The sequence below is a fragment of the Tachysurus fulvidraco genome, chromosome 10 (genome assembly GCF_022655615.1).
Source record: "Tachysurus fulvidraco isolate hzauxx_2018 chromosome 10, HZAU_PFXX_2.0, whole genome shotgun sequence".
In the NCBI taxonomy this organism is placed as follows: domain Eukaryota; kingdom Metazoa; phylum Chordata; class Actinopteri; order Siluriformes; family Bagridae; genus Tachysurus; species Tachysurus fulvidraco.
In genome coordinates this window covers 24,514,058-24,574,638 of record NC_062527.1, presented here as the reverse complement: position 1 = coordinate 24,574,638, position 60,581 = coordinate 24,514,058, and the positions used below count along the sequence as shown (strand labels likewise).

The window sequence follows — 60,581 nt, the reverse complement described above, 5'->3', positions numbered from 1 at the left end:
TCAATCTCTCACAGAACAACCTCCAAGATCCCAACAGTCTGGCTTTAAAGCAGCTCACTCTACAAAGAAAGCCCTTTTGGATGTCTCTGAGAAGCTACATACTGCTAGATCAGCCAAACTGTCATCCGTCCTTATCCTCCTTGACCTTTCAGCAGCGTTTGATACGGTCAACCACAAGACTCTCTTATCCACCCTCAAGAGTCTTGGGATTTGCGAATCAGATTGGGAATGGTTTGCTTCCTACCTGGAAGGACGCTCATATCAGGTAACATGGAGGGAGTGACATCTGCTCCACGCAGACTCTCCACTGGTGTCCCACAGGGTCAGTACTTGGTCTTCTTCTTTTCTCCCTGTATACTCACTCTCCTGGTGAAGTTATTTCATCACATGGGTTCTCTTACCACTGCTATGCTGATGATACACAACTTATCTTCTCTTTCCCACCCTCAGATACCACAGCTTCTGACTGGATCTCAGCATGTCTGGCAGAAATCATCATGGATGACTGCTCATCAGTTAAAGCTCAATCCTAGCAAAACTGAACTGCTGTTCATCTCAGGTGATTCATCAGATGATCTTGCTATATCCTTGCACAACGATCGGATCTCCCCTTCAGCCACAGCTCACAACCTTGGGGTAACCATGGACAATCAACTGTCCTTTTCCTCTCATGTTGCTAATGTGACTCGCTCATGTCGGTTTCTTCTCTACAACATTAGAAGGATTCGGCCATTTTTGTCCACAAAGGCTGCTCAGGTACTTGTTCAGTCTCTTGTCATTTCTAGACTGGATTACTGCAACACACTGCTGGCAGGTCTACATATGAATGCAACCGTCCTCTGCAAATGACCCAAAATGCAGCTGCCTGGCTTGTTTTCATTCAACCTGCCAAAGTTCTCGCATACCACCACACTGCTGCGATCCCTCCTCTGGCTTCCGGTAGCTGCACACATCAGATACAAAACACTGATGCTGGCCTACAAAGCCAAAAATGGACCAGCTCCCTCTTACCTCAAAGCCCTCATCACTCCTCACACTGCACCCCGCAACCTCCAATCTACCAGCACTGCTCGACTGGTTCCACCATCTCTTAGGGTAAGAGGTAAGTATAATACAAGACTCTTCTCTGTTCTGGCACCAAGGTGGTGGAATGAACTTCCCCTAGAGGTCCGGACAGCTGAGTCACTGGCTATTTTCAAGCGGCGGTTGAAGACCTACTTATTCAGGAAACACATCAACTAACACTTCTTTCCATATCTTTTGCTAAAAATAAAAAATAAAATAAATAAATAAATAAATAGATTCAACCTTTGACACTTTTTCATTGTATCTTTGAACAAATGTTTTAAACCTCATGGTATCTTGAGTATGTAACCTATTGAGCCAGAATTAATGTATTCAGTGTTAGAGATTTAAGCACTTATCTACGTCGCTCTGGATAAGGGGTCTGTCACATGCTGTAAATGTAAATATGAAGGTTTTCAGCCCCACAGGCTCTTCATGCCATTCTTTTTTTTTAGGTTTTTGGTTCTTTAATTATGTGCAAATCAAACAAATAAACTAAAAGAATTATTTTACTCTGTGATTCAGATTTAACTCTTTGATTCAGGTGTGAAAGCTTTATAAGGAATCAGACAGGAAGTTCAGCACGAGTCTGAAATGTTTTATTGGACGTTAGGTGGTGTTGATGAAGGAGGTTGATCAGGCACTGTGTGGCATGCTTTGGTTACTCCAGCATAGGAAGAAAAGTGCATTAGTTTAACTCTCTCTCTCACACACACACACACACACACACACACACACACAAACACACACACACACACAAACACACACACACACAAACACACACACACACACACACTCTCTTCATAAGTGCATGGAGAGTCTGAGCCCTTTCTTTCACACACATGTAACAAATAAATTGACCATATCACAAAAGGATTGAGCTCAGCGTGTGTTCGTTTGGTCTTGTCTGAGCAGAGGCCCCTGGCAGCCTGCAGTCTTTACACTGTCTACATCACATTCCTCAGAGGGCGGGGCCTGTGTCTGGGCAGGGTCTGACAGGTTATTGGCATATCTGTGATGCTGTAGCATACTGAGGCACTGGGCGAGGCAGTTCAACGTGGCGGCTGACGTAGCCTTCAGCAGCAACAAGTCCTGATCCAGACAGGACACACCCCCTTGCTGTGGGAGGAGCTCAATGGAGTGAACAAGGGTTTTCTGCTGACACTCTGCCTGACTGATCACCTAAAGAGAGAGAAAGAGTTTTTTTTTATTTTACTTTTTACAATACTTTATTTGTACAAGTCACATAAAAATCAGAATGACTCCGTAAATAAGTAAATAACTAGATAAATAAACAAATATAAAAATATTTCAATAAATTGGGGTAGAGATAGCAATAATACTTATTTTAGCTCTGGTGCAAAGATGAGTTCCCTCTCAGTAACAGAGCACAGAACATTGTTAAAACACCACACTGATTCAAATGTGCAAATCATTCATGCTTTTAAAAAGACCTTAAAATGCTCCATAAAAACACAGAGACTGACTGTAACCTGGAGCATTGAATAAAAGCATGTAAAACAGTTTGTCTCTGTGAACAGAAAGGACAGTCGTGTGTTTGTCTCTGTGAACAGAAAGGACAGTCGTGTGTAACATCAGGGTTTAATATGGAGATAAAAGAGTTCACAGAGAGAATACAGTGTAAAATCCTCCACTGGAGCTCGGCAGCTTTTTGGTTAACGCTGGTTTGTACAGTGTCTCAACTCTGGTTTAATATCAGCATTAAAACCCAGTACATTTCTCCATGGGGTGTCAACCCTCACACTCATGTTATTCTCATTTAAAACCTTAACACAGGCTCTGTAGAGCAGCTTCCCCAACACTGTCCCAAAGTCCATCTCCCCCTCAACCCGACACTCCAGGAGGGGACCTTCTCACCAGTCAAGGCCAGGAGCGATGTTCAGCTGGGGAAAGGGTCCATCTTCTACAGGACCAGTCTCTGTATACTGATAGTCCATAAGCTGAACATGCTCATCAGATGTTAGGGAGTACCTCCAGCGATGTAAGAGTTGATTGACAACATGCAGGGACCACAATCCCAGTCGCGCTGCCAGGTCCTCTGCCATTGACATGTCTGCTCCCATGATGTTCACAAGCTCCCAGAGTATCACAAGGCCTGCCGAGATGAGAGTCCTGGACAGTGCAGAGACAGCCATACTAGAGATGTCCATGCGCACGCCATACACCAGAGGCTCCGAACGGAAGGCAGAATGCTGCTGTTCTGCTGGCTAGCTGGACCAGCCCCTGCCCTCCTTCCTCCTTGGGCAAATGGAGAACGCTCTGAGGAATCCGGTGTACAGTAGACCATTGCAGTAAAAATCGACAAGCAGGGTCTGGATGCTTGCTAGCAGGTTTGGCAGCAGATCCACACATGCTAGCTTGTGCCAGAGGGACAACACAGCAAGGTTGTTGATGCCCAGCCATCGCCCCCTATAGGACATCCTTGGGACCAGCAGCTTCCACCTGCTCAGTCTGCCCTTCACATGCTCTACAGTGCCATCATTCCCCAGGTAGACACCCAAGTACTTAAAACGCTTTTCCATACTAAACCACACAGAATTGTAGGTTGCCCACCACCAGACTTATTAAAATACCAGTTAAAACATTCACATCTTTCTGCGATTCAATCATAACTACCAGGTCATCTGCATATGCTGAAATGGGGGCACGGTAGCTTAGTGGTTAGCACATTTGCCTCAGACCTCCAGGGTTGGGGGTTCGATTCCCGCCTCCGCCTTGTCTGTGTGGAGTTTGCATGTTCTCCCCGTGCCTCGGGGGTTTCCTTCGGGGACTCCGGTTTCCTCCCCCAGTACAAAGACATACAAAGACATAATAATAATAATAATAATAATAATAATAATAATAATAATAATAATAATAATAATAATAGCGTTTTATTTCATGTCGCCTTTCAGAACACCCAAGGTCACCTTACAAGCAATATACAGGTCACTGCATAAAACAAAACACATAAACAAACAGCATACACATATAAAGTGCATTTAAGTCTCAATAAAACATGTTATAAAAAAGCCTGTATAAAAAGATAAGTCTTAAGACACGTTTTAAAAGTCAACAAGCTCTCGCTATTGCGAACATCGAGGGGAAGAGAATTCCATAGGTGGGGGGCAACATAACTAAAAGATCTGGCACCCATAGTAGTGAGTTTAATCCGAGGTACCACAAGAGAATTTGAAAATGAAGATCTGAGTGCACGTGGAGGAGTGTAAACCTGGAGAAGTTGAGTAAGGTATTGTGGTGCAAGGTTATGAAGTGCCTTATAAGTGAGTAGCAGGATTTTAAACTGAACTCTATATTTTACTGGAAGCCAATGCAATTGCTGGAGAACCGGAGAAATGTGATCAGTATAAGGTGTTCTAGAGAGAACACGAGCTGCAGAATTCTGAACCAATTGAAGCTTATGCAGCAATTTGGAGGGAATACCTGTAAGAAGAGCATTGTAGTAGTCTATGCGTGAAGTGACTAGTGCGTGAATGAGAACTGCAGTATTATTATTAGAAAGAAAGGGACGAAGACGATTAATGTTGCGCAAATGGAAGTATGCAATCCATGTGACATTATTAATTTGAGCTTTAAAAGATAGTGTGCTATCCAAGATGACACCCAAACTTTTAACCTGAGAGGAAGGACAGATTGCAGTATTGTCGATATGTAAAGAGAAACAGTTAGATTTGGACACAACAGATCTAGTGCCAACAAGCATAGCCTCAGTTACCTTCAAAAGGTTCGCCAAGAGCCAGTCTTTAATTTCAGCTAAACAACTTGACAAAGACGGCAGAGGAAAAGTACCAGTGGGTTTGGCAGACAGGTAGAGTTGGGTGTCTTCCACACAGCAGTGAAAATTAGTACCATATTTCCTTAAGATATCACCAAGAGGAAGCATATATATAAAATGAAAAGAAGTGGGCCCAAGACAGAACTCTGGGGAACACCAGTGGTGACTGTAGATGTTCTTGAACTAAAATCTTTTAATTGAATACGCTGACTGCGCCCAGATAGATATGACCTAAACCAAGACAGAAGAGTGCCAGTAATACCAATGGAAACTAATCTGTCAAGTAGTATGTTATGTGAGATAGTATCAAAGGCAGCGCTCAAGTCTAGAAGGACAAGTATAGTTAAAAGCCCAGAGTCAGCTGCCAACAGTAGATCATTGGTTATTCTGACAAGATCATTCTCAGTGCTGTGGTGGGGATGAAAACCGGATTGGAATGTTTCATACAGGTTATTATTGTACAGATGTTCATGAATTTGAGTTGCAATACACTTTTCAACTACCTTAGAGATAAATGGTAAATTTAAAATAGGACAAAAATTTTCAAAATTGAATGCATCACCACCTGGTTTCTTCAGTATGGGTGTGATAATAGCAGATTTAAGAGATGGAGGTACAAAACCAGAACCAAGTGAAGCATGAGCAATTTTGCTAATCAACGGAAAAAGGGCTGGTAAACAAGCTTTTACTAAAGGAGTTGGTAGGGGATCTAACTGACAGGTCGAAGATTTAGATTTACCTATCAGACCTACTATCTCTGAGATAGTTGGTAGTGTAAAATTAGAGAAAACAGAGTGGGGAGGTGTGTGAGTGATAGACTGACAAGAATAATTGTGAAAGGTACCAGTAGGTAATTGCCGATGTACATTCTCAACCTTAGATATAAAAAAAAGTCAAAAAGCGATCACATAGGTCAGTAGAATACATATTGGATGGCAAAGAATCAGGTGGTTTCAGAATATTGTTTACCACCAAGAAAAGAGACCTAGAGTTCCCATAGCTAACTCCAATTATGTTGGAGTAATAATCGGATTTAGCTTTAGTCAGTGCATTTTATAATTTTAAATATGTTCAGCATACATTTCTTTATGAACAGTAAGGCCAGACCTGACGTACAGCCACTCTAACCTACGGCCTTTAGTTTCAAGTTCACGCAGTTCAGGTGTAAACCAATGAGCTGAATGTATAAATGAAACAGTTCAAGTTTTCACAGGTGTGAATTCATCTAAAATCATGCTCAGTCCATCATCGTAATATTTTACCAGTTCATCAACAGTAGAGAAATCAGATTTACTGGAGAAAATGGAAAGTTCATCAGCAAAAGTAGGCAAATCAATGTTCTTAATATTCTGAAATGTAATCGGGCGACACAGGTTTACCTTAAAAATAGCTAGTTTGGCATAAAATGACACCAGAAAGTGATCTGACATGGATAGATCAGAGACATTACAATTAAAAGGTGTTATACCAGAGCAGCAAACGAGATCAAGAGTATGCCCCTTAGTATGAGTGGGCAGTGTATTAAAGTGTTATATACCAAAGCTATCCAAACATGATAAAAATTTGCTTGTAGATGCATTACTGGCATTTACTGACATCGCATTTACTGACATGAATGTTAAAATCACCCAGAAGGATAACATTTGAGGATATGGAACATAGATAAGTCAAGAGTTCAGATAGTTCAGTTAAAAAGGCATTATTGTTCTTGGGAGGGCGGTAGATAGATATGAGGATGGTAGGAATCGCACCATTGATTTTTATGGCAATTGACTCAAAAGAAGAAAATGTAGACAAAGTTAAATGGGATACTTTCAATTTCTTTTTATAAAGTATTGCTAGCCCACCTCGTTTGCCGTTAGCCGAATGACGTTTTCCATCTAAACCAGTCTGTTCCCCCAGGACATAGCGGAACAGACTGGTTTAGATGGAAAACGTCATTCGGTTTCTGCAAAGTCTCAGTTAGACAGAAAAAGTCAAACTCACGGTCAGACAGTAGATCGTACACCAGCGGTCCTTTAGTGGAAAGCGATCGTATATTAAGTAATCCAAAGGAAAAATTGTTTTTACCAGAATCGTTACCAACCGATCTGGCCGGATTAATTAATACACTGTGATTGACAGTCCGTGTAAGCCTCCTAGGTGGGCGTGGTTTAGATGACCAAAAGGACCGTATTTGACCTGAGCCATCGATGTTATAACCCCGCCGAGACCCGCGATGTATATATTTCCGACGTGGTATGTACACAATATCCAGGGAAAGATGTGGAGCTGACAGAAGATTAAAAGAACGCAAACGGAGCTGAATAAGTTCCGCCGCCGAATACTGAAGCGCCGTCCATGCTACCGAGTGGTATACTACAGAAAGGACAACCCAGATGTAGTTCACCCGCACCAGTAGCTCAATGATCTTCATAGTTGAACCCTGTGCCAGAAGTACTGCAAAGAACAGTCAATAACTGTCAATAGCAGTCAAATCGGCAATCGCAGAGAGCATCAACAGTCACAGGTACGCAGGTAGATCAACCAGCGTACAAACCCGCCGAATCAGCGTGGATACCGAAATCAGACTCCTTAAATCAATTTAAAAAAGTTCATAGATATATCCATGCATTCATAAGTGCAGGACGATTATGAATCACTATAGGTTTTTTAAAATTTCTTCCCAGAGCAGCGGCAGCTAACAGCGCCAGTGTTCACCCGGAAGCAAAACACAGTTTATCAAGGGTTTTAAAATATAGACCTATCAGGCACACAGTACGTTTGGTCCTGGTAAATGAGCTGCTATATTACCTTAGTTAGTCTCGAGGCTAATGCTTTTGAGAGCAGCTTGCAGTCAGTCCACAGTAGTGACACCAGGCGCCAGTTCTACAGGTCCATCAGGTCTCCCTTTATTGGCAGTAGGGTCTGGATGGCCTTCCTGCAGCTCAAAGAGAGTCTACCTCTCCTCACACTGTCCCTTAAGACGTCCAGCACGTCCTGCCCTATAACCGCCCAGAAAGTCTTGTGAAACTCAACATGGAGACCATCTATACCTGGCACCCGTCCGTTCTCCATGCCCTGGAGAGCCTCGTAAAGCTCCTCCAGCATCAGCTCTTTGTACATCTCCCTGACTGCTTGCTCAGAGAGCTTTGGCAGGTTAGGAGGAAGTTCTCCTCCACCATCTGTGCCCCTGACCAGTCACTGCTGTACAGATTCGAGTAGAAGCTTACTGTCTGCTTGCGAATTTCAGTGGGCTCCAATGACAGATCCCCAGATTCTGTTCGCACAGTATGTATGCATCTTTTCTGTCCATACTTTTGCTCTAAACTGAAATAAGAACTTTGAAGGAGCATCCATCTCAGTTGCGTTTTTAATACGTGAGCGGACCAGCGCCCCCTATGCTGTAAGGTCTAACAGGTCATTCATTTTGGATTTTTTACTTCTGAGGGCTTCAATATGCCCTCGATCTCCTGTGGCCTACAAACGCTGGAGTTCCATTATTCCTATCTCCAGAGCTTTCAGAGATCTAACAATGTCTATTATGATGTTGAGCGTGTACTGTTCACAAAAATCTTTGATTTGTGTTTTATTCACATCCCACCACTGCTGTAATGAGCTAAACGCTGCTTTGTCATATTTAAAACACTTCCATAAATAAGTAAAAGACTTAAACTTTACATTCTCTTTACTTATAGTACACTGTACCATACTGTGATCAGAGATGCCAACTGGAACAATAAAACATTTTGTTACAAATGCCAGCTGAGGCTTAAAACCATAAAAACGATCTAATCTGACCAGGGAGAGCGTGTTGTCTATGGCGTGGGAAAATATGTACTGTCTCTTTGTCTTATTAAAAGTTCTCCATATATCCCTTAACTCTTAGGCCTCCATCATCTCCCACAGACACTGCATGGTTCCGGTCTAAAATATCTAAAATTGAAATCTCCACCTAAAATGAAAATATCAGGGGGTTTCTTACTGGGGGAGACACTCGCCCGTACAGAGAAAGCTCTGTCAGGAATAAAAGGAGGGACATTAGACAGCAGAACCTTTTTAATTATAGAAATGAGGGGAGAAACTAATTTAAGTTCGTTATTCACTACGATGCCTTTCTGACTCAGTTTGCACACTTTTTAAACATCACACTGTTCATACGGGAAGCAGAGACAATGTTCTCGTGTCGCACCACGTTACCAACCACTAGAACACACTCCTCTACACTCGCTTTCACACAGTTCTGTGCTCGGAGCCACTATGCTTCTCCACCACGCTGCTCACACACACACACACTCACGCGCCTACACTCACACACACGAAGACACAGTGACTTGCTCTCTCTCACACACACACACACACACACGCCTACACTCACACACACAAAGACACAGTGAATTGCTCACACACACACACACACACACACACACACACACACACACACACACACACAACAAAATTAATTAATCTCAGATGTTTAACAGAATAAATTGCATTAAATGCCAAAATTGGCAAGATGCCAACCGCTCTCATGTTCAACACACCACCCTCACATGCATGTGTAGAGAGAGAGAGAGAGAGAGAGAGAGAGAGAGAGAGAGAGAAAGAGACAGAGAGAGAAAGAGAGAGAGAGAGAGAAAGTTAGCTAGCTAATGTTGAATATGAACAAAGTAGCTAACTTTCAGGACCGTTTAACAAGCCAACATTAGGGAAACGCTCAAAGAACTGTCTGCTAAAGAAACTGTGAAACAGAAGATAGCGTGTGTGTGTGTGTGTGTGTGTGTGTGTGTGTGTAACTGACCTCTCTGACCTCCAGCAGTGTGTCAGGCTGAACATGTGTGTGTTTGGCATGGCGTGGAGTTACAGGAGATCTGTTAGGATGAGGAAGATGAGGAAAGTGAGGGAGATGCCTCTGCAGCCTTGGAGAGGAAGAGGTCGAGGAAGAGGCAGAGGGGAGGAGAGAGAAACTCCGACGTGATGAACCCTGAGAGAGACGGACAACTGTGTAAGACAGACAGACAGACTGTGTGTGTCTGTGTGTGTGTGTGTGTGTGTGTGTGTGTGTTATGTGCCAAGGGAAGTATTTTGCAGGTGTGTTTTATTGCTTGTGTTACAGCGGATTGGCTGGGTGAGCGCAATGCGGTTTACCGAATACCGGTCGGTGCAGGTGTTACGCCTTTATGTTTTGAATTTTGCTTATTATTTTTGTGACTGTCACTGCATTTAATGCAATTTATTCTGTTAAACATCTGAGATTAATTAATTTTGTTGTGTGTGTGTGTGTGTGTGTGTGTGTGTGTGAGCAATTCACTGTGTCTTTGTGTGTGTGAGTGTAGGCGTGTGTGTGTGTGTGTGTGTGTGAGAGAGAGCAAGTCACTGTGTCTTCGTGTGTGTGAGTGTAGGCGCGTGAGTGTGTGTGAGCAGCGTGGTGGAGAAGCATAGTGCTTCCGAGCACAGAACTGTGTGAAAGCGAGTGTAGAGGAGTGTGTTCTAGTGGTTGGTAACGTGGTGCGACACGAGAACATTGTCTCTGCTTCCTGTATGAACAGTGTGATGTTTAAAAAGTGTGCAAACTGAGTCAGATAGGCATCGTAGTGAATAACGAACTTAAATTAGTTTCTCCTCTCATTTCTATAATTAAAAAGGTTCTGCTGTCTAATGTCCCTCCTTTTATTCCTGACAGAGCTTTCTCTGTACGGGCGAGTGTCTCCCCCAGTAAGAAACCCCCTGATATTTTCATTTTAGGTGGAGATTTCAATTTTAGATATTTTAGACCGGAACCATGCAGTGTCTGTGGGAGATGATGGAGGCCTAAGAGTTAAGGGATATATGGAGAACTTTTAATAAGACAAAGAGACAGTACATATTTGCCCACGCCATAGACAACACGCTCTCCCTGGTCAGATTAGATCGTTTTTATGGTTTTAAGCCTCAGCTGGCATTTGTAACAAAATGTTTTATTGTTCCAGTTGGCATCTCTGATCACAGTATGGTATAGTGTACTATAAGTAAAGAGAATGTAAAGTTTAAGTCTTTTACTTATTTATGGAAGTGTTTTAAATATGACAAAGCAGCTTTTAGCTCATTACAGCAGTGGTGGGATGTGAATAAAACACAAATCAAAGATTTTTGTGAACAGTACACGCTCAACATCATAATAGACATTGTTAGATCTCTGAAAGCTCTGGAGATAGGAATAATGGAACTCCAGCGTTTGTAGGCCACAGGAGATCGAGGGCATATTGAAGCCCTCAGAAGTAAAAAATCCAAAATGAATGACCTGTTAGACCTTACAGCATAGGGGGCGCTGGTCCGCTCACGTATTAAAAACGCAACTGAGATGGATGCTCCTTCAAAGTTCTTATTTCAGTTTAGAGCAAAAGTATGGACAGAAAAGATGCATACATACTGTGCGAACAGAATCCGGGGATCTGTCATTGGAGCCCACTGAAATTCGCAAGCAGACAGTAAGCTTCTACTCGAATCTGTACAGCAGTGACTGGTCAGGGGCACAGATGGTGGAGGAGAACTTCCTCCTAACCTGCCAAAGCTCTCTGAGCAAGCAGTCAGGGAGATGTACAAAGAGCTGATGCTGGAGGAGCTTTACGAGGCTCTCCAGGGCATGGAGAACGGACGGGTGCCAGGTATAGATGGTCTCCATGTTGAGTTTCACAAGACTTTCTGGGCGGTTATAGGGCAGGACGTGCTGGACGTCTTAAGGGACAGTGTGAGGAGAGGTAGACTCTCTTTGAGCTGCAGGAAGGCCATCCAGACCCTACTGCCAATAAAGGGAGACCTGATGGACCTGTAGAACTGGCGCCTGGTGTCACTACTGTGGACTGACTGCAAGCTGCTCTCAAAAGCATTAGCCTCGAGACTAACTAAGGTAATATAGCAGCTCATTTACCAGGACCAAACGTACTGTGTGCCTGATAGGTCTATATTTTAAAACCCTTGATAAACTGTGTTTTGCTTCCGGGTGAACACTGGCGCTGTTAGCTGCCGCTCCTCTGGGAAGAAATTTTAAAAAACCTATAGTGATTCATAATCATCCTGCACTTATGAATGCATGGATATATCTATGAACATTTTTTAAATTGATTTAAGGAGTCTGATTTCGGTATCCACGCTGATTCGGCGGGTTTGTACGCTGGTTGATCTACCTGCGTACCTGTGACTGTTGATGCTCTCTGCGATTGCCGATTTGACTGCTATTGACAGTTATTGACTGTTCTTTGCAGTACTTCTGGCACAGGGTTCAACTATGAAGATCATTGAGCTACTGGTCCGGGTGAACTACATCTGGGTTGTCCTTTCTGTAGTATACCACTCGGTAGCATGGACGGCGCTTCAGTATTCGGCGGCGGAACTTATTCAGCTCCGTTTGCGTTCTTTTAATCTTCTGTCAGCTCCACATCTTTCCCTGGATATTGTGTACATACCAACGTCGGAAATATATACATCGCGGGTCTCGGCGGGGTTATAACATCGATGGCTCAGGTCAAATACGGTCCTTTTGGTCATCTAAACCACGCCCACCTAGGAGGCTTACACGGACTGTCAATCACAGTGTATTAATTAATCCGGCCAGATCGGTTGGTAACGATTCTGGTAAAAACAATTTTTCCTTTGGATTACTTAATATACGATCGCTTTCCACTAAAGGACCCCTGGTGTACGATCTACTGTCTGACCGTGAGTTTGACTTTTTCTGTCTAACTGAGACTTTGCAGAAACCGAATGACGTTTTCCATCTAAACCAGTCTGTTCCGCTATGTCCTGGGGGAACAGACTGGTTTAGATGGAAAACGTCATTCGGCTAACGGCAAACGAGGTGGGCTAGCATACTTTATAAAAAGAAATTGAAAGTATCCCATTTAACTTTGTCTACATTTTCTTCTTTTGAGTCAATTGCCATAAAAATCAATGGTGCGATTCCTACCATCCTCATATCTATCTACCGCCCTCCCAAGAACAATAATGCCTTTTTAACTGAACTATCTGAACTCTTGACTTATCTATGTTCCATATCCTCAAATGTTATCCTTCTGGGTGATTTTAACATTCATGTCAGTAAATGCGATGTCAGTAAATGCCAGTAATGCATCTACAAGCAAATTTTTATCATGTTTGGATAGCTTTGGTATATAACACTTTAATACACTGCCCACTCATACTAAGGGGCATACTCTTGATCTCGTTTGCTGCTCTGGTATAACACCTTTTAATTGTAATGTCTCTGATCTATCCATGTCAGATCACTTTCTGGTGTCATTTTATGCCAAACTAGCTATTTTTAAGGTAAACCTGTGTCGCCCGATTACATTTCAGAATATTAAGAACATTGATTTGCCTACTTTTGCTGATGAACTTTCCATTTTCTCCAGTAAATCTGATTTCTCTACTGTTGATGAACTGGTAAAATATTACGATGATGGACTGAGCATGATTTTAGATGAATTCACACCTGTGAAAACTTGAACTGTTTCATTTATACATTCAGCTCCTTGGTTTACACCTGAACTGCGTGAACTTGAAACTAAAGGCCGTAGGTTAGAGCGGCTGTACGTCAGGTCTGGCCTTACTGTTCATAAAGAAATGTATGCTGAACATATTTAAAATTATAAAATGCACTGACTAAAGCTAAATCCGATTATTACTCCAACATAATTGGAGTTAGCTATGGGAACTCTAGGTCTCTTTTCTTGGTGGTAAACAATATTCTGAAATCACCTGATTCTTTGCCATCCAATATGTATTCTACTGACCTATGTGATCGCTTTTTGACTTTTTTTTATATCTAAGGTTGAGAATGTACATCGGCAATTACCTACTGGTACCTTTCACAATGATTCTTGTCAGTCTATCACTCACACACCTCCCCACTCTGTTTTCTCTAATTTTACACTACCAACTATCTCAGAGATAGTAGGTCTGATAGGTAAATCTAAATCTTCAACTTGTCAGTTAGATCCCCTACCAACTCCTTTAGTAAAAGCTTGTTTACCAGCCCTTTTTCCGTTGATTAGCAAAATTGTTCATGCTTCACTTGGTTCTGGTTTTGTACCTCCATCTCTTAAATCTGCTATTATCACACCCATACTGAAGAAACCAGGGGGTGATACATTCAATTTTGAAAATTTTTGTCCTATTTTAAATTTACCATTTATCTCTAAGGTAGTTGAAAAGTGTATTGCAACTCAAATTCATGAACATCTGTACAATAATAACCTGTATGAAACATTCCAATCCGGTTTTCGTCCCCACCACAGCACTGAGAATGATCTTGTCAGAATAACCAATGATCTACTGTTGGCAGCTGACTCTGGGCTTTTAACTATACTTGTCCTTCTAGACTTGAGCGCTGCCTTTGATACTATCTCACATAACATACTACTTGACAGATTAGTTTCCATTGGTATTACTGGCACTCTTCTGTCTTGGTTTAGGTCATATCTATCTGGGCGCAGTCAGCGTATTCAATTAAAAGATTTTAGTTCAAGAACATCTACAGTCACCACTGGTGTTCCCCAGAGTTCTGTCTTGGGCCCACTTCTTTTCATTTATATATATGCTTCCTCTTGGTGATATCTTAAGGAAATATGGTACTAATTTTCACTGCTGTGTGGAAGACACCCAACTCTACCTGTCTGCCAAACCCACTGGTACTTTTCCTCTGCCGTCTTTGTCAAGTTGTTTAGCTGAAATTAAAGACTGGCTCTTGGCGAACCTTTTGAAGGTAACTGAGGCTATGCTTGTTGGCACTAGATCTGTTGTGTCCAAATCTAACTGTTTCTCTTTACATATCGACAATACTGCAATCTGTCCTTCCTCTCAGGTTAAAAGTTTGGGTGTCATCTTGGATAGCACACTATCTTTTAAAGCTCAAATTAATAATGTCAATGGATTGCATACTTCCATTTGCGCAACATTAATCGTCTTCGTCCCTTTCTTTCTAATAATAATACTGCAGTTCTCATTCACGCACTAGTCACTTAACGCATAGACTACTACAATGCTCTTCTTACAGGTATTCCCTCCAAATTGCTGCATAAGCTTCAATTTGTTCAGAATTCTGCAGCTTGTGTTATCTCTAGAACACCTTATACTGATCACATTTCTCCGGTTCTCCAGCAATTGCATTGGCTTCCAGTAAAATATAGAGTTCAGTTTAAAATCCTGCTACTCACTTATAAGGCACTTCATAACCTTGCACCACAATACCTTACTCAACTTCTCCAGGTTTACACTCCTCCACGTGCACTCAGATCTTCATTTTCAAATTCTCTTGTGGTACCTCGGATTAAACTCACTACTATGGGTGCCAGATCTTTTAGTTATGTTGCCCCCCACCTATGGAATTCTCTTCCCCTCGATGTTCGCAATAGCGAGAGCTTGTTGACTTTTAAAACGTGTCTTAAGACTTATCTTTTTATACAGGCTTTTTTATAACATGTTTTATTGAGACTTAAATGCACTTTATATGTGTATGCTGTTTGTTTATGTGTTTTGTTTTATGCAGTGACCTGTATATTGCTTGTAAGGTGACCTTGGGTGTTCTGAAAGGCGACATGAAATAAAACGCTATTATTATTATTATTATTATTATTATTATTATTATTATTATTATTATTATTATTATAATGTCTTTGTATGTCTTTGTACCGGGGGAGGAAACCGGAGTCCCCGAAGGAAACCCCCGAGGCACGGGGAGAACATGCAAACTCCACACAGACAAGGCGGAGGCGGGAATCGAACCCCCAACCCTGGAGGTCTGAGGCAAATGTGCTAACCATGCTACCGTGCCCCCATTTCAGCATATGCAGATGACCTGGTAGTTATGATTGAATCGCAGAAAGATGTGAATGTTTTAACTGGTATTTTAATAAGTCTGGTGGTGGGCAACCTACAATTCTGTGTGGTTTAGTGTGGAAAAGAGTTTTAAGTACTTGGGTGTCTACCTGGGGAATGATGGCACTGTAGAGCATGTGAAGGGCAGACTGAGCAGGTGGAAGCTGCTGGTCCCAAGGATGTCCTATAGGGGGCGATGGCTGGGCATCAACAACCTTGCTGTGTTGTCCCTCTGGCACAAGCTAGCATGTGTGGATCTGCTGCCAAACCTGCTAGCAAGCATCCAGACCCTGCTTGTCGATTTCTACTGCAATGGTCTACTGTACACCGGATTCCTCAGAGCGTTCTCCATTTGCCCAAGGAGGAAGGAGGGCAGGGGCTGGTCCAGCTAGCCAGCAGAACAGCAGCATTCTGCCTTCCATTCGGAGCCTCTGGTGTATGGCGTGCGCATGTACATCTCTAGTATGGCTGTCTCTGCACTGTCCAGGACTCTCATCTCGGCAGGCCTTGTGATACTCTGGGAGCTTGTGAACATCATGGGAGCAGACATGTCAATGGCAGAGGACCTGGCAGCGCGACTGGGATTGTGGTCCCTGCATGTTGTCAATCAACTCTTACATCACTGGAGGTACTCCCTAACATCTGATGAGCATGTTCAGCTTATGGACTATCAGTATACAGAGACTGGTCCTGTAGAAGATGGACCCTTTCCCCAGCTGAACATCGCTCCTGGCCTTGACTGGCGAGATGGTCCCCTCCTGGAGTGTCGGGTTGAGGGGGAGATGGACTTTGGGACAGTGTTGGGGAAGCTGCTCTACAGAGCCTGTGTTAAGGTTTTAAACGAGAATAACCTGAGTGTGAGGGTTGACACCCCATGGAGAAATGTACTGGGTTTTAATGCTGATATTAAACCAGAGTTGAGACACTGTACAAACCAGCATTAACCAAAAAGCTGCCGAGCTCCAGTGGAGGATTTTACACTGTATTCTCTCTGTGAACTCTTTTATCTCCATATTAAACCCTGATGTTACACACGACTGTCCTTTCTGTTCACAGAGACAAACTGTTTTACATGCTTTTATTCAATGCTCCAGGTTACAGTCAGTCTCTGTGTTTTTATGGAGCATTTTAAGGTCTTTTTAAAAGCATGAATGATTTGCACATTTGAATCAGTGTGGTGTTTTAACAATGTTCTGTGCTCTGTTACTGAGAGGGAACTCATCTTTGCACCAGAGCTAAAATAAGTATTATTGCTATCTCTACCCCAATTTATTGAAATATTTTTATATTTGTTTATTTATCTAGTTATTTACTTATTTACGGAGTCATTCTGATTTTTATGTGACTTGTACAAATAAAGTATTGTAAAAAGTAAAAAAAAAAAAACTCTTTCTCTCTCTTTAGGTGATCAGTCAGGCAGAGTGTCAGCAGAAATCCCTTGTTCACTCCATTGAGCTCCTCCCACAGCAAGGGGGGGTGTCCTGTCTGGATCAGGACTTGTTGCTGCTGAAGGCTACGTCAGCCGCCACATTGAACTGCCTCGCCCAGTGCCTCAGTATGCTACAGCATCACAGATATGCCAATAACCTGTCAGACCCTGCCCAGACACAGGCCCCGCCCTCTGAGGAATGTGATGTAGACAGTGTAAAGACTGCAGGCTGCCAGGGGCCTCTGCTCAGAAAAGACCAAACGAACACACGCTGAGCTCAATCCTTTTGTGATATGGTCAATTTATTTGTTACATGTGTGTGAAAGAAAGGGCTCAGACTCTCCATGCACTTATGAAGAGTGTGTTTGTGTGTTTGTGTGTTTGCGTGTTTGTGTGTTTGTGTGTTTGTGTGTGTGTGTGTGTGTGTGTGTGTGTGAGAGAGAGAGAGAGTTAAACTAATGCACTTTTCTTCCTATGCTGGAGTAACCAAAGCATGCCACACAGTGCCTGATCAACCTCCTTCATCAACACCACCTAACGTCCAATAAAACATTTCAGACTCGTGCTGAACTTCCTGTCTGATTCCTTATAAAGCTTTCACACCTGAATCAAAGAGTTAAATCTGAATCACAGAGTAAAATAATTCTTTTAGTTTATTTGTTTGATTTGCACATAATTAAAGAACCAAAAACCTAAAAAAAAGAATGGCATGAAGAGCCTGTGGGGCTGAAAACCTTCATATTTACATTTACAGCATGTGACAGACCCCTTATCCAGAGCGACGTAGATAAGTGCTTAAATCTCTAACACTGAATACATTAATTCTGGCTCAATAGGTTACATACTCAAGATACCATGAGGTTTAAAACATTTGTTCAAAGATACAATGAAAAAGTGTCAAAGGTTGAATCTATTTATTTATTTATTTATTTATTTTATTTTTTATTTTTAGCAAAAGATATGGAAAGAAGTGTTAGTTGATGTGTTTCCTGAATAAGTAGGTCTTCAACCGCCGCTTGAAAATAGCCAGTGACTCAGCTGTCCGGACCTCTAGGGGAAGTTCATTCCACCACCTTGGTGCCAGAACAGAGAAGAGTCTTGTATTATACTTACCTCTTACCCTAAGAGATGGTGGAACCAGTCGAGCAGTGCTGGTAGATCGGAGGTTGCGGGGTGCAGTGTGAGGAGTGATGAGGGCTTTGAGGTAAGAGGGAGCTGGTCCATTTTTGGCTTTGTAGGCCAGCATCAGTGTTTTGTATCTGATGTGTGCAGCTACCGGAAGCCAGAGGAGGGATCGCAGCAGTGTGGTGGTATGCGAGAACTTTGGCAGGTTGAAAACAAGCCAGGCAGCTGCATTTTGGGTCATTTGCAGAGGACGGTTGCATTCATATGTAGACCTGCCAGCAGTGTGTTGCAGTAATCCAGTCTAGAAATGACAAGAGACTGAACAAGTACCTGAGCAGCCTTTGTGGACAAAAATGGCCGAATCCTTCTAATGTTGTAGAGAAGAAACCGACATGAGCGAGTCACATTAGCAACATGAGAGGAAAAGGACAGTTGATTGTCCATGGTTACCCCAAGGTTGTGAGCTGTGGCTGAAGGGGAGATCCGATCGTTGTGCAAGGATATAGCAAGATCATCTGATGAATCACCTGAGATGAACAGCAGTTCAGTTTTGCTAGGATTGAGCTTTAACTGATGAGCAGTCATCCATGATGATTTCTGCCAGACATGCTGAGATCCAGTCAGAAGCTGTGGTATCTGAGGGTGGGAAAGAGAAGATAAGTTGTGTATCATCAGCATAGCAGTGGTAAGAGAACCCATGTGAGGAAATAACTTCACCAGGAGAGTGAGTATACAGGGAGAAAAGAAGAAGACCAAGTACTGAGCCCTGTGGGACGCCAGTGGAGAGTCTGCGTGGAGCAGATGTCACTCCCTCCATGTTACCTGATATGAGCGTCCTTCCAGGTAGGAAGCGAACCATTCCCAATCTGATTCGCAAATCCCAAGACTCTTGAGGGTGGATAAGAGAGTCTTGTGGTTGACCGTATCAAACACTGCTGAAAGGTCAAGGAGGATAAGGACGGATGATAGTTTGGCTGATCTAGCAGTATGTAGCTTCTCAGAGACATCCAAAAGGGCTTTCTTTGTAGAGTGAGCTGCTTTAAAGCCAGACTGTTGGGATCTTGGAGGTTGTTCTGTGAGAGATTGACAGACAGTTGATTATAGACAATGTGTTCAAGAATTTTTGAAAGAAATGAGAGAAGTGATACCGGTCTGTAGTTACTGATGTCTGATGGATCCAGAGCAGGTTTCTTTAGGATGGGAATAACCCTTGCTCTCTTGAAAGTAGTTGGTACCTGACCAGATGCTATGCTATATTCTTTCACGATTCAGAAACATGGTGACGGAAATTATTTACACCTTAACCAAGTGTGTAGAAATCAGGAGAGACCTCAAGTTACTGACATGACGACGACTGACCAGGAGAGTGGGTGGCATTTTGTCCATATGAGACCTGTTGTTATCTGCTTTGGCAAAAATACTGGTTCAGTTTGATTAACACAGAGAGTTTAAGTACAAAATATTTTGTTTCTTCCTGTTTGTCTCGTGTCCTTGTTGATGACTGAACGTCTTCCTCGTGTCTCACTCCACAGTGGTGTTAATATGAAGCTCATATAAAAGTAGACACTCAGGACGTTAAGAATCTGTAGAGTTTCATCACTATTTTTCTCTACAATACTAGAGGTGATTATATTCATAGAAACGATAAATAAATGGTTATTTTTTCACACAAATGTTTGTATCTTCAGACTAAACAGTGATCTCAGAACCATCAAAACCATTTCTGCTCTCTGAGATGTTCCTAGTGCTTGTTCATAATCAGTTAAAGTTCTTCCCACAGAGGGACAAACACATGTCTCACACTGAAACAGAGACTTATTTTAGATCAGACTCACAGACACGACATCACCGGTTTGTTTCTTCTGATTAAAAACGTCCCAGAAGTCGATTTCCTTCCAGCAGCAGAATGAAACTCCAGTGTAGTGTTAAAAACAGTTAAGGAGGGTTAAATATGAGCTCTATTTATTTACCCTACAGTTCCTCACATTCACATCATGAACTTTTACACATTTACAGTGATATAACCTGGAAATGAAGTGAACTGAACTGAGATCTATTTAATTTACACTATATTGTATGTAGATATTTTTATTGTGACACAAAGATTAAAAAATGTTATTACATGAAGAGAAAATTTATTGTCTATTACAAATACACAAACTTTTTAAAATGATTTTAATTGATGCCCATGAAACAGATCCAGGTTACAGTTCTTTTTTTCCCAATATAATGAAACAGAAAACAGTCACTGGTTCATCATGAGACCGATTTCAAACTTTATCGATTTGTATAAAACACATCAACCTCATCCGAATACAATCAAGTGAATTAAGATGAATTAATTATAAGCAAATATTAACATGTTGTGAGTAAAATATTTATTTGAGGATATATGTAATAAATTTAGTAAATAAAACTGTTGAATTAGTCAAATTGATGATGATCTGCCATTTCTGACTACATCTGATTATCTGATCATAATTTAATCCCACAGTGGTAAAGCCATGGCCACATAGAGCTTTGCTGTTAGATCCTTAAGATCTCCCTCTTTTACTGGGAAGCTCTTCAGTGCTTCAACTTTCTCTTCTTTCTCCTTAATGAAGGTGAGGAGATTACTGAAGGCCTTGATGAACACTTCAGTAACTTCCATAAATTTTTTCATGTCGTATGCTGTTGGACATTTAAACTGAATTTTCCCATCAACAGTTTCTTGAAGGGACTTAGCGATGGTTTCGGCATCTTCAGTGGCCTGAAAAAGCACAAAAATCACAACATAACAGCAGGACAACAATATCGACGTATCTACACAGAATATTATAGAACTGAGGGTAAAAACATCAGCATCGTGACGAGGATCAAAACAAATCTGAGACAAAGTTCTGGTAAAGTCTCCTAACCACATCTGTGGCTTCACCTTCCTGCAGATCACTAACTGTAAACACACTGGCCACAACCACACCTGAGAGGTTCAGAACCCACAACCTGAATGTTTTTGAATGGTCCAGTCAAAGCCCAGATTTATCTGCCACAAGACCTGAACATTGTTGATCACCATCAACAATCTCTATCTAATCTGTCTGAGCTGGAACATCTTCATCCATCAGAACTGAGAAGTTTATGGAGACACATTTCAGATGACGGCTGTAACTGCAAGCCAAATGGTTTGGTTAGTTTTTTGTGTTCAGGACTAACATCTGCCCTGGTGTCATTTTAAAACAATATCTAAGCGTGTGTGAATGATGTGATCTGGATCATGTGGAAGCACGTAAATGTTTCTGAGGATCATTCTGAGGATAATTTACCTGAAAATCTGTATCAGATCTGTCACCTTACCTGTTCTATAGGTGTGAGGTATTTAGAGAGAATGGCTTCCATTGGCAGTTCAAATCCTTCCAGACAGATGGTGTCATCCTTGTGGATCTTCATCCAGTCCAGTGCCTTCTCGTTTATCTTGGCTTCAGAACTGATCACATCACTCAAGGCCTTTATTACATTACTCATGCGCTTGTGGGTTTCTGATTGACCGTGTGGAAGAAGCTTGTTTAAAGCGACATTTACCCCCCACAGGATGGCGCCAATCGCTATATTTTTGGCAGTGAACTTGGCCACTGTAGAAACACAATCTTTGATGGCTGAAAGGAACTTTTGGAGCTTACTCTGGGTTGTAGAAAGCTCTTCGATCACAGTGCGGGTTTCAGCGATTTCACTTCTTAGTGCTTCTTGTGCTTCTTCAGATAGTTCCTCAATACCTTCCTCTGCTCCTTCTATCGCTTCTTCAACTCCCTCAATGATCTCTCCAAATTCAGCCATTTCTGCAAAGTAACCTAAAGAATACAAATGAAAATCATTTATTGTCAGTAGCACTAACAAATCCATCTGTTTATATGTATGTGTGTGTGTATATGTGTGTGTGTGTGTGTGTGTGTTGGCCATAAAAGGCTGCATCTGATTATTGTTTTGTTTGCATGTAGTCAGATATTATTAAATAAATGAATAAAATCCTTCACCCATAAACTTGACTCAGTAACATAACTAAATGATATTAATATTTTTGGTTTTTAATTCTATAATTAACTGATTTAAAGGTTTGACCTTGTGCCCTGCAAGTTTCCTGCCTCAGTGTTGTGTGTGATTACTTACAGTCTGATCTCAGTTTCCAAACCACTCTTATCCCCGAGGTGTGTGTGTGTGTGTGTGTGTGTGTGTGTGTGTGTGTTTCGAGGATCAGCACTTTTATTACACAACTCATTTGGGCGTCTACATAAACCCCCCCTTTTCCCTAGAAATGTTGCTCATGTGGGCGTCTCACCATCATTATATTCACTGCTTCATATCTATAAGTGCAGCATTGCTGTCGGGCGGAATCCTCATATCTCCAAAACCATTATTTTTTAGGTAATTAAAAACACGCTGTATCTTATCTGCAATGCACAGGGTTTAGTCCGCGTTGCAGTGGATTGTCTTGCGCTAAATTCCTGTCCTCAGATGAGCACCAGAACTAGCGGGGATCAAGATTTTTTTTCTTTGAGCCCAGTGTTTTGAAGACATTTACCTCAGAAGATGTGTTGATTCTTTGCGACTCTTCTTGAGGAGAAATATGCTGCGAAGCTCTACCGCGGAGTGAAGAAGAGGTGGACAGTTGAAGTGTCCAATGGAGTTAAGAGATTTGCGCTCAAACTATTTTCAAGACTTTAGATTGGTTAATAACTTGTAAAAATAACAGACCCACATGGGGACTGACCGATAGCATCAATATGTGAAAAAAATATGAAATTGACAAAATTAGACATAGGAGGTTTCCGCCCGACAGCGACGATATATTACTGCTGTATATTGTACAAAAAGCATAATATTGCACACTATTGTTATTTGCTCTCCCACACTTTATGTACATTACTGATCGCTCATATTCTATATTCATATTTTACTCATTCTATATTCATATCTTATACTCATCCTGTTTATTTTGTATCTCATTGTCTGCATTGATTTCTTGTATAGTATAGTGTTATTTATGTCTGTACTTTTGAGTCACAAACTGCTGGAACCAAATTCCCGGTGAGTGTCAAAATGAACCCACTTAGCCAATAACTCTGATTCTGATTGATGAGGGAAGTGAGAACAGATTTGAGGAATCGCTTTCTACAGGAAGAAATAGGGTTTCCTTCAAGTTAAACAACCGGTTGCCTTCAACGTTTTTCCCCTCACATTCCTGTGACTCCTGCAGAGCTGCTCGGACTCGACTCTTTACACACAGATAAGTAAGAATTAATGACATTACAGGAACTTTTACAAGTAATGGAGTGACTTGTCAGGTGACAGGTTTCCACTCATCTGTTATCAACTGTTATGGCTCTGAAATCATTATGTTAGTGAACACTGGTCACATTTACACATCAAAACTTTATTTCTGTCAGTGATTTGTAGAGGAGACGAATATAAACACAGATCATTTATCACCATGAAGTAATAAAAAAGGACCAAAAAGTGTTAAGAAGAAAAAACTCCACTATCATCAAGAGTATTTTATCAACAGCGTCTCAACCAACTAATATAAAGTGCTAATTAAAGTGACATGACTAACTTATTTTATCTTATACTTTATCATTAAATTTTATATTTATTTATCATTTTATTCTTGTTTAAAATAGACAGTGTTGTTTAAAGTACTAGAAAGCAATACTTCAGTAAAAGTACAAGTAACGTACTAGAAAATGACTTCAGTAGAAGTGAAAGTTACCTTTTAGAATATTACTCAAGTAAAAGTCTTAAAGTATCTGATCTTTACTGTACTTAAGTATCAAAAGTCATTTTCTGAATATTTTCTGTATTTGAAGTAAAAGTAAAAAGTAAAATTTCAGTGATTTTCAGTAGGCATAAGAGACACTTCATCTGGTAGGAAGAACCTTTCATTCCAATGTACAGAAACATTTCTTGCAAATACGGCCATGTGTGTATAACGTTATCTTCTTCACCCTGTTCACCGCTATCGTCGGGGTGGTCGTCTATGACAGGGGCGACAAACCCGCGGCTCTTGAGCCCCGTGCGGCTCGTTGCCCGGTTTCACGTGGCTCTTACTTTCATATCAAAGTTTGTATTTGTGTCTTTTTATTGTGCGTGTTCGCTTCGCTGGAGTTCAATACGGTATTTTCGTCAAACGTGCATGTGAGTGGGATGAAAATACCTCAAAGTTTCCCAGTAGGAGCAAAATCATTTGAGTAAACAATTTGTGTCATTTGTGGCTCTTTGCAGTAACACAGTAATCTGGCTCTTGGTCTCTGACCGGTTGGCCACCCCTGGTCTACGATAACGGGAGGTCCAGTAGGTGCTTCCATGGCGGTTTCAATTGTGCTTCCGCCTCCTTTGGCAACATTCACCAAACCTCCCTTATTGCAGTCGCACACATTTCTTCTGATTTTATTTTGTAGTAACGAGTAACGAAGATGCTTAGTGGAAATATAGCAGAGTAAAAGTATACATTTTATCTAGGAAATGTAGTGGAGTAAAAGTGAAAGTTGACAAATTTAAATAGCGATGTAAAGTACAGATACGTGAAATTTCTACTTAAGTACAGTAATGAAGTATTTGTACTCCGTTACATTACAACACTGAAAATATTACACATCATCATAAAAACTGTCGAGTAATTAGACAGATACACCGATGAAGCGTAATGAATAAATTCTGTTATTTCAATACAGAGCTGTGAGATGACAGCTAACACCTGATTAGCGATAGCGAAGGTACATCCTGGACGCAGAGAACAGAAGTGTGAAGGTTCACACAGATTAACTCTGCTGAGGAGTACTGATTTTACCCCGAGCCCAATACACTGCCACACACACACAACTCACACACAACATCAGCAAAAAAGTCCAGACAGCGTAGATGGCGTTGTAATCCCTCGCCTCATCCACTGTGGCAGCCTGTGGGAGAACCACTAACATTTACACACATTCACACACAAACACCTCAAAATGTTCAACACAGAAACAATAATCTTTCTCACGATTAGTCCTCCAGCGATGATGGCGAAGAAGATGGCCAACAGTGAGGAGTAAATGCAGCGCTTCATGGGATAGTGCTGTCCAATAAAGCTCCTGCCAAGACAAACAGAAACCTTTACAGTGCTGCCGTAACACAATTACCCAGTACCGCTTTAAACACAATTATTAACCTTTGCTATGATATTTTATAATAAAGATTAAAAAAGCAATGATACTTTTCCCCTTTCTTTTTTCATCTTAAACAGAAACATTATGAAGCTCATTAATTCATGTTTCAGTGAGACAGACAGGTCTTACACTTCACGGCAGTGAGGACATCGAACACGCTGCTTTCCTCCTGATCGAGGGGCCTAAAGCACAGAGAGAAACTTCAGACTGGGGCAAGAAGGGTCACTTTTACTCCTTTTACTCCTAATAATGTTTATTATTAGTGCCTGAGTAATACATAGATTTCCTGATACAAGTTTGGGCTTCTACAGAATTACTGATACATCAGCAGTGCAGGGGTCTCATTGATAAAACTGTGCGTAGGATCAATACTAAAAGTTTACATACACCCAAAAGCCAAAAATGGCGTACGCCAAAAAATTTAAAAATGGGGTGAGGAGCCAGTGTCTTAGGGGGTAGCCACTGTCGCCTGCAGGTCATAATTATATTAAAAGCAACATTGTTATAATTATATTAAAAACAAAATTGTTACAGTTTCTACTTTTTAATATTGTTAAACAGCAAATTCATTTTCAGATGGTGCCCTTATAACAACATGAGTGCAGTCAATTGTGCCGATTACATTTGGGAAACCAGACATTGCTGCAAAATTGCATTTTAATTTGAAACTGCCAGTTGCCAAGAACCCCAGTGTGGTGAGGACTTGTATTTGGACTGGGATGGCATGGTTCCGGCGTGTTGCCCTCTCTAATACTGGACCCAATTCAACACATAGATCTAAGAGCACAGCTCTAGAGAATCTAAATCGGCTTATTAGCCAGTCATCATCATGGGCCAGGAAATCATCATGGTCCCTGAAAACTCGTTCTCTCCTTATTCTCCCATTGGCATAATCCTCCAACAGTGCCAGCCATCATGAAGCATTACATACCCGGGTCACCGGAGGATTTATATGTTTCTAGCAATTAGACTGATCGATAACACCTTGACAAAATCACAGAATAAATTTGTGGCCAAAAATTTAAGACGAAAATGTTATAGTGAACACATGCTTCTTCATGACGGTTTTGTAATGAACACCGTAATAGTTAGGACCGATGATGAGTCGCGATTGTGCTTCATGACTGTATTTGCAGACTTTGACATTTTATGATATATGTACATTAAGGAAAATATTTAGTTTTTACACTGTGTTCTGTAGTTCTGTAATAAAAGGGTATTTCATGCTATTCTGTATCACATGTAGTCGCGCCATCTCCTCCTGCGCTCCCGTTGTGGACAATGTGACTGTAAGGCAGCACTGAATATTATTATTATTATTATGAATACATTTTGAATTACGTTTAGATTTTACTAGATGTATATAGCCTAAAACAATCAGCACAAATAACACTGTTGGATTTAATCTTCATGATAATGTGGATATAACATATGAAATGGAGTGAAGATTAAATGTCATTAATTCCTATAATCTGCGATGGGTTGGCACTCCGTTCAGGGTGTATCCTGCCTTGATGCCCGTTGACGACTGAGATAGGCACAGGCTCCCCGTGACCCGAGAGGTTTGGACAAGTGGTAGAAAATGAATGAATGAATAATTCTTATAATCGTTGTTCTCACATTTATTTTCTACAATCTAACTTCAGTTCACGACCTCACCATCTGTGTCGCCAATTCCCTTTGTCTCCAGAATGTGCGTACGCACAGCTCAAAGTTTGCTTATAGGTGCGCACATTCTCCCGTCAAGTTTGTTTTTTATAAATCACAACCTTTGCGTGGGACCTGGTGTACGCACGTTTCCAGCCCTGTTTTATGCGTACGCAAGCTTTATAAATGAGACGCCAGATCTGTACATCTTTACCGTAAATCTGTACATTTCACTGTAACGTAAATGTACTGGAAATGTTTACAGTAACTCATTGCTGTGTATTAGTTAGTCCTCTACTGGAAGTCTGTAAAACTCTATTCTATGATGATGATGATGATGGAACCACCAGAAAGGTTTGTCTGCAGTGGCCACAGATGGCTCGTGTCCCATAACACTGCACCACAGCACTGCTCGGATCCGTCAGCTCCATCACTCTCTTACTGAGGAGACACAGACACACACAGTAAAGTTATAACCATCTGATTCACAAGACAACCACCACAGGACAGAGAGTCTGGGTTCGCTGTCACTCACAAGGTTCGCTTTGGTTTTCCTTACCACTGAGGACGAGGACACGCCACTCGCTGGGAGGAGATTTTACATATCAGTAGACAATGACATGGACAGCGAACAAACCTCTTTCCTACAGGGGGACTCCTCAAGGGCTACACACACACACACACACACACACACACACACACACACACACACACACACACACACACACACATACACCTCATTTATAAAATCTCTTAAATCCAAAATGTGTAAGCTTAAACTGTTGCATGTAGCATACATCAGATAGCATGCATTAATATAAACCTGCATTACAGTCAGAGCCACTGACCACCGATCGGAGTCCAGAATTGTGGGAGTTTACTGGTGAAATCACTGGGAGCTGTTACCAGGAATTGTGATGATGGGAATCAGCACACTAACCGTGGCCTCCTGACAAACTCCACACTTCACTATATACTGGTTGCTGTTAGAGTCCAGTGCAATCTGAGCTCCACACACACCACAGCACAGGGAGGCGGAGCCAACAACGGGCACCACCCAGTATGGAGGAGGAGCCTCTGCCTGATATGGTGGAGCAGAGGGGACATCTGGGGGAAAAGAAATATGAATCAGATGGGAAAGAAAGAGGGAAAATATTAGGCAGATTTTATTTAGTAATTACAAAAGATATTACAATGACAAATTCCCCTTTCAGTGTCTAGCTAACAATCCAACACACACACACACACACACACACACACACACACACACACACACACACACACACACACACATATATATTACATTTACACTATTATAAACTTTTGTAGAAAGATTATTTACATTTACATTATTTACATTTACAATGTTATATACTGTTGTAGAAAGGAAATAATTTACATTATTTACATTTATATTATTTGTTATTACATTATATAAATGTAAATAATGTAAATATAAATAGTGTAAATATAATTAATATAAATCTAAATAATGTCCTTTCTACAACAGTATATAACAGTGAAAATGGTTTTCAAGATGGCGCCGCAGATGGCTGCCTCGGCACAACTCTCTCTAGTACTTTCCTTCTTTTTGTATACTTCCTGTGTGTTTGCTTACCCTACCGTGATAACTTACACTAGAGAAGAACGGCTTAACATCGGGCAGTTCACTCCAGACAACTTTTCACAAACCCGGATAGTTTTTTGGAAATCTTAGTTGGAGGAGCAGCTTCGCTCTGTGGTACATGGAGGAGACGCCGGTGAGGGAAGCGCGCCGGTGCGCTAGTGAGGCTACAACAGAGGGGATTTAGAACTGCGCTCCCATCGATTCACCTGGCGAACCTCCGCTCACTGCTGAACAAAATGGATGAACTGTTTCTTCTCAGCGGATCAAACAAGGACTTTTCACGCCCTGCTGCTCTCTGTTTTACTGAAACTTGGCTCAGTTACTCAATCCCGGACAGTGCATTACTTCTCTCGGGCTTCCACTTACACCGCGCGGATCGCATAACAGAGCTATTGGATTCTCTTTTTATTATTCTTGGAGACTTTAACAGGGCAAAACTTACACTTGAACTTCCAAAATACAGACAGCACATAAATTGTCCCACAAGGGAGAAAAATACACTGGATCATTGCTACATAATTCTGAAGAACGCATATTTCTCTGTACCCAGGGCAGCCTTGGGGAACTCTGATCACTGCTTGGTCCATCTTATTCAAAAATACAGGCAGAAACTAAAATCTACTAAGCCTGTAGTAAAAACAGTGAAGAGATGGACCAGTGAGGCAGGAACTACAAGACTGTTTTGACTGCACTGATTGGAGCATCCCAATCACGCCCCTCCAGGTGTCACTGTCGCTGCCCATGTGAGCGTTTTAATTCACACTTTTAAGTTTAAGTCCCCCAGTAGAACGACGGAGTCCCCGGTCGGAGCACTTTCCAGCACCCCTCCCAGAGACGCCAAGAAGGTTGGTTACTCTACACTGCCATTTGGCCCATAAGCACAAATAACCGTGAGAGACCTATCCCCGACCCGAAAGCACAGGGAAACGACCCTCTCGTTCACAGGGGTGAACTCCAACACATAGTGACTGACCTGGGGGGCTATGAGCAAGCCCACACCAGCCCGCCTCCTCTCACCACGGGCAACTTCAGAGTAGTAGAGAGTCCAGCCTCTCTTGAGGAGTTGGGTTCCAGATCCCAAGCTGTGCATGGAGGCAAGCCCAACTATCTCTAGTCGGTATCTCTCCCCCCCCCAGAGAGGTGACATTCCATGTAGCCACATTATGTGTTTGGGGATTGGGTTGCCGAGGCCCCTGCCTTCGACTGCCACCCAATCCACAATGCACCGGCCCCTTACGGTTCCTCCTGCAGGTGGTGGGCCCACGGGAGATCAGCCCCACGTTGCTCCTTCGGGCTGAGCCCGGCCGGGCCCCGTGGGGTAAGACCCAGGGTGGCGCCCCGGTTGCGCCATACCGGGCGATGTCACGGACCTTGGTATTGACTTCTTCATAAAGGGCTTTTTGAACCGCTCTTTGTCTGGCCTGTCACCCAGGACCTGTTTGCCTTGGGAGACTCTACCAGGGGCAAAAAGCCCCAGACAACATAGCTCCTAGGATCATTAAGGCATGCAACCCATCCACTACAATAAGGTGGCGGTTCAAGGAGGAAGTCAGACTTGTTCCCAGTGCATATTGGACTACGACATTACATTACATTACATTTATGGCATTTAGCAGACACCCTTATCCAGAGTGACTTACAACTGAGGGTTAAGGGCCTTGCTCAGGGGCCCAGCAGTGGCAGCTTGGTGGACCTGGGGTACGAACCCATAACCTTCCGATCAGTAGCCCAACACCTCAACCACTGAGCCACCACATCCCACATCGACAGGGCTGCCCTTTGTCACCGGTCCTGTTCATTATTTATATGGACAGGATTTCTAGGCGCAGTCAGGGGCCGGAGGGAGTCCGTTTTGGGGACCACAGGATTTCATCTCTGCTTTTTGCAGATGATGTTGTCCTGTTGGCTTCCTCAAATCAGGACCTTCAGTGTGCACTGGGACGGTTTGCAGCCGAGTGTGAATCAGCGGGGATGAGAATCAGCACCTCCAAGTCCGTGGCCATGGTTCTCAGCCGAAAAAGGGTGGCTTGTCCCCTTCAGGTTGGCGGAGAGCTCCTGCCTCAAGTGGAAGAGTTTAAGTATCTTGGGGTCTTGTTCACGAGTGAGGGAAGGATGGAGCGGGAGATCGACAGGCGGATCGGTGTATCTTCTGCAGTGATGCGGTCTGTTGTGGTGAAGAAAGAGCTGAGCCACAAGGCGAAGCTCTCTGTTTACCAGTCGATCTATGTTCCTACCCTCACCTATGGTCATGAGCTTTGGGTCATGACTGAAAGGACAAGATCCAGGATACAGGCGGCCGAAATGAGTTTCCTCCGTAGGGTGGCTGGGCTCTCCCTTAGAGATAGGGTGAGGAGCTCGGTCACTCGGGAGGAGATCAGAGTAGAGCCGCTGCTCCTCCACATCGAGAGGGGTCAGCTGAGGTGGCTCGGGCATCTGTTTCGGATGCCTCCTGGACGCCTCCCTGGGGAGGTGTTTCGGGCATGTCCAACCTGGAGGAGGCCCCGGAGAAGACCTAGGACACGCTGGAGGGACTATGTCTCTCAGCTGGCCTGGGAATGCCTCGGTATTCCCCCGGAAGAGCTGGAGGAAGTGTCTGGGGAGAGGGAAGTCTGGGCATCCCTGCTTAGTCTGCTGCCCCCACGACCCGGCCCTGGATAATCAGTAGAAGATGGATGGATGGATGGATGGATGATTGGAGCATCTTTGAGGCTGGAACTGACAGCCTGGATGAACTGACTGACACTGTTACATCGTACATCAGTTTTTGTGAAGACATGTGTGTGCCAACCAAAACCTTCTGCAAATACAGTAACAACAAGCCATGGTTCACAGCCAAACTCAAAAACCTTCGACAGGCCAAGGAAGATGCCTACAGAGGGGAGGACAAAACTCTGTATAAGCAGACCAGGAACCTACTGAGAAAGGAGATCAGAATAGCCAAAAGAAGCTACTCTGAAAAGCTGAAAAGCAGGTGTTCAGATAACAACCCTGCATCAGTGTGGAAAGGCCTGCAAGACATCACAAACGACAAGAGTCGCCCCCCCATCTCCCACTGAAGCAAACAAAGACCTGGCTGACAACCTCAACACCTTCCTCCCCTCCTGCTTTAAACTCTTCACAATCATCCCGGTCCCAAAGAAACCCTCCATCACTGGACTGAATGACTACAGGCCTGTCGCTCTGACATCTGTTGTCATGAAGACCTTTGAACAGCTGGTATTGGCCCACCTAAAGTCTGTCACAGAACAGATGCTGGATCCCCTACAGCTTACCTTGCAAACAGAGCAATGGACGACGCAGTCAACATTGGACTGGACTATATTGTGCAACACCTGGACTGCCCAGTGACATATGCCCGGATTCTGTTTGTTGACTTCAGTTCGGCTTTTAATACTATAATTCCGGAAATTCTCCACTCAAAACTCCTAAGTCATCTGTCAGTGGATCACCAGCTTCCTGACAGACAGGAAACAACAGGTGAGACTGGGAGATGTCACCTCCAGCATTCGGACAATCAGCACTGGCGCTCCTCAGGGATGTGTCCTCTCCCCACTGATATTCTCCCTATACACTGCACTTTAAGTGACCAAACTGTTAAACTCCTGAAATGTGCAGATGATACTACGCTCATCTGTCTCATCCAAGATGGCGATGAATCTGCATACCGGCAGGAGGTGAAGCGGCTGGTGCTATGGTGCAGTCAGAACAGTCTAGAGATAAACACCCTCAAAGCTGTGGAGATGATAGTGGACTTTAGGAAAGACCCCCAACACTACTCCCCCACACAATATCCAACAGCCCAGTGTCATCTGTGGAGGCCTTCCCAAGACCTGAAATGGGAGTACAACATAAACGCCATCATCAAAAAGGCCCAGCAGAGGATGTACTTTCTATGTCAATTAAGGAAGTTTGGTCTGCCACAGGAGCTGTTGATGCTGCCTTTGACACAGTGGACCATGACATTTTGTTATCTCGTCTGGAAAGTGGGTGGGCATCAGAGATTCAGCTCTTGAGTGTTTCCGCTCATAACTCCAAACGAGGACTTTTAGTGTTAGTGTACTGTAATGCATTTCAGTGTGGTACTCCAGCTGCACTGCAGTAGACAAGAAAGCCCTTCAGAAAATAGTCAACACAGCCCAAAAAAAAAATCACTGGCTAACCACTACCCTCCCTGGAAAGCATCGCCCACTCCCATTATCGCTCTAGGGCCAAAAACATCATAAAGTACACATACCACCTGTTTAATCCTCTGTCCTCAGGCAGGCGGTACAGATCATTAAGAGCAAAAACCACCCGCTAACAGAAAAGTTTCTTCCCAGTTGCCATCAGGACTTTAAACTCAATGCACTAATCTCAAATACCATTCCAACCTGTTATCTATAGTCACTTATTTCACTTAAATCTCTTCTGTCTAAGCTGCTGCTATTCTTACTGTATATATGGTCACTTTACAAAATAGGCACTTTATTACTATCAATAGTCACTTTACTCAATGGTCAATTTATTCAGACTATTTAATGTGAATTTCACTTGGTGTATTTATGTGTAAAAGTGTATTGTTTTTGTCTGTGGTTATATGTCTGTTTTTATTGTCTGTGGTTATATGTCTGTTTTTCTTACACCGATCAGGAGTAGCGCTTCTAATTTCGTTGTATGCGTAATACAATGACAATAAAGGCATTCAATCAATTCAAGCAACTTTTCAGGATCTAGAAAAGGTCATACATGCATTTATATCATCTCGATTGGATTACTGTAATTCTCATTATATTGGTCTTGACCATTCCTCTCTAAATCGGCTACAGTTAGTTCAAAATGCAGCTGCCAGGTTACTTTCTGGAAAGAAAAAGTATGATCACATTACCCCAGTGTTAGCTTCCTTACATTGGCTCCCAGTTTATTTTAGAATACAATTTAAAATTCTTTTAACTGTTTTTAAAGCTCTGAAAGGTCAAGCACCCATTTACTGTATATTTCTGAAATTATTCACCCTTATTCAGCACTCAGATCTCTCAGGTCCAATAATCAAGCTCTTCTTCAGGTTCCTCGATCATTGTTGAAATCTAAACGGGACGGAGCTTTTGCAACAGTTGCACCCGCTCTCTGGAACCAGCTTCCTCTCAGTATAAAGAATGTGTCTTCTGTTGGGGGTTTTAAAAAAACAGCTAAAAACCCATCTGTACCGTCAGGCTTTTCCTGTTGAGTGTTAATTTGTCTTTCTTTTTTAACTTTCATATATTATACCTGGGGGGCGCACGGTGGCTTAGTGGTTAGCACGTTCACCTCACACCTCCAGGGTTGGGGGTTCGATTCCCGCCTCCGCCTTGTGTGTGTGGAGTTTGCATGTTCTCCCCGTGCCCCGGGGGTTTCCTCCGGGTACTCCGGTTTCCTCCCCCGGGTTAGGGTTAGTACATTTCATTCCCTTTGGGCCTTTTTACACCTGGTCACTTCATGTGTGTTCTCTGATCCGATAGCTATCTGATTTGTTAAAACCGTTCCATTTACATTAGGCCACAAAAATGCGTCTTGTCGAAACGGATATCGATCCGATCTTTCTGCTCCTGCCCAAAATGCTAATACTGTATATTTTACCTCATTTCCGGGGTAATTGAAATGGAACACACTTTGGTGTATGCGGTTGCTACAAAAAAACAGCAATTACTGTTTGCTGCATCTTCGCTGGCAGCAGCAGTGCATTTTAAGACCCAACGAGACACCTGGGTGAAAGATCAGAGCCAGCACTTGTGGGAAAACATATTTGTTTCTGGCGTGATGCACGACTCGCGAGTCACCTGGAGTGACGTACTTCCATTTGGGAGAAGTATAGCGCTGACGTATGTGCTTGAACAACCACATGCATTTACACCTGTCCAGTTTCATCTGTAACGTGTCCCAGACCACCTCCTGAAGGGGTTTGAATCATCGGATTTATATCCGTCTCGAAACTGTTTCGGAGGGCATTTAGACCTGGTCTTTTTACCATCGGGTAACTATCGGATCACAGAAAACGCAGGAAGTGACCAGGTGTAAAAAGCCCCTTTGATGCTCTCTGTGTAACTGAAATGTGTGCAATGAATGAGGTTAAACATCGCTTCGTCTTTAAAAAAAAAGGGGAGGAAACCGAAAGAAAGTCTGCGTTTACCGAAGAAAACCTGCTCCTGACCAGGTTAGGAACACAACAGAAGTTACCTCTCTTTCAGAAACGGGCTTGACTTAACCTCCTTCTCGGGTTTAACATACCTCTATTTCTGCAATGGAAAACCCAGTTTCCCTCATTTCAGGGTTAAAATGCTCAGAGTTTTCACTTAACCTCCTTTCTGAAACAGGCCCCAGGTGAACTAATGGATGATCACAAACTGTGATTTCAGCACATTGCTGATTGCTAATACATTTTTACATTTACGGCATTTAGCAGACACCCTTATCCAGAGTGACTTACAACTGAGCAACTGAGGGTTAAGGGCCTTGCTCAGGGGCCCAGCTTGGTGGAGCTGCGGTTCGAACCCATGACCTTCCGATCAGAAGCCCAACACCTTAACTACTGGGCTACCACATCCCTAATAAACACCAGACCAAACAGCTGACTGACAAACAGAAGACATGACAGTCTCCAGACGGCTTCATACACAATAATCCCATGAAACATTATCTGACCATGAAGATTAATCCACAGAGTTTTTTAGAATTTAAGTGACTTTTTGTTTTGATCCAAATAACTCAGAGGCTTAGTGTGACTCTGTGATTCGGTCTAATGATTCAATGATTCAGTCTCAACTCACTGACTTTGTTTAAATGACACATTAATTCAATGTAACTGAATCAGTCATTCAGACCCCGGAAATGACTCTGTTTAAAAGCACTGATCTTTCCTTTAGCAGTAACAGGAGGATTATTAAATACTTTTCCGATATACGGTATGTGTCACTAATATCGACTAGAATAGGGACAATGATTGGGGTTGTTTAATAAAAGTTGTCTGATTAAACCGTAACAAACTGCGTTGAAACTGATTCTGAACCGATTCCGACTCTTAAGTAAACATGACTCACACTCAGTTTGTCTAAGTGTAACGGAGAAATAAAAGTGTGTATGAAAGCGTTACAGAATAAAGTCATTATAAGAGGCATAATAAAGGCATTATAAGAAGGTAGACACTATAATAACACACTAATAACGGAATATTACAATACGGAAGTTATGACGTGTGTGAATGCACTAATAAAACCATGTAAACAATCCGAATAAAACTCACGTTCTGACGTGACGGACGTGTAAAGTTCGGCTTCACTCGTCTCTGCACTCAGCAGAGGAGATTCTTCTGCTTTCTCCGTCATGGTCACTGTTATTTACAGCTGAAACTGAGAGAAAACATCAGAAAAGTCTTCAGTCCTTCACCATAGAGCTGGATATGAGCAGGGAAGGGAAGTGGGCGTGGCTTCGTGCGTCATCACAGATTACAGATTACAGCAATTAATAAAGATTTAATAAGGTTCATTAATGTTCATTAAAAACTTTGTCAATAATGACAACAGAAGAAGAAGAATCTGTATTTATAAAGTGCTGTGCAATCAAAAATAAAATAATTATTAAAATATGTTAATAATAATAATAATAATAATAATAAAATGTATAAAATAAAAATGTAAACTAATAAATAATACATTATAAGATTTAATTTGAGTAAATTTAATTCATTAAAAAGTCTGTGCTTCCCAACAGAGTGAATAAACACAGTCAATTATTTTGTAGAATAGAATATAACCGTATTTGTAGAATTCATCTAAAACTTTCTGGATGTCGAGTAAAGTTATGTGTTAAAGACACGAACACAGAATTCATGGATTTATTAAAAATCAAGTTAAAATAGGAGGAGGTAAATTCAGCTGATTCTGGAGTTCAGAGCTAACCATAAAGAGCTCTGTTGTGGATTTTGGGTGATAAGAGATGTCATGATGACAAAGGAACAAGGACGAACAAAAAATTAAATGATTGTAGTGAATTAGAGATCAGACACACAGTTGAAGACAATTCAAGTCAAGAAGCTTTTATTGTCATTACTGTATTGATGAGACTTACACACCGAGTATCCCGTCCGGAACCCCGTTTATTAACTGCTTACGGTCTTACACACAGTCAGAACTGTATTGTAGCATTACACTGCCCTCTAGTGGCCATCATATACAATATACACATCTCAATACAAATTCAACCATATACTGTATAGCTGTTGCAGTACACATTGAAATGATACAACGTTTTTCCAGGATCAGGGTGCTACATAACACGAAGACAGAGCTACAAGGACTTAGTAAGTTAGTCCTAGCCACATACAGTGCAGCTGTGCAACCTGGTGTACACAAGACAAACAAGACAGTGCAGGGCAAGACAAACAAGACAGAAAGACAGACAGGACAAGACAGAAAGACAAACATTACAAAATGACAAATACAAGAAAGACAACAGAAACAGTGCCAGTGTACATATTGTATGTTCAGACAATATTGTGTGTGTAGAAATACTGGAATGAACACAGTGTTATAGCAGCAGTTACCTGAGATATTGTAAAGTATTGTGCAAAACAGCAATACACTGAAATATGAGACAGCATGTGCAAAGAGCAAAAACAGCATGTAAACAGTTCAATTCAATTCAATTCAATTAAATTTTTTTTATAAAGCACATTTAAAATCCACCCGAGCTGGCCAAAGTGATGTACATAGAGATAAAAGAAAAGGAAAAAAGAAAGAACATAAATATAAAAGAACGTGTACAAATTACCAACAATTAAAAGAACAGGAAAAGCAGATCATCATAACATCAGAATAAAGATAAGGAGTAAGAGTACCAAAGTTAATAGAGACTTCATCTGGGTGCCCTTTTGGCCCAAATTGAATGATTTGGGTTTTGTCATCGTTAAGTATCATAAAATTATTTGTAAGCCATAATTTGAGTTCTTGCAAGCAAGCCTCCAATCTCTTGTATGCCGAGTTATCTTTGTGCTTAACAGGTATATAAAGTTGTGTGTCATCCTCATAGCAGTGATACAACACCCCAAATTTGTGCATAATTGATCCCAGAGGTAACATATACAGCGAAAATAATACCGCTGCTAAAATCGTTCCTTGGGGTACACCACAGGTGACGTGGGCCACCGAGGATGAATGGACACCTAAGTTGACTGTAAATCTTCTGTTTGACAAAAAGGATTGGATCCATTTCAGTACTGTGCCAGTGATACCAATCGAGCATTCAAGCCGAGATAAAAGAATCTTGTGGTCTACGAAATCAAAAGCAGGGCTCAAATCTAAAAACACTAAGGCCATGGTATCACCAGCATCTGTGGTCATTATGTGCTATGGAGGGTTTTAAAGCCAGACTGAAAAATATCAGAGATGGAGTTGATTTTCAGGTAGTTTCTCAATTGTACAACTTTTTCAAGAATTTTATATACAAATGGAAAATTTGAGATGGGTCTGTAATTTGCATATATTGTAGAGTTGATGGATGTATATTGGAATTGTGTGTATTTGGTGTAGGTCTGTACAGTCTATACAGTTGATGTATGTGTGTGTTGTTCTCAGTACAGTTCAGTTATTAAGGAGACTGATGGCTTGTGGAAAGAAACTGTTACACAGGAGGCAAGAGGGTGAAGAGTGTGTGTGAGGAGTATGTGTGGTGAAGAGTGTGTGTGTGAGTGGTGTGTGGGGTGAAGAGTGTGTGTGTGAGTGTGTGGGGTGAAGAGTGTACGTGAGGAGTATGTGTGGTGAAGAGTGTGTGTGTGAGTGGTGTGTGGGGTGAAGAGTGTGTGGGGTGAAGAGTGTGTGAGGAGTGTGTGGGGTGAAGAGTGTGAGTGAGGAGTGTGTGTGGTGAAGAGTGTGTGTGTGGGGTGTGTGTGGTGAAGAGTGTGTGTGTGTGTGTGAGGGGTGTGTGGGGTGAAGAGTGTGTGTGAGGGGTGTGTGGGGTGAAGAGTGTGTGTGTGTGTGAGGGGTGTGTGGGGTGAAGAGTGTGTGTGAGGGGTGTGTGGGGTGAAGAGTGTGTGTGAGGAGTGTGTGGGGTGAAGAGTGTGTGTGAGGGGTGTGTGGGGTGAAGAGTGTGTGTGAGGGGTGTGTGTGATTAAGAGTGTGTGTGAGGGGTGTGTGTGGAGAAGAGTGTGTGTGAGGAGTGTGTGGGGTGAAGAGTGTGTGTGTGGGGTGAAGAGTGTGTGTGGGGTGAAGAGGGTTTGTGAAGGGTGTGTGGGGTGAAGAGTGTGTGTGAGGTGTATGTGTGTGTGTGGCGAAGAGTGTGTGTGAGGGGTGTGTGGGGTGAAGAGTGTGTGTGAGGGGTGTGGGGTGAAGAGTGTGTGGGGTGAAGAGTGTGTGAGGGGTGTGTGGGATGAAAAGTGTGTGAGGGGTATGTGGGATGAAGAGTGTGTGTGAGGGGTGTGTGGGGTGAAGAGTGTGTGTGAGGGGTGTGTGGGGTGAAGAGTGTGTGTGAGGAGTGTGTGGGGTGAAGAGTGTGTGTGAGGGGTGTATGTGGTGAAGAGTGTGTGTGAGGGGTGTGTGTGATTAAGAGTGTGTGTGTGAGGGGTGTGTGTGGAGAAGAGTGTGTGTGAGGAGTGTGTGGGGTGAAGAGTGTGTGAGGGGTGTGTGAGGTGGAGTGTGTGTGAGGTGTGTGAGGTCCACAATGTTGGCTTTGTGGATGCAGCGTGTGGTGTAAGTGTCCATGATAGAGTGAAGAGAGACACCAGTGATCTTCTCAGCTGTCCTCACTGTCCACTGCAGGATCTTGTGATCTGAGATGGTGCAGTTCCCAAACCAGACAGTGATGCAGCTGCTCAGGATGATCTCAATGGTCCCTCTGTAGAACATGGTCAGGATGGGGGGGGGGTGCCTTTCTCAGCCTCTGTAAGTACATAAGAGTAGTTCAAGATATATATGAATGGTGTATGACAGCAGTGAGATACAGTAGCGCTTTGAACAATTTTCTATTGTTTCAAAGCAGCTTTAAGTATGGAAACAGAAGAGAGTGAAAATAAATGCATATAATAATAATAATAATAATAATAATAATAATAAGAAGAAGAAGAAGAAGAAGAAGAAGAAGAAGAAGAAAATGAAGAAGAAAAATAAGAAGAAAAATAAGAAGAAAAATAGTATATATATATATAAAATTAAAGTTCAAAATAAATAAAAAAAACAAATAAATTCAATTAATTATATATCTATCCCTATCCTGCAGAAAAGGGAATTATGCAACAATGCTGTTTGTGGACTACAGTTCAGCGTTCAGCACCGTAATTCCCTCCATGCTCACCTCTAAGTTGCAGGTCCTGGGACCTTTGCTGACGACACTGTTGTGGTGGGCCTGATCTCCAACAACGACGAGACGGCCTACCTACAGGAGACTAAAAACCTGGAGAGATGGTGCCAGGAGAACAATCTTCTCCTGAATGTCAGCAAGACTAAGAAGTTGATAGTGGACTTCAGCACAAAGCAGGAGCGGTCATACCAACCGCTAAACATCAACGGGATGCTAGTGGAGAATCACTTCCTGGTTCGGGAACAGCACCATGCGGGACAGGCGAACCCACCAGATGGTGGTGCGGTCAGCTGAACGTACCATCCACACCAAGCTCCCTGACTTCCAGGACATCTACAGCACGTGGTGCCAGACCAGAGCCAGGAAGATTGTAAAGGATCTCAGAATCCCAACCGTGGACTCTTTTCTTTGTTGCATTCAGGGAAACGCTTCCGCTCCGTGAGAGCAAACACAGAGAGAATGAGGAGAAGCTTCTTCCTGCAGGCCGTTTGGAGTTTAAACCAGGAAACACCCAGGACTTAATTCTGGACCTTTCCCTCTATCTTGACTGTTTTTCTGCACACCTTTTTTGCACTGTCACTTTAACTCTGGACTGTCACTTTAACTCTGGACTGTCACTTTAACTCTGGACTGACACTTTAACTCTGGACTGTCACTTTAACTCAGAACTTGCACAGCACAGTGACACTTTATACACTATTTACACACCATACTGCACCTGGACACTTTAAAGACAATCATTAAAAACCATACGCATTTATGTATATTTATGTATAATTATATACATTATTTTTTCACATGTATTTTAATATTTTATATAGTTTTTATACAATTTATAATTTTTATTTATCTATCTCCTTTTGGTTTTTATTTATTTATTTATTTATTTATTTATTTATTTATTTATTTATTTATTTATTTATTTATTTATACCCGTAATTACATTACTTTTATGCTTAAATAAAAAGTGCAGGAGTTTAAATATTTGGGGTCAAACATCTAGTGTGATGGGGAGTGTGGAAAAGAGGTGAAGAGTTGAGTACAGGTAGGATAGTGGGTGGAGAAAAGTGTCAGGAGTGTTGTGTGTGTCAGAAGAGTGTCAGGAGTGTTATGTGTGTGTGTGTGTCAGAAGAGTGTCAGGAGTGTTGTGTGTGTGTCAGAAGAGTGTCAGGAGTGTTGTGTGTGTGTGTGTCAGAAGAGTGTCAGGAGTGTTGTGTGTGTGTGTGACAGAAGAGTGTCAGGAGTGTTGTGTGTGTGTGTCAGAAGAGTGTCAGGAGTGTTGTGTGTGTGTGTCAGAAGAGTGTCAGGAGTGTTGTGTGTGTGTGTCAGAAGAGTGTCAGGAGTGTTGTGTGTGTGTCAGAAGAGTGTCAGGAGTGTTGTGTGTGTGTCAGAAGAGTGTCAGGAGTGTTGTGTGTGTGTCAGAAGAGTGTCAGGAGTGTTGTGTGTGTGTGTGTGTCAGAAGAGTGTCAGGAGTGTTGTGTGTGTGTCAGAAGAGTGTCAGGAGTGTTGTGTGTGTGTCAGAAGAGTGTCAGGAGTGTTGTGTGTGTGTCAGAAGAGTGTCAGGAGTGTTGTGTGTGTGTGTGTCAGAAGAGTGTCAGGAGTGTTGTGTGTGTGTCAGAAGAGTGTCAGGAGTGTTGTGTGTGTGTCAGAAGAGTGTCAGGAGTGTTGTGTGTGTGTCAGAAGAGTGTCAGGAGTGTTGTGTGTGTGTGTGTCAGAAGAGTGTCAGGAGTGTTGTGTGTGTGTGACAGAAGAGTGTCAGGAGTGTTGTGTGTGTGTCAGAAGAGTGTCAGGAGTGTTGTGTGTGTGTCAGAAGAGTGTCAGGAGTGTTGTGTGTGTGTCAGAAGAGTGTCAGGAGTGTTGTGTGTGTGTCAGAAGAGTGTCAGGAGTGTTGTGTGTGTGTGTCAGAAGAGTGTAAGGAGTGTTGTGTGTGTGTGTGTGATAGAAGAGTGTCAGGAGTGTTGTGTGTGACAGATGTGGAGGAAATTCTATTCTATCAATCAGAAATAATAGTTCAAGTGAACTTTCCATAAGTTGCAGAGAAGACCGCAGCAGAGTCCTGTGGAATATCAAACTTCTTTATTCACTACACTTGCAAGTGTGAAGTCAGTCTGTCAGTCTGTCAGTCAGTCTGTCAGTCTGTCAGTCAGTCAGTCTGTCAGTCAGTCTGTCCGAACCTGTCTGAACAGAGTGAGTTACTGGGATGTAAGGCAGTTCTCCATTTATACATGAAGCTACTGTATGTGTGTCTTCCACTGTGCGTGTCTTCCTCTAATCTTGTTTTCCTCTAATCTTGTTTTCCTCTAATCTTGTCGTCGCACAAGCAGGGCGACGGTCACGCCGTTATTATCCACACCACTGCAGCCTGCAATGTTCTTGTTTCTTCTACTTGTGTGCAACTGGAAACAGTTCAGTTCCTGTTATTTTTGCTGTTCCTAGTTTTGAGTGTGTGTGCATATTGGTACAGAATGTTCAATGTTCATGTTTGTTAGTCACAACATTTTCTATTACATTTCCACCCTTTTGAATCACAAAAATGGACATAAAAATTGCTAAGGAAAAATTAATAAAAAATACTGCAATTATTGATCTATATAATACACATATATTAGACTTAATCATGCATGCTTGTGCTAAAATGTGGTTTGAATAGGGCTTCTTAAGCAAGCATTAGCTAAAACAGTGATGATAAAACAGAAAATGGGTCTTCTTCTTCTCTCTCTCTCTCTCTCTCTCTCTCTCTCTCTCTCTCTCTCTCTCTCTCTCTCTCTTCCAGGTCGCGTTGCCTGATATGCACGTTTCTGAGATGCATAGCTGTTAAAGTGTTGTCAAACGCTGTACACGCTATCTGTGTGATCAGTAGGACTTGGAACCGCCCTGTCCACCTCGAGGATGACCCGTTTTCTTGACCAGAATCCACTCACCATGTTTCAGCTTACTCTCAAACTTGCCTTTCTCCTGTTCCTTGACTACCTGCTTAGAAACAACAGCGAGAGCACGGCATAGCTTTTCACAGAATTTAATCATAGCATCATCACACATCATTGTCAATGCAGTACTGTTGGTGGGACATAGTCCCGTGCTTGGGGCCTGCCAAAAAGAATTTCAAATGAGCTTAGGTTAGATCGTGCTCTGGTACGTGTTCTCATGTAACGTAACACTAATGGTAGTGCTTTGGGCCATGGCAATCCGGTCTCTTAACAGCATTTGGCCAATTTATTTTTAGAGTACCATTGCCACACCTGATGCACTCAGGGATTCACCACCTAAGTATGATTTCTGTAAACAGTGCCTTAGCTACTGCCGTGAAGTCTCGTTTTGCTGTCGGGAAAATCTCTACCCATTTAGAGAACATGTTGTCTATTATTAGGCAATACATTTTGCCTGCTGATGGAGTAAGGTCAATAAAATCCATCTGTAGGTATTGGACAGGTGCTTGTGGCTGGAACGGGATGCCTGGATGCACCTCCAATCCCCTTCCTGCATTTTGTTTCTTACAGATTAAACATCTATCTAAAAAATATTTTTAGAGTAATTTTGTAATCCCTTAGTGTACCAGGTCTTTATTATTTCATTTTACAACCCCCCCCCCCCCCCCCCTTTTAACTTAGCATATAAAGACAACAATCTTTTTGGTAAAGCCGGTTTCCCTGAGGGACCATACTGTACCAAACACCTTGTTTTTGGACACTTCCCACCTTCCTCCTGTGTTGTTTCTCCTCACGATCACTCATAACACCTTTAGAAATAGGTTTGTTATTACACGTTTACATACTGCAATTGCTTTTGAAAGTAGGATTGCATCCAAGAGGTCAGCTATCAGTCCATGGTGTGTGATGGGTTTGCCCAAGTAAGTTAAAAACCCCCCTATGTTTCCACATTGTGCCAGAATCATGTGTAACACCAAAAGCCTACCTGCTATCAGTATACACAGTCACAATCTTACCTTCTATAAGGGCAGTATGTTCTGCTGCCTCTGCTGAGTAATAACATCGAAGTTTACCTGAAAGTAAAATTTCGTTCTGGGTAACTACTGCAAACCCCACACAGTTTTGACCTGTTTCTGAGTTCCTGGATGCTGATCCTGTCTCCTGTAAATGAGTCCTTGGGCAACAAACTCATTAATCACACTCACACAATCATAAGGCTCCCCATCATGCTCTGTGGGAAGCAGTGTGGCAGTATTAAGAATTGCACATTGGTTAACAGTAACATTTGGCATTATTAAAAGCACAGTGTTATATCTCATGTTATATCTCATGTTATATCTCATATCCTGCAGCCGTAATATGTGCTATAAAGGCAGTTTGTTATAAAGGCAGTTGTGACACAGCATGTGGGACCGAGTTAATCCACTGTAGCTACTGCTCTGAGACACATGAGCAGACCTGCTGTCACTGGATCCAGTTTAGCTGAAAAATATGCTACTGGTCTGAGTTTTCCCACATGCTCTTAGAGCAAAACTGATGTCATGCATCCCCCCTTTTTCATCAACAGTTTGTGTAAGTAGTCTGTAGTGTCTGTTTCAGCTTTTGCATTCTCAGCCCACGTTACTTTGCTGTGTGCTTGTAGGCCTTGTCCATTGCGCTCAGTGGTGCCTCTAAAAAAGCATAATTGGGTATAAATAATTACAGCTTTAAGAGTAAACATTTAATATATTTAAGAATAAATAATTACAGCTACTCAGTTGTACTTAATAATTTAAGTGGAATTCAGTTGAAAACATTAAGAAGAAATATTAATAATATACATAACATTCAAAGAGTCTTAGACTATTTATTTTTTACACCAAAATTCATATTTTAAAGCGTGTATTAATATTAGGTTCAACTCTGAGAGTAATAAAAATCACAGAAAAAAAATCAGAGAACTTTAAAGACAAATTGATAAAGTTAAAGAAACTTGAAAGGTAAGTTGAGAAGTGTGTTGATGTGCAGGACGTCTCTAATGAGGGTCGGCAATGTGTTGTTGGGCCTCGCGTTTCTTCAGTCGCTCCCTCCTTCCCACCTCTCGGGTCTCCAGCAAGGTGCAACCATTTAATGATGTTGAATGCAATGTCTTTATTTGAGGCTTTTGCAGTAAGGGGATTCTGCCTGAATGCACCTGCAATAAAGATGAATTTAAATAATGCTAGCAGCAATACAACCTGGAAGTTAGAGCTGGAGGATAATGGAAAAAAATTCATTAAATATAAATTATTTCCTTTAATATTTTAATTGCAATTATTAACCACCTCTGATTGACCACTGTATAACATTTTTTCCCAGTATATTTTCAAAAGGAATTGCAAATTGTATTTTTCAATATGTGGGCCATAATAATACTATAATTTCTCTCATCTCACTCATTTTCTACCGCTTTATCCGAACTACCTCGGGTCACGGGGAGCCTGTGCCTATCTCAGGCGTCATCGGGCATCGAGCCAGGATACACCCTGGACGGAGTGCCCACCCTTCGCAGGGCACACACACACTCTCATTCACACACACACACACACACACACACACACTACGGACAATTTTCCAGAGATGCCAATCAACCTACCATGCATGTCTTTGGACCGGGGGAGGAAACCGGAGTACCCGGAGGAAACCCCTGAGGCACGGGGAGAACATGCAAACTCCACACACACAAGGCGGAGGCGGGAATCGAACCCCGATCCTGGAGGTGTGAGGCGAAACATGTTTTCCCACCAGCGCTGCTCCAATCTTTCACCCAGGCATCTCGTTGGGTCTTAAAACGCGCTGCTGCTGTCAGCAAAAATGCAGCAAACAGTAAATGCTGTTTTTTGTAGCAACCGCGTACACCAAAGTGTGTTCCATTTCAATTACCCCGGAAATGAGGTAAAATATATTAGCATTTTGGGCGGGAGTAGAAAGATCGGATCGATATCTGATTCGCCGAGACGCGTTTATGTGGCCTAATGTAAATGGAACAGTTTTAACAAATCAGATAGCTATCGGATCAGAGACAACACATGAAGTGACCAGGTGTAAAAAGGCCCTTTGTGATCCCACACAGAGGTCAGTATTCCACTGAATTAATTCCACAAGAATGAGTCTTGAGCAACATTTCTATAGAAAAGGGGGGGGGGGGGGGGAGTTATGTAGACGCCCACATGAGTTGTGTAATTAAATTGCTGATCCTCGAGACACACAGCTCTCTCACAGACACACAGCTCACACACACACACACACACACACACACACACACACACACACACACACACACACACACACACACACACACACACACACACACACACACACACACACACACCTTGGAGGACAAGAGTGGTTTGGAAACTGAGATCAGACTGTAAGTAATCAGACAGAACACTGAGGCAGGAAACTTACAGGGCACAAGGACAAACCTTTACATCAGTTAATTATAGAATTAAAGACCAAAGAATTTAATATCATTTAGTTATGTTACTGAGTCAAGTTTATAGGTGAAGGATTTTATTTATTTATTTAATAATATCTGACTACATGCAAACAAATCAATAATCAGATGCAGTCTCTAATAAGCATCACTTTTTATTCTTCTAGGTCAGACTGTAACATGGGAGCCGTCCTCGCCGTAGTCGTCGAGGTGGTCGTGGCAGGAATAGCTGCCGCAGCCGAAGCCGCCACTACGGAGGCTGTAGCCGCTTTGGTAGAAGTTGGGGTGGAGTCTGTGGTGGAGGCTGGAGAAGCTGCAGTCACTGCAGCAGAGACAGCAGCAGAAACCGCAGCAGAGGCAGCAGCTGAAGGTGCAGCAGAGGCAGCGGGTGAAACAGCAGCTGAGGTGGCATCCAGCACAGCAGCAGAAATCACAGCGAAAATTCTGTCCTACATCCCCAAACTTTTTAAACTTATTAAAGAAGCATGTGCAATCGACGCCATATTCAGAGCTGCAGAAGAAGTTTTAAAACTGATCTTATATGATCCTTCAGTTGCTGAAAAATACAACAAACTGCACATAGCTGTGAACATTTTAGAAACACTCAACACGAAGATGAATGAGATCATGAAGTGGCTGGAGGACCATAAGAATGACTCTGTAGAACTGGAGGGAATTGATGTCCCCTTGGAGTCAGGCATCCTGGCCAAATTCTTGCAGCAACTCACAGTGGTAAGAGAAATGTTCAAATATTTATTTTGCATTAGTGCCCCCTGGTGGAGGTGAGGTGTTGTTACTCCTAGACATCTTTTTATTTTTTGTTCAACAGTCTGTCCTTATCTTCTTCTTACCACATGCATATCAGACCTTTCTGTATATCTTTTGCACATCTTCTTGACTTAGTGACTATGGTGAGGCCTACAGATGGACCCTGTCCTCCAAAGCTGGATGGACATGAACATAAAACCCAGTGTAATTATTTGTATGTTTCAGGCTCTGGGAAACATGCAGAGACTCTCAGAAGACATCAACAAACTCAACCAGAACAAAGAACCAATCAAAGACGGCCAGATTACAACCATATATCGCAGCATGATCCGTATCGTGTCAACATTTGAGTCTCTCGCTCAGTTCAAAGAGGAAAAACAAAGCAAAATAGCTGCATTGGCATCACTTCCTGTCAGCATGAAGGAAGCAGAGGCGTGGAAGCGTGAGCTGGGTTCTGAGGATGTTCCGACTCTTCATCTCTTACATCTGTCTAAGTTTAGATATAAATAAAAAATAAACTGGACTGGACTGAAAATTGTGTCCTGATTCAGTGCCTGTTTTTAATCAGTATTTACTCAAATCTAGTGATTTTCTTGGTGTTAATCAATTTTATGCTGTGATGGTGATTCAGTTTTAAAAAACCTTAATTTGTGTATGTAAATTCTGGCCTGGAAAGGGGGGAGGAGGAGGAAGAGGAGCAGGAGAGATAAGGAGGAGAAGGAAGAGGAGAAAAGAGGAGGAGAAGGAAGAAGAGAGAGCAGAAGGAAGAGGGGAGAGGAGGAGGAGAGAGCAGGTGGAAGAGGAGAAAGAGGAAAGGGCGAGGAGGAGGAGGAAGGGGAGCATTAGAGAGGAGGAGAGAGAAGGTGGAGAGAGCAGGAGAAAGGAAAAAGGAGGAGGAAGAAGAGGAGAGAGAGGAAAGCAGAAGGAGGTAGATGATCATAGGCCATGTTTCACAAAGTTTACTGAGATTTTTCATGTTAGTCACCTGTAAGATAATTCAGCGACTTTCCTTTCCTCGTGTTCTAAATGGAAATAAAACAGAAAAAAAAATGTTTGTGTTTTACATTTTACTTTTTCACTTTTACTAAAGATGTTAAGTGAGTAATTGGGCAAAGAAATCAAAGAATCTAGCAGGAAGTAATCAATGGCATCTCTGGAAAATTGTCCGTAGTGTGTGAGTGTGTGAGTGAATGAGGTTGTGTGTGTGTGCCCTGTGATGGGTTGGCACTCCGTCCAGGGTGTATCCTGCCTCGATGCCCGATGACGCCTGAGATAGGCACAGGCTCCCCGTGACCCGAGATGTTCGATTAAGCGGTAGAAAATGAGTGAATGAAGTAATCAAGAAAAGATTTCAAGTTGAATAAACTTGCCATTTATTATACTGAACTTAAAATAATATTTCTAACACTTTGTTGTAAGCCAGTGGCATGCACATGATGTTATCACTGGCATTTACGGGATGGAGTTGCAGGTCTCTCCCTACGCCCTGATACTGGTTCTCTTAATTCTGGTTAATGCTCATTAGATGAACCTTATCAATGCTATCCAACTTCAAAACCCTGCTCTCATATTCCCATAAAAAAGAAAAGTGAGATTAAGTCTACAAACACCAGTAAACGTAGAGCTAGGAGAAAGAGACAAAGAGAAGCAAAAAAGAAGATAATCAGAAAAACAGCAGAAGAAATAAAACAACTGTTGAATAAAATAAAGAAAATGAAGCTTGAGGAATGAAGAGTTTGTTGAAGAGTTGATAGATTTGAATACGAGTGTTTAAAAGAAGACATCGGGGGATAAGATGCTGTACCTAAACAGCTGGAAGAAGATTCTAAAAGAAAAGAAGATTATAATGCATTATGTGTTATTATGTTTTATTTTCAGACGTTCAAGAGAATTCTGAAACGCTTTTCTTTTTCTTATAATCATGTATTCTCATGTAATAGAGTTGATTAGATTAATATTGTTTATTTTACTGTAAACTTAGATGAAAAGTTTCTTGTAGTGAAAGCTTATAAAGCCTACTGTGTATTACTGGGAGTAATCTGCACACAAAGTGTTTCAAGGCCTGCTGTTGAAGTGAAGACTACTGTGTACAGTATTCGCAGGGAGTAATTCACAGAGAAACATCCCCAGAATATTAAAGGCTTCCGGACTACAGTTCCCACAATCCACACACCAGGACCAATTACACCACCAGCTGTTTCCTATTTCCCACACTATATAAGCCGAACTTGAACTTTACCCCACTGTGAAGTCTTGAATTGCGCTGCATTCATTCTGAGTGTTTCCGAGTGTGTTTCAGTTCCGGTTTTGATCTTTTTTTAAAGTATTATGGTTTCCGATTGTTTGCTGCCTGCCCTGACCTGTTTGCCTGTCATTTCATGTCTGATTTTTCCAGTGTTGTAATGTAACGGAGTAAAAATAGGCTTCTTGTATTTTGTCAGGACATCCAATTTCCCACGCTACATTTTGTGTAACTTCGCTGTGAGGTAAAATTCAACAACAAACGAGATTCATTCACTACGAGCTACTACATAATATATTGGTTTTTATTCAGGATTAAAGTTAAATTCCTGTTCTCCTGTACAGCCTGAAACAAGCGGGAATGTCTGAGGGCAGCTCAGGATAAATAAGGTTTAAAACTAAACATGTTCGACCGCAATGTTATTCGTGACACACCCAGGATCATTTAGGAGCAATTCTGGGATAAAATGCCTTTTGACTGACATAAATATTTTCTCTGTAATTAGATGATGGCAGTAAGCCATGTTCCCTGGTGTGGCAGTTTCTACAGACTACGGACTTCCTGGGGAGGCGAGACTCTCAAGTTTTGAAGACAGGAAAGAGTGACATATACAACACCCCAGCACCCCCCCCCCAAAAAAAGTATTTCACCATGATCACTTACCATATTTTAACCAAATACAGGTTAAACATTTAATTTCTATTTATTAATGTGTGTGTATAAGAGAGAGAGAGAGAGAGAGAGAGAGAGAGAGAGAGAGAGAGAGAGAGAGAGAGAGAGAGAGAGAGAGAGAGAGATTATGACTGCTGGTGTTTATTGTAAGTGTTTGGTACCTTTTTGGACCCCTTTATCATTTGTAATGTTGCTCCCATATAAAACAGTTCAGCACAAGCAGACATGTTTAGGGTTATGATTGAGGACAATGTCCCGTCCTGAGACAAGCTGTTTCGTGTTGAGGTTTTGTTCAAACCGACCATCAAAAATGCCCTGTCTAATGAAAGTTTTTTCATTGGTTGTTGTGTTAAATCTCACCCAGATACAATAGTGCTATTTTCTGATTGGCTATTGTGTAGCCCCTTGTTTTGATTGGCTGATAAGTGTCAGGCTCGACTAAGAGCTCCAGCGGACAAGCGCTTGGTTCCTGCCCCTTTCCATAGAGAAAGCGGTGCGGACTGATACATTTTGGGTGCTGCGGCTTATTAAATATATGATAAATAGTCAAAAAGTTTTTCTGCGTGAGAAATACGCTGTATAAATGTTGTGAACGCAGCACGCTGGGACGAATGTCCGTGTGTGTCCAATAGAAACGCGGCAGAAAGCCAGGCACGGAAGAAAACACTCCATGGCAACGCTGCTGCTGTAACTGTCCCTCAATGAGAAATGTTTCTCTGCTTGCATCAAGCCCAGCTTACCTTACTGTGATTGGTAGGTTCATTCAGCTCCACATTCAAGATCTCCCTCCAATCTGTAATGGGGTTAGAGCCCCCTCCCTCTTTTTGTTACCTTGTTACAATCTGATTATCTGATCATCATTTAATCCCACAGTGGTAAAGCCATGGCCACATAGAGCTTTGCTGTTAGATCCTTAAAATCTGCCTATTTTACTGGGAAGCTCTGCAGTGCTTTAACCTTCTCTTCTTTCTCCTTAATGAAGGTGAGGAGATTACTGAAGGCCTTGATGAACACTTCTGTAACTTCCATGAATTTTTTCATGTCGTATGCTGTTGGACATTTAAAGTGAATTTTCCCATCAACAGTTTCTTGAAGGGAGTTAGCGATGGTTTCGGCATCTTCAGTGGCCTGAAAAAGCACAAAAATCACAACATAACAGCAGGACAATGTAGCTGGTAATGCTATCAATATGTTAGGATACACAGGTATGGACCAGATTGCTAGGAAGCACGTTGCTGAAATGAATTTTCTTTATGGTAATTAATTTTTGTGCTTATTTAATTTTCTTTCCACATTTCTCTTTCTATGTCTAGTGCCCCCCCCAACCCCCCCCCCCCCACACACACACACACTCTGGTCATGCTGACCTGTGATAAGTGTGTTCTTGTTTTCTTGTTTTTGTACCCTGTGTTTCTGCAAACATAAAAAGGATGGTAAGGCTTGCTGATAACGTAACCATAATCTTAAGGGAATAGAAAACGAGGAAATCTCTGTCATGTAAAAATGTATTTCTGTGTTATGTTATGTCATCTTCACCTCTTCTGATTTAATGTTCTTGATTTGAATCTATCCTGTTCCTTTAGTGCTCTTGACCGGATGAAAAGACAAGATAGGTTGAGCTGCTTGTGAGATTACTCGCAGGACACTCAGTTTCTCTTTGCTCATGTACAGGCTTTCTGACCTTCAATGCTTGGATAAGAGTTTTGAGGAAGCAGCATTCTAGCATTCCCTTATCTATGTTGACAAAACTTGGCCACCACCTTATCTCATACACCATAGCTTACTGTATTTTCATTGCGTATATATTTTCTTCTGTAGCTCAGTCCTTTGAGCAGCTGTTTGGAATAAACCAGATTTGATTTGACTCGTGTGGTTTGTTCTCTCAGTGCTCCGGAGCTCCTATTGTTTTGCAGAGGTAAAGAGACGCGGGCAAGTGCGAGAAGGAATCTTTCTTACACACGTAAATGTTCCTGAGGATCATTCTGATGATAATGAAATCTGTATCAGATCTGTCACCTTACCTGTACTATAGGTGTGAGGGGTTTAGAGATAATGGCTTCCATTGGCAGTTCAGTTCCATCCAGACAGATGTTGTCATCCTTGTGCATCTTCATCCAGTCCAGTGCCTTCTGGTTTATCTTGATTTCAGTACTGATCACATCACTCAAGGCCTTTATTACATTACTCATGCGCTTGTGGGTTTCTGATTGACTGTGTGGAAGAAGCTTGTTTAAAGCGACATTTACCCCCACAGGATGGCGCCAATCACTGCATTTTGGGCAGTGAACTTGGCCACTGTAGAAACACAATCTTTGAGGGTTAAAAGGAACTTTTGGAGCTGACTATGGGTTGTAGAAAGCTCTTCGATCACAGTGCGGGTTTCAGCTATTTCACTTCTTAGTGCTTCTTGTGCTTCTTCAGGTCGTTCCTCAATATCTTTCCGCTCCTTCTAACACTTCTTCAAACTGCATCAACAATCTCTCCAAATGCAGCCATTTCTGCAAAGTAACCTAAACAATACAAATGAAAATCATTTATTGTCAGTAGCACTAACAAATCCATCTGTTTATATGTGTCTGTGAGCTGTGTGTGTGTGTGTGTGTGTGTGTGTGTGTGTGTGTGTGTGTGAGCTGTGTGTCTTGAGTATCTTGTGCCTTGTAAGAATTTTTCAACTGTACTAAGTCCTCTTACTTCACTAATTAGCCCGCCAAGATCTTATGTGTGGTCTGCTGAGAGTCAGCACGCTTTTGAGTCAGTTAACACTTTGATGTGTAATGCACCTGTTTTAATGGCACCTGACTGTACAAAATCTTTTAAACTATGCATCAACCTCTAAACAGGACCAGGCGCTCATCCACAGTGACATCAGTGCCAGGATTGTACATTATTCTAAGACGAGACACCCACTTATCCCAGACCTCCCGGATGGCAGCAAGCTTGTCTCTGTCACGGCGTGCTGGTCTGGTGTTGTGGTCATCAAACCGGAAGACTCTAGATATTACATGAAATCTTTTTAGGGACATGGTGGCTCCAAAAATTGCCCTCCCTGTCTGAGCATTCCACAGGCTGAATAGAGCCTCTTTATTGGAGCTGTAGACCCCAGCAAGAATCAAAAGACCCAGATATCCCTGTAGGTCTATTTGATCTATTATCTTCCAGCCGTCACCGTCCACATGACACCCCTCCTTGTTAGTCATGTGTAATACAATATTTTGAATCTCCTCTGATAGAAACAGCTCAAATGTAGACTTTATGGTAATTGCACGAGAGACCTTGTTGGTCCTTGGGTAATTGCATGAGCATACCTTGTTGGTCCTTGGGGGCTCCTCTCCCGCTCTGCACCCAGCATATTGTGTCTGTCACACAGAGGAATTGAGGACCAAAGAATATTCCCATCTTTTGATTTTAAAATATCTTCAGTGTCAGGGAGCTCCTCTTCTTCACTTGACTCTTTCTCTTCAGATGGAACAAAATCTCCATTTGTTTCAGTAAGATTTTCTTCCTCTGACATTTCCTCCTCCTCTTCTGTTGGTTCTACCTCATCCCTCTCCTCCTCCACAGGGTCCAAAATGAGGTCAAGTGCCTGTAAAGCAGTGTAGGTCCTCTTCATTTTGCTTTCTGTGTGAAATGTGAAATGTCCCATGGATGCTATAAATTCAGGGTTTGTTTTTTGTTTAGTGTTATCTTGTTCCTAATTGGGCAAAGGCATATCTCATAGCTTTTTTTTTCTGAAGGCCCAATGAAATGCAATGCGTGCATGCGTGCGTATGTGTGTGAAATGTTTACAAATGTGTAGCCTTTGTGTTGTCTGGAGGCCAACTGAAATGCAATGCCCAATGCTGTGAACAGTGTTTGATTCTGTGTGTGTGTGTGTGTGTGTGTGTGTGTGTGTGTGTGTGTGTGTGTGAAGCTTGTTGGTACATCAGATTTTGCCCCCCAGCTGGACAAATGCATATAGCAAGTGTGAAATATTTACAAATGAGTACCTGTAGCTTATGTTTTGTCTGGAAGCCTAATGAATTGCAATGCCCAATGTGTGTGTGTGTGTGTGTGTGTGTGTGTGTGTGTGTGTGTGTGGTATCTTTTTTCGGTAGGTCATATTTTGCCCTCTGCTAGGCAAAGGCATATCAAAAGTGTGAAATATTTACAAATGTTTGGCTTTTTTTTTTTTCTGGAGGCCAAATGAAATGCAATGTCCAATTTGTGTGTGTGAGCTCAGGTGTGTGTGTTGTGTGTGTTTTGGGTGTGTGTGTTAGTGGACATTTTGTGTGTGCAGTTTTGTGTCTGTATGTATGGTCATTGTGCTGAAAAGGGCAAAAGTGTAACAAATGCCCCACTAAATGTGGCCAGGTCAAAATGACCCGGGAGGATCCAAAACGTAGTGTATATACTAGTCTGAACACATAGTTCAACGAAAATATACAAAATTAATTTTACTTAAAGTTCATAATTTTCAGACAGATATGTGGAAGAAAACCCAAGTTATGACACATTAAACTTTCCAGCTGGGTCAGTTTAACCTGTTTGTTCTTAAGGGTGGGAGTGTTACGTCCCAAAAAATTTTTTGTGGGAGTGTCTGTGTTTTTGTCTCTCTCTCTCTCATTTCTTGCTCTATTAGACCCTTCCGGGATTACCGTTTGGCTCGGGGAGATGTCAATCATCTGTTGGGTTTGACCTATCAACTTACCTACCAATGAACTTCAGCCGGCAGATATAAAAACGCCGGGAAAAGAAGAGACAAAGGAGCTTGTGCTTTTCCTTTTGCTGTTGTTGCCGTGTTACTGAGTGTGTATGGTGATGTGTTACGCTGTTACCTTAAACATTGGGCTCGCATTTCCTCTCTGTCTTAGGAGCTTTTGCTCCCTTTGTTTGTTAGTTATTCCAGAGGAAGTGGGACAGGTAAGATGTGGCGTGACTTCCATTGTACCACACGTAGGTAACTCCATGTTAAATACATTAGGTAAGAGGTGAACGCCACCCCCTGTATGTTTTGTTTAATAGATTAGAGTAGGATAGTATACGGCGCTCGGCGCAGAAGACTTTTTCTTCTTTATTTTCATTAGTTAGGTTAGAGGGTTAAAACAGTTAGTATTGGTTTTGTTCTTTTTCTTTATTTACTTTGGCATCACCAAAGTCTCATTTTCTCTCGGTTTAACATTTTTATATTTTGTTAGAATTGTCCATTTATCTCCTTTTCACCTGGACAATAAATCACACATTTCATGGTTATTTCATGTCCTGAATTTCTTTTGCTTACTACACCCACAAAAACATGCCATAAATGTTACTCCTTACCCTAGACAACTTACAAAAGGTGGTAACAAGCATTTTTATCACACAACTCATGTGGGCGTCTACTTAAACCCCCCTTTTTCTATAGAAATGTTGCTCAACACTCGTTCTTGTGGAATTAATTCAGTGGAATATTAAACTCTGTGGGATCAAACTGACACAATAATATTGGACCCACCCACTTTTTTAGACCAATAATATTGGACTCACCCACTTTTACCGTTTCTGTTCAGCACATATCTTTAATAAAGATTCTTTATCAATTTTCAGAGCGCCACCAGTCGAATCCATTCTGCTTGTGGAAAGCCCTAATAAATTAAACTCCATTCCGCGGTTTACCCACAGGATTGACCACGCTGCGGCTTCCTGAAATCTATGGGCGTCTGAACCTTTATATGTGGGTTAGGATTAGAAAATAACTAGATAATAAACTAATTGATAGTAAATGAACACATTGAAAGACAGAACAAATGTAAATCAGACCTGGACAAATTAAAGAATACAGCAGAAGAAAATGGTTCTGTGTGATTTTTCACCTGCACAAATTAATGGCAGTTAAAATGACCTCAGTCTGTCGGGGCACGCATGCGCACGCACACGCACACACGCACACGCACACACACACACACACACACACACACACACACACACACACACACACACACACACACACACCCTCTAACCTACTGTAGCTACCCTATGACAGACTGAGGTTGACAGAATTTTAACTGCCTTTAATTTAATTTAATTGAATTTAATTTTAACTGTTTGCTTACCTCTCCTCAGCACGGGCTGAACAGGAATGACATCACCACGCAAGAGATATATAGGACTTTTTTCCAAAATAAGATACAAAACAAAATAATAAGGTTTTTGTGGAGAAATTAATACTAAGTAAATAAATAAAAATGAAAGGATGATTAGTGAAATACATTAATATTTTGAGTTTACACTTACATTAACATCCGTCACATGTTTTTTCCCTCTGCACACATTCCTGTGACTCCTGCAGAGCTGCTCGGACTCGACTCTTTACACACAGATAAGTAAGAATTAATGACATTACAGGAATCTTTTACATTAAGTAATAGAGCGAGTTGTCAGGTGACAGGTTTCCACTCATCTGTTATCAACTGTTAGAGCTGTGAAATCATTCTGTTAGTGAACACTGGTCACATTTACACATCAAAACTTTATTTCTGTCAGTGATTTGTAGAGGAGACGAATATAAACACAGATCATTTATCACCATGAAGTAAAGATAAAGAACCAAAAAGTGTTAAGAAGAAAAAAACCCACTGTCATAAAGAGTATTTTATCAACAGCGTCTCAACCACCAGACTGAAACCAATATAAAGTGCTAATTAAAGTGACACAATACTTAGGTGAGAGGAGCTGAAGCATGTGACCTGCTGGGGATGATCACTAATGTAGGTTTGTGCCTGTATAGCGTGACAAACGTAGGGGAGACCGGGGTTGGTTGTCACAATTTTTACTCATGCATGAATTGCTCATCTTCAAAAAATCTTTTAGCAGTAATTCCTACATGAAATGAAAACTTGGGGTCTTGGCTTGGGGTCTTATAATTTTTACTTTTAGAATGTATTGTAACATGAAGTAATTAACCATCAAAGACACTCTGACACAATGTGACAACCAACCCCATTACAGGGTTGGTTGTCCCTATAGAGGTTCATTAGGATTTCAGTAATAAATTGGGGTCTAAAATGATAATGTGTAACTTTTTAGTTTTTTAAGCTAGAAACTGCAAATAAGTTTTAATATGAATACCACCCCTATGATAGTAATCAATGCCGATTATGTTTAAACAATGGGATTAAAGTGGATGATCAGTTACTTAAATTGTCTACTGTGTTGAGAAATAAAATGAAATAATTTTTAGTGCTAAAACCTCTTTATTATCAATTCACTATGTAAGTTGCCTAACAGCAAACAAAAACAAACAGACCAACAGTCTTAAAAGGTCCACATGTCCAATACTCTTAACAATTTGAACTAAAGTAGGAAACCCTGCACAGCTGAGGATCGGATGCTGCGGAGACGTCTTCCTGAGGGAAGCAGAGAGAGCGGTCTGTGGGACGGGTGGCTGGAGTCACTGACGATCCTCTGGGCTTTCCTTATACACCGCCTGGTGTAGATATCCTGGAGGGAGGGAAGCTCACCTCCAACAATGTGGCTGGCAGTTTGCACGACCCTTTTCAGAGCTGTAACTGTCATTAAGGATCTTTGTAATCTAAGATATCTTGGACTAATCTTATATTACTTGTGATGTGATGTTTTTCCATAAAATTTTATTGTGATTCATCAATAATACAGTTGCCTGCCCTGTATAACTCTGTCTGCCTGTGTACCGGATTATCGGACTGGTTATTACGCTTTAATTATTTACATTGGCGTCCGGCATTTGAGTCCTCCCTTCCGGCCAACCCTGACACCCAAATGCAGGATGGCAAAAATAAACGGAGTTTATTAACAAAAGAACACGGACTAGAGACAGGACAAGACAACAGTAGATTCTGCACTGCACAAGGCAACACAGTACAGTTAAATAGACAAAGGGTAATGACAATGGGAAACAGGTGTGTGGAGACAGGAGGAGCAGACAAAGGCGGGGCAGACACGTGACGAAGAACATAAACAAATGCACGTGGCCAAAAGTCCAGGCTGAGTCCTGACAACACTATTTATATTTATATTTACACTGTTTATATTCACACTGTTTACATTTATGCTATTTATATTTACACTATTTATATTTACACTGTTTATATACTGTTGTAGAAAGGACTTTATTTATATTAATTTTATTTACACTGGGGAGGCACGGTAGCTTAGTGGTTAGCATGTTCGCCTCACACCTCCAGGGTTCGATTCCCGCCTCTGCCTTGTGTGTGTGGAGTTTGCATGTTCTCCCCATCCTTCTGGGGTTTCCTCCGGGTACTCCGGTTTCCTCCCACGGTCAAAGACATGCATGGTAGGTTGATTGGCATCTCTGGAAAATTGTCCGTAGTGTGTGAGTGTGTCAGTGAATGAGAGTGTGTGTGTGCACTCCGTCCAGGGTGTATCCTGCCTCGATGCCTGATGACGCCTGAGATAGGCACAGGCTCCCCGTGACCCGAGAAGTTCGGATAAGCGGTAGAAAATGAATGATGAAAGAATTTTAAAAGTGTTTGGTGAAAAGGGTTTGAAAAGAAAACACTTTTAAAGGAAAATAAATAAATAAAGATCACAACTGTGAGTAAATCATCTGTAGAGAAACAGATTTGAGATACAAATAAAGAGGCAAAAATAATCTCTAAACATCTGTAACACATGGATGTGTATTTGTGTAATCAGTGTGATGATGTGATGATATCTCTGTGTTGTGTGTAGATGCTGAAGGATTTGACTTTGGATTGTAAAAGATGTTAAAGTGTGAAGTTGTAGCTGAGAGGATAAAAGGATGTGATCAGTCACAGTTATTGTTATGGATCTTCTACATCTGAATATGAATGATTCAGCTCCCAAACTGCTGGAAATGTGGGACGTGTTCTAACGCTTCACCACCATAACTGCTTTATCCTGGAAAAAAGGTCTGAGGACAGACTCCTGTCATACACCAGACCTGGTGAGTGTCTTATCCTTAATGCTGAAAAACACAACAGGACAGAATTACAGACACATTTAAACACATTACTTATGAACAACAGAAGCATAAATACACACATTAGATGTGACATTTTACAGCACACAGTGAATATTACACAAAATCATACAGTAAAGAGACAGTAAGTCAGTAACTCACTGTAGTGTCTCCAGTTTACAGTGTGGATCCTTCAGTAGATCAGAGAGCAGCTTCACTCCTGAATCCTGCAGTTTATTCTCACTCAGGTTCAGTTCTCTCAGTCTGGAGGAGTTTGAGCTGAGAACTGAGGACAGAACTCTACAGCTTTTCCCTGTCAGATTACAGTCACACAGACTGGAAGAGAAATGATGAAATATCAGAACACTGATCTCAAACACACAAACACAGCCATAATCCAGCTAAAGTTGAAGATGTAACAGAAATGTCAGTGTGTTTGTGTCACAGACACAAATCAGAGGACAGAACACCACAGAACTGACTATTACAACCCACCAATACTGAGACCATCATCATCTGAAACATTTGTAGAACTTATTCATTTTGTAACATTATTAATGATCTGAATCCATTGTGTTTGTCATCATAAATCAGATATTACAATAAAACAGCCTTGTGTTGTGTTCCATAAATATTATTGTAATAATTCTCATTAACAACAACAAAGTTGTCCACACTGGACATCATGTCGTGACAGTTGTGACAGAGTTTCAGTGTTTTCAGATGATCTCTTGTCTACAGTACAGTGGCATGTTAACATCTCACAATGAACAATGTGTATAGGTTTTAATCAGTTACATCAGTTTAATCAGACATTTGTTTTAGTAAAATAATCATTTGATCAATTAAGGTTTGTGGATGATGGATGGACGGATGGATGGATGGATGGATGGACTAATGGATAGGTTGATGGTCGGATGAGTTTACTGTTTAGAAAATAAAGAGAGAGCGAGGGAAGCACAAGTGTTAAAGTTTTTATAGGAGATTTTCACACTAGAGATTAATGTGAACCTCATTAACACCATTAATTCAGGCTGTTGAGAGTTCCACGTAGATTACATCTATATAGGACAGAGTCCATGCTCTAATACAGAGATCGAGAGAGAGAGAGAGAGAGAGAGAGAGAGAGAGAGAGAGAGAGTTAAAATAAACCAGCTTATGATCAGGGTTGTGAGACAGATGTTGAATGTTGGAGCAAACAGTAACAGAATCCAGATCATGCTCTAATGATTAATACACATGTAGATTTACATAAGAGTTGCAGCAAAAAATTAGATATACTTATAAAGCAAAAAAAGTAACATTTGAGCAAGGCGTCTTTATGAATGTTTTTAATTAATTTGTGCTAAACATTTTTAATCTCAAATGTTATTTTGTCATTAATCTCTATAAAAGATCATAAAGAATAAAACATCTGTATAATGTCATTAAAAGCAGATCAGATCAACAAAATGTGTTTTAGAGTACGAGGAGTTCTACATGACTGTCTAATCTTATTTCCTCAAGGTTTTGTAGTTTAACAGATTTATCTTTACACAGATTAACAGCAACTTTGTGGAGGACTGTATGTTATTATGGGATGTAGTTAATG

At 41.8% G+C, this 60,581-nt stretch overlaps 2 protein-coding genes across 5 annotated transcripts; one reads left to right on the top strand and one right to left on the bottom strand.

Moving 5' to 3' along the window:
- Positions 1 to 20,403: 20,403 nt before the first annotated feature.
- LOC113656467 (type 1 phosphatidylinositol 4,5-bisphosphate 4-phosphatase-like) lies at positions 20,404 to 36,137 on the bottom strand. 4 transcript variants are annotated; one of them, XR_003443911.2, is made up of 9 exons: positions 35,947 to 36,137; positions 28,008 to 28,174; positions 27,627 to 27,733; positions 27,415 to 27,508; positions 25,550 to 25,602; positions 25,255 to 25,345; positions 25,100 to 25,171; positions 21,579 to 22,069; positions 20,404 to 20,994 (listed from the first exon to the last, which is right to left on the bottom strand). XR_003443911.2 is itself a non-coding variant. In XM_027167746.2 (7 exons), the coding sequence occupies exons 1-7, from the start codon at positions 36,026 to 36,028 to the stop codon at positions 25,034 to 25,036; spliced, it is 732 nt and encodes a 243-aa protein (XP_027023547.1). In that variant the 5' UTR covers positions 36,029 to 36,136; the 3' UTR covers positions 23,629 to 25,033. The 4 variants fall into 4 exon arrangements, 2 of the variants coding, with proteins under 2 accessions (XP_027023546.2, XP_027023547.1); XR_003443912.2 differs by having other exon boundaries at positions 21,902 to 22,069; XM_027167746.2 differs by lacking the exons at positions 20,404 to 20,994; positions 21,579 to 22,069 and having other exon boundaries at positions 23,629 to 25,171; positions 35,947 to 36,136.
- LOC125138311 lies at positions 23,436 to 47,679 on the top strand. The gene is made up of 3 exons (XM_027167744.2): positions 23,436 to 23,506; positions 46,541 to 47,105; positions 47,367 to 47,679. Exons 2-3 carry the CDS (start codon positions 46,554 to 46,556, stop codon positions 47,649 to 47,651), a joined length of 837 nt encoding a protein of 278 aa, XP_027023545.2. The 5' UTR covers positions 23,436 to 23,506; positions 46,541 to 46,553; the 3' UTR covers positions 47,652 to 47,679.
- Positions 47,680 to 60,581: the final 12,902 nt, after the last annotated feature.

Bases quoted from the DNA above. Each gene is read 5' to 3' on its own strand.
- LOC125138311 (XM_027167744.2), top strand. From the start codon at position 46,554: ATGGGAGCCGTCCTCGCCGTAGTCGTCGAGGTGGTCGTGGCAGGAATA. The intron at 47,106-47,366 runs GTAAGAGAAATG...TGTATGTTTCAG, and splicing joins TCTTGCAGCAACTCACAGTG to GCTCTGGGAAACATGCAGAG.
- LOC113656467 (XM_027167745.2), bottom strand. From the start codon at position 22,494: ATGAGTTGTGTAATAAAAGTGCTGATCCTCGAAACACACACACACACA. The intron at 22,070-22,385 runs GTAAGTAATCAC...TGTATTCTTTAG, and splicing joins TTGGAAACTGAGATCAGACT to GTTACTTTGCAGAAATGGCT. The intron at 20,995-21,578 runs GTAAGGTGACAG...GTGCTTTTTCAG, and splicing joins ACCTCACACCTATAGAACAG to GCCACTGAAGATGCCGAAAC.